The sequence below is a fragment of the Centroberyx affinis genome, unplaced genomic scaffold (genome assembly GCF_046629955.1).
Source record: "Centroberyx affinis isolate AG114_WGS23_722 - 3 ecotype Tasmania unplaced genomic scaffold, CSIRO-AGI_Caff_v1 ptg006769l_1, whole genome shotgun sequence".
Taxonomy (NCBI): domain Eukaryota; kingdom Metazoa; phylum Chordata; class Actinopteri; order Beryciformes; family Berycidae; genus Centroberyx; species Centroberyx affinis.
Genome location: NW_027283436.1, coordinates 1 through 61,184, shown reverse-complemented (window position 1 = coordinate 61,184; position 61,184 = coordinate 1). Strand labels below are relative to the sequence as shown.

The 61,184-nt window shown below is 41.3% G+C and overlaps 1 protein-coding gene across 21 annotated transcripts; it reads right to left on the bottom strand.

Moving 5' to 3' along the window:
- Positions 1–14,028: 14,028 nt before the first annotated feature.
- On the bottom strand, positions 14,029–42,660 carry LOC139639040 (sodium/calcium exchanger 1-like). 21 transcript variants are annotated; one of them, XM_071513079.1, is made up of 10 exons: positions 40,856–42,660; positions 27,010–27,116; positions 24,347–24,367; positions 23,973–23,990; positions 23,846–23,860; positions 18,642–18,718; positions 17,172–17,285; positions 16,722–16,821; positions 15,482–15,754; positions 14,029–14,405 (listed from the first exon to the last, which is right to left on the bottom strand). In XM_071513079.1, exons 1-10 carry the CDS (start codon positions 42,658–42,660, stop codon positions 14,029–14,031), a joined length of 2,907 nt encoding a protein of 968 aa, XP_071369180.1. The 21 variants fall into 21 exon arrangements, with proteins under 21 accessions (XP_071369180.1, XP_071369179.1, XP_071369183.1 ...); XM_071513078.1 differs by having other exon boundaries at positions 17,172–17,299; positions 18,650–18,718; XM_071513082.1 differs by having other exon boundaries at positions 17,172–17,282; positions 40,856–42,564.
- Positions 42,661–61,184: the final 18,524 nt, after the last annotated feature.

Genomic DNA, 61,184 nt, shown 5'->3' with positions numbered 1-61,184 from the left:
GATGATGATGATGATAGTAGTGATGATGATGATGATGATGATGATGATGATGATGATGATGATAGTGATGATGATGATTGTAGTGATGATGATGATGGTGATGATGATAGTGATGATGATGATGGTGATAGTGATGATGATGATGGTAGTGATGATGATGATAGTGATGATGATGACGATGATGATAGTGATGACGATGATGATGATGGTAATGATGAAGAAAGTGATGATGGTGATGGTGATGATGATGATGATAGTGGTGATGGTGATGATGATGATGATGATGATGATGACGATGACGATGATGATAGTGATGATGATGATGATAGTGATGATGATGGTGATGATGATGATGGTAATGATGAAGAAAGTGATGATGGTGATGGTGATGGTGATGATGAAGAAAGTGAAGATGGTGATGATGATGATAGTGGTGATGATGACGATGATGATGATGATGACGATGATAGTGATGATGATGACGATGATGATAGTGATGGTGATGATGATGTGATGATAATGATGATGATGATGTGATGATAGTGATGATGATGATGATGATGATGCTGGTGATGATGATGATGATAGTGATGATGATGACGATGATGATGATAGTAATGATGATGATAGTGATGATGATGGTGATGATGATAGTGATGATGATGATGATGATGATGACGATGACGATGACGATGATGATAGTGATGATGATGATGATAGTGATGATGATGGTGATGATGATGATGGTAATGATGAAGAAAGTGATGATGGTGATGGTGATGGTGATGATGAAGAAAGTGAAGATGGTGATGATGATGATAGTGGTGATGATGACGATGATGATGATGATGACGATGATAGTGATGATGATGACGATGATGATAGTGATGATGATGATGATGATGTGATGATGATGATGGTGATGATAGTGATGATGATGATGATGATGATGCTGGTGATGATGATGATGATAGTGATGATGATGACGATGATGATGATAGTAATGATGATGATAGTGATGATGATGGTGATGATGATAGAGATGATGATGATGATGGTGATGATGATAGTGATGATGATGATGATGATAGTGATGATGATGATGATGATGATGATGAAGGTGTCTCTCTGTCAGTCATGTTCCTCAGTAAGAAGCCGAGGGAGAAGGAGGCGGAGTCAAGGAGTCAGCTGATCGAAGGAATTAGCAGGTTGATCTGCACCTCCAAACACCAACACACACTGAGAGGTACACACACACACACACACACACACACACACACACACACACACACAAACACACGCACACACACACACACAAACACACACACACACACACACACACACACACACAGACACACACACACAGACACACACACACACACACACACACTCACACATACAAACACGCACACACGCACACACAGACACACACAGACACACACACACACACACACACACACACACACACACTCACACACACACACAAACACGCACACACACACACACACCAGGAGGGTTCATCATCTGAATGAAAGAGGAAGAAACTGTTCTTTTTAATATTTTCTTTTTATTCTCTCTCTCTCTCTCTCTCTCTCTCTCTCTCTCCCTCCTCTCCTCCCCTCTCTCTCTCTCTTCCTCTCTCTCTCTCTCTCTTTCTCTCTCTCTCCCTCTCTCTCTCTCTCTCTCTCCCACTCTCCCTCCCTCTCTCCCTCCCTCTCTCTCTCTCTCTCTCCTCTCCTCCCCTCTCTCTCCCTCTCTCTCTCTCTCTCTCTCTCTCTCTCTCTCTCCCTCTCTCTCTCTCTCCTCTCCTCCCCTCTCTCTCTTCCTCTCTCTCTCCCTCTCTCTCTCTCTCCTCTCTCTCCCTCTCTCTCTCTCTCCTCTCTCTCCCTCTCTCTCTCTCCCTCCCTCTCTCTCTCTCTCTCTCTCTCTCTCTCTCTCTCAGTCTCTATAGATGGAGTGGAGTGGAATGATGTGAAGTTTTTCCAGCTGGCTGCTCAGTGGCCGACGCACGTCAAACACTTTCCTGTTGGGCTCTTCGGCTACAGCAAACCGTGATCCTCCTCTTCCTCACCTCCTCATCTCCTCCTCCTCATCCCCTTCCTCCTCCTCCTCCTCCTCCTCCCAGTATAAACTGATGTGGTTTTACCAGCAGAAGAGCAGAAACCTTCTTTGCCTTTTCATTCAGATCATATTGGAACATAAATAGTTCCACGCTGTTAGTGACTTTTTAATTATTTCTATGAAATCTGCTGTGAATATTTATTATATACTGTATACTCTAAGGAACCTGAAGGGTGTGTGTGTGTGTGTGTGTGTGTGTGTGTGTGTGTGTGTGTGTGTTTGTTTGTTTGTGTGATTTTTGAAAGAAAAGGGAATTGGAGTGAAATAATAGCTGAAATAATGTCTTGGTTCTACTTTACAGTTTCTGGTTTTTGATAGAAAACCTTTGAACTTGCACACCTCCCTTTGTGTTCTCCAAGCACAAGAACCAATCTAATCTAATCTAATCTAATCTAATCTAATCTGATCATGGAGTCGGTGTGTTTTCTGGTTCCAGCACTGCCAGTCAGAACTCAGTTAATCCACTTTTTGATTTATGAAATAGTCATTATCCAATTTTTCACGATGGCATCAATCTTTGTGACTTGAATTCACAGCATCCATCAGTTGTGTAAGTTATTTGCAAATAAAGTCGTGTAAGGGAAAAGAAAACATAATTTAATGCTTTTCTGAAAATATAATTGATTTATTGTTTATACTGTTGGTTGTTTGTCATTGTTTATCCACATTTTGTTGTGTTATAATTTAATTGGTACACTTTACAAGAGTCACTAAGTTAAGGGTTAGTTAATGCTTAATAAGCATTAACGCCTTAATTAATTCCTTAATTAACAGATAACTAATGTGTCTGGTAATCATTTACTAATGGTGTTCATGTTAACTAAGGTATTAATTTATACATTATTTAATAGTCATCTTTATAAATTATTAAATAATGTATAAATTAATACCTTAGATAACATGAACACCATTAGTAAATTACACATTAGTTAACTGTTAATTGTTAGTGAGCCTTATTGTAAAGTGTTACCATTTAATTTAATTTAATTTTATATTAACCACCACATCACTGGTTGTGAGGTGATCTGTAGAGTCAGTCATGTGACTGACTGACAGCTTTTACATCCAGAACTTATGACAAAAAAAAACAACAACAAAAAAAACTTTTTGCATTAAAAAATGGCTTCTCTCTTCCTTGAAACCTTTAATGTTATTACTTCCTAAACATTCCAGTATGTGACAGGTCTGTTAGTGTGGGGAGAACACGTTCTGTACGTTCTGTATGATCTTTATGTTCTGTAGGTTCTGTATGATCTGTATGATCTGTATGTTCTGTATGTTCTGTATGTTCTGTATGTTCTGTATGATCTGTATGTTCTGTATGTTCTGTATGTTCTGTATGATCTGTATGTTCTGTATGTTCTGTATGTTCTGTATGATCTTTATGTTCTGTATGTTCTGTATGATCTGTATGTTCTGTATGTTCTGTATGTTCTGTATGATCTTTATGTTCTGTATGATCTGTATGTTCTGTATGTTCTGTATGTTCTGTGGAGTTCTAAATCAGCGGTTCTGCAGGTTTTCTTGCAGCTCGTCTCGTCTAACGAGCTTCTCCTCTGTCTGAACAAAGGTTTCAGTTTTCTACTCTGCTGTTTTCTAATTTCTGCTGTCTTCCCCTCTCTCTCTCTGCTGTTTTCTACTCTGCTGTTGTTTTTGTCTCTCTGCTGTTTTCTACTCTGCTGTTGTTTTTGTCTCTCTGCTGTTTTCTACTCTTCTAGATGGAAACTCTCTGGCTGCTGTTTCTGCCCAGAGAAACTGTTTTCAAACTAATTTTTTACTTGGTTTGCTTTTTCACTTTTACCTGCCTGGCCTCGACCTGCTTTCACCTGCCACATTACAGTTCATACAGTCACATTCATCACATTGACAAAGTGTGTGTGTGTGTGTGTGTGTGTGTGTGGATGATTATAGGGTACAATGTAGTCCAGCTCTCTCTTACAGTTTGATTTGACAGGATGTTGACTGTGAGAGCTGGGAACTGCTTCCTGTCTCGACTGTTTTCTGAAAAGTTTTGATCTTGAACCACTAGACCTGGACGGAGAACACATCAACCAGAAAGAAAAAAAATACAAAAAATAAATAAGATGGAATTTATGAAATGTTTCCTAACTCTATAAGCACATCAAACATGTATATCACTGAATCTGCACCCGGGTTAAAATGAGATTTTAATTTTTGTTTTTCTATATTGTCGTCTTCTGTCTGTCCGTCCATCAGCCTGCTGCCGCTCCTCACTCCTCCACTCTGCTGTCAATCAACCCTTTAAAACAACAGTGGGGCTTTTTTGTCAAATATTTGATGAAGTTGTGAAGTGTTCAAAACAGTAAAACAAAACAGCATATTAAAGTGTCTTCTCTTCTATGACTGAACTGGTGTTTGTTCACTGCAGATAACAGAGCCGCAGACAAACCTAATTAATTAATAGTTAATCAATTAATATCTAATGAAGAGGTAAATAATAATTTCATCTGACCTCCTCACCAGCAGATGGCAGCAGCTGGGTGGGTTTTATAGAAAAGTCTTCAGTCTGAAATCCTGTTTTATCTGACTGGACTGGATTTAGGACTTTTGCTATAAAGGTGTTTAGGATTTGGATATTACAGAAAGGTCCTAACTCCCAAACATCCTACCTGCCTTAATGTAAAAACTGTTTCTCCAGAAGTTCAGTTATTCTCCAACCGAAATGGCAATACTTGATTTTTTCACCTTGAAGGTGAAAACTGAAATTTAATGATTGAAAGATTAATGAAACCTGCTGATGACATTATTAATTTGTCTGTTGACTCGCTCATAACAACATCTTCAGTGCTGCTGCACATGATTTTGGAACCTGTTGAGCAACTAAGACCCCAATTTTCCAAATAACACAGCTTCCCTCTCCTCCCCTGAAAGTCAAGTCAAGTTTATTTATAAAGCACATTTCATACGACAGGCGTAGACTCAATGTGCTTCAAAATAAAAAGCAAAACATAGGCAAAGATCATACATGACAAAAACATATAAGATAGGAACATATAAGATAAGAAGGTATTACATAAATAAAATCATATAAAAAAAGATAAAAACATAGAAGGTATTACAATAAAAAGGAATAAGATAAGAAGGTATTATTATTATTATTATTAAAAAGGGAATAATAGTAATAATACTGATTCTAAAATAAAAGTTTTCCTGTTAACCACACACTTTAAAACTAACTAAAAGCTTGTGAAAAGAGATATGTTTTTATTCTGCTTTTAAAAGAAGACACTGTTGTAGCAGAGCTGAGTTCATGTGGTAGAGAATTCCAGAGAGTAGGACCATAATGACTCAAGGCACCATAAGCTGATTTAAAGTTTATTCTAGGTACAGTGAGGAGACTTTTATTTGATGATCTAAGGGATCTGTCCGGTGTGTTTTCAGTGAGCATGTCAACGACGTAGGAAGGAGCTAAGCCATTCACAGATTTAAAAACAAAAGAAGTATTTTAAAATAATTTCTTTGTTTTACTGGGAGCAAGAAAGCCTGAAAGCTCTTTTTTTCTCATTTCTAATATCCATATTGCTTCTCAGTTTTAATGCTAACAGGCTCTTAAACACACCGGCTGTTAACCAGTTAAAAGTTTGACAGTTTGTTGGTTCTGACAGTTCTGTCTCACACACAGTTCCTCTAGTTTCAGACTGTTATAATAATTGTTGATTAAGAGAATTGCAATGATAGAATGTCCTAAATTACAATAAGTTAGGATTTAGTAGATAAGATGACACACATCATTAAACACAGGGCTTGTTTCTGTAATGGCAATTTTAGGAATTGTTCTAAATTACAGTTCAGAGATAAGACAGGACCAGGACCAGGACCAGGACTTTCTTCTGTGAAATGACTCTGAGGTTTAGATTGGATCAAACATCCACAGAGACACACTACTACTGGTAGAACTGGGTAAAAAGCCACTAACAGCTGAACCTGACTGGTATACAGACAGTTTAAAGACGGATCCTCTAGTTGTATATTTTTTTGTGTCGTCTACTCTGACAACAAAAGTACAATTGAAGAATTTGGCTCCAAAATGAGATAAACACCATTTTAAAAACGTGACACCTACTCTTACAAAATGATTGACACCACAACATTAAACCAAATGATGGGACGTCTTAAAGGATAGCAGTCCTTGGTTAACTAAATGAGACACATTTACAGACTGGATCCAACAGATTTTATACTAACAATTAACAGAAGTTACAGATTATTTATTTCCAAAATGGCTATAGATAGTGATTTGAAATAGAATTCTAGTACATAACATATTCTATAGCATAATGTGTGATATAAACCCGGTAAAAACTTAAATGTTTTTGAATATGACACATAGTGACTACAGCAGGACGCCAATCAGCTGAACCAGCCTGTTAGTTTCCACCTAACTGCAATATTCAAAAGACCAAATATCCTTTCTGGAAACATTATTTTGAAAGCTTTATTTTCAGTGACACAACATGAAACATGATCTGATAATCACAGTTTGTGTCTCCTATTTCTGATGTGCACAAAAAAAAAAGAAAATCAATCAAATAAATGAACAACAAATAGCCTAATACACTCAAACCAAACTGACTGTAACAAACAGATCTGAAAATCTTTGATAATGTTGAAGAATCTCGCAGAGGCAAAATGTCCTGCCAAGATACGCTGACACATATAAAAATAAATCCTGCCATCGGTCACATTTCTGAACAGAGACAAGATGAAGATATCAGTAATACTATTATATCTGCCTGTACAGCCTACAGCATCATGTAGAATATAGTGAAGTGTGACATCAACCATGAGATCAAAGCAAAAGTTTGGTGAGCAAAAAAAAAGCAAAAACTTTTTTCTTTATTGTCCTGTTATCACAGTCTGACTTAGTTCATACTGTGCAACACAGCAGGAGAGGAAACACACACTCTGGTTTAAGTCAAAACAGATTCTTAGAGAAGATCTCCACACTCACGAATATTGAATGCACTAAGGTGCCAGAAGACCGAAGAACAGTATTAAGGAAGAAGGTTCTGCACACTTTGATCCATGGAAGGTTATTTAATAAATCAAGTGTCAAGCTTTCAGTCACAAGACCTTCATCAGGGCAAAGCAGCCTTCACAATGAACTCGGTCCATATATGATCATCAACAGAGGTCGGCTGTAACAAAGTAAAAATACTTCACTACTGTACTTAAGTAGGATTTTCAAGTATCTGTACTTTACTCAAGTTTTTCTTTCACTGAAGACCTTTTACTTTTACTCACTACATTTCAAAAGAAAAATATGTACTTTCTACTACATTTTTAAAACAGACTCGTTACTCTCGGGAAATCATCAACTGATGTTCAGCATCAGATGGCTTTCATCCCCAGAAGCAGCTGATCAAGAGCCAGATGTGATCGGCCGCTTGTTCGGCAAAGCGAAACCAAAAATTAGGGAAAGGGAGAGAGAGAAGCAACAGGAAGAAGAGAGAAGCAACGAGAGAGAATTAACGTTAGTGAATTCAGCTGCTAGGGTTCAGGTTCTTGATCTTAGCTGCAGACTCTTTCTCATCTGGGATTCAGAGGAACGCTCAACAGAAAACCAGTTTAGAACATTAGAAATGACTTTTTTAGAGAACGACTTTTACTTTTATACTTTAAGTAAATTTAAGTCCACGTACTTTTATACTTTGACTTGAGTAAAGGATTTGAAACGGTACTTCAACTTCTACCAGAGTATATTTTTAAATGAGTATTTGCACTTTTACTCGGGTAAGGAATTTGTGTACTTCTACCACCTCTGATCATCAATGCAATCAGCTGTATAGATAACACCTGTGCTGGTTTGCTCTTGCTCAGACGGGAAGTGTAGTTCAGCCTCTAGATGCACACAAGAAAATACATACATTAACTAGATGGAACACAAGAGGATGTATAATCCGCATCACAAGTGTGAACACTCAACAAGCACAGTGTGCAAAAAAAAAAGACAAACAACCAGAAAATAGAAAGGAAAAAATACCTAACATATATTTAAGGGGTAAAGGAACTGCACAGACATCAGGAAGGCCGTCATAAAGTTCAGTTCCTAAAGCACTAGGATACAGCACAGGTGTTCTCTATACAGCTGATTGCATTGATGATCATATATGGACCGAGTTCATTGTGAAGGCTGCTTTGCCCTGATGAAGGTCTTGTGACCGCAAGCTTGGCACTTGATTTATTAAATAAACTTGCTTGGATCTAAGTGTGCAGAACCTTCTTCCTTCAAACAGAAGTGATAGAAGACCTCAACAAAGACTAAGAGAAACATCAGCTTCCATGAACAGAAAGAGAGATGAGAACGAGTTGAAAGTCTGATGAAACGAGTGTTGAGCTCTGAAGGCAGACACACTTATCATTCAACTATATGGCCTACTGGCTGTCCCAAGAGTTAGAACAAAACACGGTGAAGCAGCGTTTTGTTATCATGCAACACAGACCTGGAATAACCTCCCAGATGATATTAGACAAGCCCTGACTCTTATTTTACACTGCCTACTCTACCCTGTAATGGCTAAAAACTTATCTTTTCAGCTTAGCTTTTAAATAGCCTTAATTTTTACTGTTTCTGTTCAGGATCCCAACAGAGCTGACACGGGCAAGTACGTATTTTCATTCATCTTGTCCAGGTAATGCTTACTTGCGCATGAGTGAACACTATATGTGGGGGGGACAGAGCTTTACCCTGTATGATTCTCATCCATCTCTGGATGGTGAGGTTTTTGACCAATAGGAGAATCTGTGATTCTCGTCTGAGGCAGTGAGATCTGACGTAAATATCAGATCAAGAGTAGAATCAGGAAGGACAGGGGAAAAGAAAATTACAGAAAACCATATGGGTTCACTCACAATGTGCATCTAAAAGTGGGAGTATTTGTTGTGTTCTTTCATCTTTCGATTTCATTTGATTTGAACTGCACTAGTTTACTTTTTAAGTCTTTTATCTTTTGTATCTCGCGTCTGTACTTTTGCACTTTTTAATTGTAAATCTTTTACCTTTACTGTATTTTTATCACTCTGTAAAGCACTTTGAATTGCCCCAGTGTATGAAATGTGCTATACAAATAAAGCGAGATACAGAGATCCACCTGGTGAAACTGCCACTTCTGTTTCTAACCCACTTTAACTTTTAACAGATAAATCCTGCAGAACCATGTCAAGACCTCAGGATGTTTTCAGCACTTCCCCAAACACACTGCTTTTCATTTTATTGTACATATGTATGATTAAAAGAAAAATATCACCTCAAATAGAAAACAGAATTTATTTATCAAAAGTGGTATTTATTTGGCAACAAACTAAAATGACACAAAATTAAAACTGTTGGTGTATATTTTTTTTATTTTGGGTGCAAAGTCAAAGTCTCGCTCTAGACCCTCAAATCCCACAATTCATTTGGGCTCACTACAATGACACTAGAGACAATGCATCATGGGAACTGTAGGCAGGCTCAAAGTGCAAAGACACTTATGTCTTTTCAAGTTCAAGTGTTTTTCGCTCTAAAAACTGTGGAATTAACTACATTGCATTTCCGCATTTCTACACTCCAGATACTTTGAAAAAAAAAAAACAAAAAAAAACAAACCCTAAATGATCAGGAATACAACTCTTACACTGAGTTTGGGTTGATTTTTCCTTTAAAAAAATAGTTCACTCAAAAATGAACATTTTGTCAGTTGAAACTGTTTGTTAGTTTGCTAGCTATGTGTACCAGCCTTCTCCAAAACAACTGGAGTGAATGGAGACCGTTTCTTTAGAGTTCCAAAAAGGGCAAAAAATGACCACAAAATGACTCCAAACAGCATAATCCAAGTGTCCTGAAGCCAAATGATCGCACAGTGGGTCTAAAGGTCCAAGTCATTTTATGGTCATTTTCTGCCCTTTTTAGAACTCTAAAGAAACGGTCTCCATTCAGTCCAGTGGCTGCAGCAAAACGGTGCAAGCTAGCAAACTCAGTGTTTCAACTGACGTGAGGGTGAGTAGATAATGACAATAACTACTCCTAATAACTATTCCTTTAATAATACTGTGACTGAATCAGTCTGTCGGATCATGTTATGTTCAGGAGTTTCCCTGTGGAATTCTGGGATGTTAAAATCAAACCTGCTGCTTTTAGATCTGAATACAACATTATTCGTTAAGGAAGAGGATTAGTGCCACGTGAAAAATTTGAGACTTTTTTCTCAGAATTCTGACTTTTATCTCAGAATTCTGACTTTTTCCTAAAAATTCTGACTTTAATCTCAGAATTAGACTTTTTTTCTCAGAATTCTGATTTTAATCTCACAATTTTGACATTAATCTCAGAATTAGACTTTTTTCTCAGGATTCTGACTTTTATCTCAGAAGTAGACTTTTTTTCTCAGGATTCTGACTTTAATCTCACAATTTTGACTTTTTTCTCAAAATTCTGACTTTAATCTCAGAATTCTGACTTTTTTCTCAGGATTCTGACTTTTATCTCAAAATTCTGACTTTAATCTCAGAATTAGACTTTTTTTCTCAGAATTCTGACTTTAATCTCACAATTTTGACTTTTTTCTCAAAATTCTGACTTTAATCTCAGAACTCAAATTTTTCACGTGGCCCTAATCCTCTCCCTTAATTCTTCACCCCTCTGGTCCAAGTTGACCTCAGTATTCCCCGGGTCGCTCCCTGCTGTTCTCCTCTCAGCTCTTCAGACGCTTTAAAGCTGCGGTGGCGTTTATGTCTGTACAGATCACTGTTGTAAAGCAGCTTAGCATTCACAATTATGTTCACAGCCAGGTACAGAGTTATATAACATTTTACAGGCAGCACAATCCACCAATGGAAAAGCATATAGGCTGAGGACTGTTGCTTTGAATAAGAGCATCAGCTAAATGCCTCAAGTGTGAATGTAGGAATAGACAACACTTAAAACACAGAGTGGCACACAGCGGAGATGTTGACATTTTTGAAAATCGGCTTTTTTAAAACTAATCTCTGGCAAGTTTTGCACAGTGGCATGTACATATCCTTTCCAGCACTCATTCAATATTAATATTTATGGATGGTGTTATACAAAATTGCTTACACTGGTATTCAGTGATTGACTGTTCTGACAATAGGAGTCAATGCTCAGCTGTTTTTGGGGTCTGCAGCCCTGAAGAATCCCAGGTGAAACTGTGTTAGGCTGCTGAAAGTGAAGAACACATTTTTAGAATCACTCGATGAATAGTTTGGTATGATGTTTAAAAAAAAAAAAAGTCTGATATTCAGACCAAAAGCAGTCATACAATTGACAGTTAAAATTAGACGAGTGAAATAGATGCAGGCCGAGGTGTAAAATAGTGTTTCCGGGCACTAACAGTTGCTTCTCGACAATTTGGTGTCACAAGGTTGGCGGTTTCTTTCAACCGAAGGAGCTACAGACGTTTCTTCTGCACAGATTGGATGAGAGAAGGAAGCGGGTGTGTTTATGTGATATTTTACGGAGAGGATGAAAACATTCAGGTGGCCTTAAATGCTCACTGCTGACTCATGTTAGCTCTTGAAGAGAGGTAAGGCATGTGTTCCTGTCTCTGCCAACATTACTTCACACACACATTCCCCAAAGTGCAAATGAGTTTGCTGTGCTGCTCCTTTTCAGCACAGACAGTACTGGCTATTATCCTGCAAAGTTACAGCTAGTGCTCAATACATGCAATCTAATAATCATATCACATATACAGTATTTAGTGTAGATTGCGATGCTTTGACTGGGCACTATTGATATTAATATAGTATCATGACATATGTTTTAATAGGTTTTATTGGTGTGGTTGGTGAGGAGGACCTTGCTGCAGGGTTGCCAGGTTTGAACAGCCTGCATGTATTAGAATATATGGTATGAATGCTCTTCAGACGCCCCTTATGGCTTATCGCTCCTCAGGTGATCAGTGCTAGCAATGTCCCTCCATCTTTTCCCCCACACACACACACACACACACACACACAAACATGCCATCCTCCCTCCCAAATTACCTACCATCCTTTAGTAGTACTCACACTGAACTGAAAAGTGACTTTTTCGCTGTTTTAGCTCATTCTGACTATCACACCATACATCTATTTGACAATGTATGCCAAAAAAGATGACAAAAAAATATTTTGTTGTATTTTTATATCAAAATCTCATTACTTTTACTTCCTGGAAAGCAGAAAATCTTTAGTGGTAACATGTATCAGGAGGTGTAAATAGAAATTCCAGCCAATAAAACCAACACCGATTTTTGAACAGTCCCGCCCCTCTGTCCCTCCCATCAAATGAAATTGCCTTTCTCTCCTAACTGATATCCCATTGGTTTACACTGATCCTGTTTCAACCGAAACACATCAAATTAAGGAAGCAGCTCTCAAAAAGCCATTTCATTGTAACTTTAAAAAATACCACAATTAGTTTTCCATTTTTACTGAAAATGTTACATTTTTCAAATGGAGGAGATTTCATTTTGGAACCAAACTTCTCATATATTTCCATCACTATATCGGTGAAATCAACTAGCACAGTGTTATGGAAGGTATGGTAAACAGAGAATGCAGAAATACATTACATCAGATAAACTGCAGCTGTGGACTCTATAGGACTTCACACAATATTTACAAAAGTAATATTTAACATAATATCTGTGAGCTAGGCCTTTTTCTCAGTGGACCAATCAGAGAAAGAGAAAGTTTTGTAAAGTTTCAAGAGGAAAGACAACACTTACTGTACTTGAATATTAGGAGGGAAAACACTGCATTCTGTAGTCAGAAAATAAGCAACAGCTTTTGTGTTTACATCATCCACTAAGAATTAATCTTGTAGATGTCGGCTATTTTCAAACAACCACTCATCAGTTTCTTGTGTTAGCAGAATATTATGACAGACGTCTCTGTGTTTCATTGTCCACCATTAGAATAATGGACACCAGCCAGAAGCTGTTCATCCAGCTTTGAAGTTACGTGTGCGCATGCACACACACACACACACACACACACACACACACACACACACACACAAACACACACACACACACACACGCACACACAAGTACATTTTCTCAAACAAAATAACATTTTGAATCCATTGCCATGGTAGTCTGGGCCCATCGTAACTAAACATAGAGCTTCTGTTTCAAAAAGAAACGTTAGTAGTCTTAGTAGAGCAGAGGCCCTGGAGTAGATGGCTTCAGCACCAAACTGAAGATTCTTTTAAGCTTCTGTGCTTAATTTATTTTTCAAAACATTTTACTCAGTGCAGATATTCATTTAGGTTCAACACTACTGTAGCAGTTGCCTTTGATGTCAAAAGTCCTGTAGGTCTGGAGTGTGTTTTCAGGAGGTGAAAGTCCACAGCTTCAGCTGCTTCTTTCATCACCAGTGTTCATGGTCACTATTATGGTTGTAGTTCAAAGTCCATGCACATAATAAGTAAAAGATTTATGGCTAAGGTAAAAGTAAAGGGTTTATGACCAAGGTTAAAGTCCTGGAGGTGATGAAGGGACTTGAGTCTTGGAGGTCGCCAGCATTCAGCAGCCAGAGAGATTCAACCGTGAATCTGGACATTGGACATTGTCTACCAGAACCTTTAGAAATACATCAGAACTGTCAGGAACCTGTAAGACCCTTTAGAAACCTTTCAGAGTCCATCAGAACTTCTAGAAATCCATCAGAACTGTCAGGAATTTGTCAAGACTTTCAGGAACCTGTCAGAACCTTTAGGAACCTGCCAGTGGAGTCCATCAGAACCTTTAGAAATCCATCAGAACTGTCAGGAATTTGTCAAACCTTTCAGGAACCTATCAGAGCCTTTAGGAGTCTGTCAGAACCTTTAGAAATCCATTGGAACTGTCAGGAACCCATCAGAACTGTTAGCAAACCGTCAGAAGCAGTGTTGAAGTATTAGAAGCCCTCGATGTGGCAGTAGGCCTCCAGCGAGGAGAAGACGATGTACATGAGCCACAGGGTGAAGAACAGGCTGCTGGTGAGGATCTTGGGGATTCTGGGTCCGCCGAGTTCCCCGCCGATCTCGGGCCGGCGCCGGTACATGAGGACGGCCACGCAGATGAAGGCGAAGATGGTGAAGAGGGTGACGGAGAAGGCCAGGGTGCCCGGGTCGACCCGGAACTTCTCGCCTTTGGACTGGTGGTAGATGGCGGCGATGGACCAGGCCACTCCGATACCCAGGAAGACGTTCACGGCGTTACTTCCCGTCACGTTGCCGATGGAGGCGTCGGCGTACTGGTCCTGAATGGCTGACACCTTACTGGCGAAGGTGTCTGAAGGAGAGAGGAAAGAGAGGGGAGAGGCAGCAAGAGGACGGTGAGAGGCATTTAGCTGATGCTTGTATCCAGAGCGACTTATGGTAGGTTTTCACAGGGCATCATTTCACGTGAGGGATCGCACTGCTTCCCAGTATTGGACGCTTGATAGGCGAGCTTCCATATCGGTTCCTTGCTGCACCTGATTGGACGAACGCTGTCACTCGCTGGGCCGTCAGCCCCCGGATTTCAAACTGGAAAAACACGGCGGCTCGTTTGCAAACTTTCTCTTATATTATGAAAATAGTTCACTGAAATGTGTTTCTGAAAACATGAGAGGTGAGAAATAAGCCGTGCAGCTGCTGAATCTGTCTTCATTTTAGATGGACAGCAGTCAGTTTAAAAGTTTGTACGCGAGTTTCAGGAGTTTCCAGAGGCGGCGAGACGCGCTGAACGCCCCTGATTTGCATAAAGTAGCCTAGACGGATCCTGTGGAAACGAACCATCACAGTGAGTGAGCAGGCAGCGTCTTGCTCAAGGACACTTCAACAGGACACATGGCTGTTACTGGGATCGAACCTGTGACCTTTAATGGTCTGTAAGCCACCCTTCCATAACCCTCCACTGTCCACTGTCCTATATAACAAGCAGTGTTGTGACAGTAATGTGATTACTTTTTTCCAATAACAGTAGTGTAAGGGATTACAATGTCAAATTCAGTAATGGCATTACCGTTACTAATCCCAGTAACGCTCCGTTACTGCGTTACTTAAACCTGAACCTCCTTCAACCTTTTCTTGTCTCTCCTTTTTTTTTTTTTTTTTAAATCCCTGTTTGGTGTTTTCGTCATAGGTATCAAGGACCTGTGCAGGAAGGTTTACATCGGCTATTAGCTAAAAAAAGTAAACAAAACGGAAAGTAATGTAAAGAGTAATGTCAAAAAATTACTGCTCCCGTTGAGTAATTAGTAAAGTCATGTGATCACTTTATAAATGCGTTATGAGTAAAGAGTAATTGATTACAACCATCATCTGATACAAGCCTACAGAAGGCGCCAACCTCCAATACCAGATGATTTAATTTAGTAAACTGACCTGGTACAGATGTCCCCAGTGCTACGAACACCACGGCGGTGACGGCGTCTTTGAGGCCGACGGTGCAGCCAAAATGTGACGCCAGGTCGCCGATCAGCGCCGTCAGGAGGCCGATGACTGAGATGGAGACGACGAAGCAGGCCCAGCCGTTCCAGTAGTCGGTCGGGGGAACGAACGCAAACAGAAGCTTCCAGAAGACGGTGAGGAAGTGCATGACGTAGTCAAAACAGGAGGGCAGCTTCTCCTCACCGCACTCTTCGTCATCATCATCACCTGGGGAGGAGAGAGAGGTGAGAACTCAGACTAGTCTCGCATAGCCAGGAGAAAGGTCTGGCTGAACCCATTATCATTCTGGTATAGGGGGAAAAAAAACGCTCTGTCTTGTTTGCATTTCTTTAAACCAATCACAATCGTCTTGGGCGGCGCTAAGCCCAGGATGCAGCGACGGTGCCCTTGCAAAATAGTGTCGGGGGGGAACTTGTTTTGGTGGAACATTTGCACGTGGGAAGGCGAGCCCTGGCATTAAAATGGCTAAATCCCCGCAAAAGAAAACGCCACATAAAACAGCAAAAGACGTATGTCGACTATGTGATACGACTTTTACTGATAAAAAAGACAAACATAACTTGATCATCGGTGCCCTAGAGGTGAAGCCTGCCTATACTTTAGCTCTGGAGGAGCTCACTGGACTCGTTAAAACCACAGACGATTTAATAGCTGTATGTGGCTCTTGCAGAACGTTATTAAACCGATATCACAGAAGCTCGTGTGAAGTGGAACGGATCGGTACAGTGGTCAAGTCAATGTCAGTGGCGCATGCTGCTGCCGCTAGCGACGGAAACTTTGAAAACGTAACACGCAGATAGCGGAAGCGGAAGGGGAGGAGAATTGCTGGCCAATGGCAGGCTTATACCCACAGCCTATTTCCATTCAGTCAGACTAAACTCAGACTAATGTCATGTCTGATTTCTAACAGTCAGGTTCATCAGCAAGCTTTACTTTTTAACTTTGAGCTGAACCAAAAAACTTCTACAAACAATCCAGACCAGCAGGTTCTAGTCTGAACTCTGTGAGTGTGTACATTTTCTTTTTTAACAGCATTAAAAAATTACATTAGCTGAAATACTCTGATAAAATACATATTCAAGTTCTTGAGGATGGCATTAGTGTTCAGACTGGGTTTTTACTAGAGCTGACTGGGATTCACACCAGCAACCCCGTGGTCAGGCTGTGTTCTTACCAGAACTGACTGTGATGGCTTCAACGAACTGCTCTCTCCAGCTGTTTGTTCCGATCAGCAGAGCCAGGTTGGTTTTCTTAATGAGCTTATCCACTGTGCTCTGAAGGACAGCAGGTCAAAGTAAATAACACGGTAAATCACCATACACAAGTAAATCACATGGGAACTGTACTCCAACACACTAGGACAAATAAGAAACGAGAAATAAAATGTATTCTGTGCGCACAAATGTCAAACCGAGTGCTCGCATTAACCAAACTGAGGGAATGAAATGTATCTCATGCGCACGAATAGAACACAAGGGTTCGAACTGCATATTGTGCGCACATTATCGTAAATCGTGGCCTCAGTATAACCTTTTTTCTCTCCCCGTGGCCTCTCCTGGGCTCTGTACTCCTGTTAAGAGTCAGTTAAACAACTAGAATCGTGTAAATGTCATTGTAATCTCACTTTAAACTCGTACGACTCCTCTATGATGACCTCCAGTTTGACGTGCTCGCCCAGCATCGGTCTCCCCATCTCTGCGATCCTCCTCTCCTCCTCCTCCTTCTTGGTCAGGACCTCCTCACCCCCCTCCTCTGACGGGGGAGAGAGAGAGAGAGAGAGGATGTGACTGTTTAGAGTAAATTATACTTCTGTGTAAAAGCTATGCTGTAGGTCTTTGCGGCCCAACCCTCATGGGTTTACAAGACACTAAAGTTACAGTTGCAGTAGTCACACATTTCATTACATTTCATTTCATTACAAAATTACAGATTATTATACAGCTCGGTCTTACACAAAATATTCTGCCTTCTCTCCCAAGCTTGGCAAATAAAATCTGCCACAAAAAAGATTCCCTTCTTGAAGCACAACTCAAGTTTTTCATAATCATCCAGCCCAAAGAAATCAACATAAATAGAGGACATTTTACTAAAAAGTACATCCCTATGTATGTGCACTTTTCCAAAAATGTAACTCTGCTGAGGGCGACAAGACCGCAAGAACTAGGCCAGAGTTCCCTCAATATGATCTATTTCTACAGCCGTCCAAAGTTCCCTCTATAGGATCTATTTCTACAGCTGTCCAGAGTTCGCACTGTAGAATCTATTTCTATGGCCAGAATTTGCACTACAGAATCTACAGTCGACTGGAGCTCACACTATAAGCTCTATTTCTACAGCTATCCAGTGTTCACTCTAAAAGCTCCATTTCTACATCCGTCCAGTGTTTGCTCTACGTTATCTAATTCTACAGCCATCCAGAATTTGTGGTATAGGATCGGTTTCAACATCCGTCCAGAGTTTGCTCTACATTATCTAATTCTACAGCCATCCAGAATTCGTGGTATAGGATCAGTTTCTACAGCCGTTCAGAGTTTGCTCTGTATGATCTATTTCTACAGCTGTCCAGAGTTCACTCTACAGGATCTGTTTCTATGGTCAGTCAGAGTTCACTCTACAGGTTCTGTTTCTAGGGTCAGTCAGAGTTCACTCTACAGGTTCTGTTTCTACGGTCAGTTAGAGTTCACTCTACAGGTTCTGTTTCTAGGGTCCTAACAGAGCTGCAGGCATCCGCTGCGGTCAGGAGACGGTGGCTGGAAATGATTTCTGTAGCCTGGAGAGGAAGTGACACATGATGACACATCGGTGCTGAGCAGACTCAGGTTGAACCGAGGGCAGCCGAGGAGGAACACAAAGTGACTGGAATAATAATCAGATTTAATGAGGAGGGGATGGGAGGCTGAAGAGGAGATTAGAGGGAGGAAGCAGAAGAGGGACGAAAGATGGCAAGATGGATGGATGGATGGATGGATGAATGGATGGATGGATGTGAGAGTGAGGGGTGGATGGAGGAAGATGGATGATAGAAAAGAGGAAAAGATGAGAAGAGGAAGGGAAGGCAGGACGGATGGATGGATGAATGGACGGATGGATGGACGGACGTACCTGTGATGTTGACTACGGAGGCGGGGGTGGGGAGATCGCGACCCTGGACCTTCCTGTAGACGTCCATACCTGGGAACAGGTGGGAAGCAGTTGAATGGAAACCGGTTCCACTACTGAACCAAACCCCAGACTCCATGTATTCCTGATGGCCAAAAACAGCATCTCAACCAGCTTCAGCCCACTTGAACAGGGCGGCAGGTAACAGAGAGATAACAGAGACCGTCCTGCAGCCGAAAGGCCGCAGGCTTGATCCCCACAACAGCTGTGTGCCCACCTGCTCACTTGTGGTAAGTTGCTTTGGATAAAAGCTAAATGCCTGAAATGTTAACATGTAAATGAATATGATGTCACCACAGAACTTGAACGGTCATTCCTAAATGTTCCAGGATGGTTGGAGTGGCGGCCATTTTTATGTGAACCATTGGGCTAGCTTCCCTATAAACTGACTTATGGCAAGTTGCTGAGGCAGAGGTTTTGCAGCAAGAACCAAAGCAGCTTCTCTCTCTCCTTGCTGCCAGGATTGCTAACATGCCAATCTCTGAACCCATCGTCTATCGGTCTGATGACGATTGGACTCTAGGGGTGACGGCCAACTGGTTTCCGGTGTAGCCAGCGGACATCCGGGCCAAGACTTCCTCTTCCATGCGCCGGTCATTGTTTACAGTCCGATTAGCAACTTGAGACGTGAGAATGGAGTTGGAGTTGAGAGACGACGTCTCATATGCAGATATCTGTTTATAGAGATTAGCCGAAATGTCCTCTGGCCCTAAAACACCTACAAAAAGTATCAATGTTTGTGTATTGTGTGGAGAAACGTTTTGATTCATGTAATAAAAGAAACGAGTCAAGTTGCTAATTGGACTGTAAACAATGACTGGTGCAGGGAAGAGGAAGTCTTGGCCCGGATGTCCGCTGGCTACACCGGAAACCCCGAAATATTGGCCCTCGCCCCGAGTCTAATCGTCGTCAGACCGATAGACGATGGGTTCCGAGATTGCTAACATGCTAATGTCAACTAGAAGAGCTAGAGAGAGAAGTGCAGTCTTTGATAAAGCTACATTAGCCTCGTCGCTAACATTAGCTTTCAGCTGAGTTTTGACAGTTTGTTAAAAGACTAATCTGGTCAGTTCTCAAGCAGTGTGACAAATTTACAGCCTTAATGCCCAGACTTGTGTTGTCACCATAGAAATTAACCCTTAAAATCCCATAATTGGCATTTTATGCTGTATTGTAACAGTGGAAGGATCGTTCTATCCAAGTTCTGTGGATGACACATTTGTCCGCCACTGTATATGAATACAGACATAGTGGAATATCTGTTTAATAATATCTGTTTTTGACTTGATGGAGGAACACCAGTGTCTGTGTTGGACAGAATAGGTAAGTATTAACTTAGTTTCATCAGAAGGCTTGTTTTAATCAGGGTCAGCCAGTGTCTGTAAGCCATGTGGTGGTGAGATAGCGGCAAACTCATTCCTTAAAAAGTACCATAATTTGGTTTAATGTTGTGGTGTCAATCATTGTGTAAGAATGGTGTGATGGTGCAAAAACTACTTTGCCATATTATTCCATTATATCAATTAATTAATTATTAAACTGGAAGAGACAGCATTATGACCAGGTTCAGGTAAAGTGTTAAAACTCCATTTGATGTCACACTGAACACAGAAATGCACATACCAGATCAGTTTCCTGTGATGTCATTAAGGGAAAATGAAGCTGGATTTACCTTAGAGACTATACTATTAATGTTGTCAGGTAAAAGCCACATGGGTATTTCCTGGGTATTTCACTCGGTCTTAAGGGGAGAAATTGACAGATCAACTTTTCAGCAGATCATATCAGAACCATCACTCGAGTTATCAGAGTAATGGAACAGCAGTTAATAGCAGCGGGGATTTGCCCGAGGTGAAGTGCCTAGGGGAAGTCAACAAGGCAGGTTGAAATAACTAATGGAACGAGGCCCGTGTTCCCTGCAGCTCTGAAGCCCCGCCCCCCCGTGGTGTCAAACAACCTGGAGGTTAAAGAACACAGTGCATGCTCAGTGAGAGCAGTGAATGTATATGGCCCCGCAGCGGATTTCCCATCAGCCTCGGCGGGTGAGGAGGGCAGAGGTCAAGTCAGTCAGTGGAGCCAAGAGCATGCCCAGCGTCACGTGCTGACCCCCCCACACACACACACACACACGCACACACACACACACACACTGCAAGGTCAGGTAAGTCACTTATTCCCAGTGTTTATGCATGCAGTCATTCATTGGCAGGATGGTGGATGTTGATGGTGGATGTTGAATGACTGTTTCCCCATTCAACATCTACATCAACTCATTTCACACAGCAAAGCCTCTGAAACAAGACTTGAATTCACCCCACACACACAAAAAAAAAAAAAAAAAGGGCTTCCAGGAACCTTTACAAGTTCTTCAGATTGCAACCATGGGGGAAACACAGAGGAACCCTTGAGGAACCCCTTCATAAAGGGTTCATGAACCCAAATGGTTCTCCATGACTTTCTAATATATGAAGGTTCTTCAAGGAACTGTTTAGGGATAATTCTCCTAGGGAGGAACCTGAAGGTTCTTAGAAGAACCCTGATAAACTCCTGGGTTTCAAAGTGTTCAGATCTATTGAACTTTGTCCAGTATTTTCTGGATGTCCTCATGTGAGTCAGTTGATATCTGTATTATGTCTCGGTTTGGACATAATATTATAAACATGGGCTCTCATTTATCAGGCCAATGCATAAGAACTTTTAAACAATAAACATATACCATTTTAACACCAAAGATTTACATTTTATATTTAATTATATTCATCACACAAATAGGCTATAGATTTCTATTAAATAATGAGATTCATCATTCCACAAGTCAGCAATGCAGTACTCCACATCTGGCAGGACCGGATCTGATGTTTGGTTGTTATTGGGTTCAGTGATTTGACTACAGGCCAGGGGTCAGGGTTAGGTTTAGATTAGGGTTAGGATTGTCTAAAGCTATCCCATGGCTCTCCCTGCATCGTCCAATGCCTGTCAAGCAGCACCTTCGTTCTGGGGCTACTAGTCTATTGCTGGGATGAAACTCTTCCCAGTGTGTCTGTGTGGATTCATTTTAGTCATCCAGGTAGTAAGATGTCCAAAGAAAAAAAAATGAGAAACAAAATCCACTGGACCTAAAATGAAGAGTTTCACCACTCATCCAAGAGATTTAGGGTTAGGTTTAGGGTTAGGGCTTGGGTCTTCTTTCTCTTTTTCCTCATTCTGTTCTTTTCCTTCTATCTTTTTCTCAACTTTCCCTCTTCAAGGCGCAATTTACTCTTACTTGGGTCCCTCCTCTTCAAAATGGTCAAATTAGGGCTAGTGGAAAATAATTAAAACCCTGTTTATGGTCCACCCTTTCCCTGCCTGTCTGGTCAGTGTTTGGATTGGGTTTTCTGGGATGCTTAAATTTTAGAAGGAATGAAGCTTGGGCAGTATGGGGTGTTTCTTGGAGGTCCTAGATGAAAGTCTTCTTTGTGTGTCTTGGGAAGATACAGGAGATGGGAGATATATCATTGAGGTTGTCAAGTGGGCACTTTCCATCTCTGTTTTGTTGAGTTAGGCCCACAACACTTCCAAAAGGCTTCACTGTGAATTCTGGCGTCCCAGAAGCTCCTGTCTCCATACCTGGTCTACCTCTTACTCCCTTGACCCTGTCCCTTCCTGGTTCTGAGTGAGGGCTTGTGTTTTTTAGGGGGGTCTGGGTGTGATCCCAAGGGGTGGGATGAAGACTTGATATTCCCTCAATCCTGGTCCTTGATATTCCCTCTTGCATGTAGTTCAGCTGATGGATTGGTGTATGGGTGGTGCTAGGCACCAAGTAGAAATCTGAGCCCCTGGAGGGCCAGGCATTTACTGATAGCCCAAACTAGTCTTTGTTGCCACTTTGTTGCCTCTTTGTTCATGATTGTGTCTTGTCTTAGGCATGTTACCTTTGGGTTTCCATCTTCTTCATCATGAGATTTCAATGTGGTCCCATATTAAAAAGTGTCAATCCCTCACTAGTGGTTCCTCCTGTTGATCTCTCAGTGCTTTCTCTGGTTAGGGTTTCTGGATCGAGTACAACATGTGGGTCTTTGTATTGTTGTTCCAGTTGGGTTTCTAGCTTACACTGGAGCCATCTTCCACTTTTTACAATGCTTGATTGAAATCTCCCATATAGAATATGCATCTTCTGGATCAGTGGTTCTCAATCCTGGTCCTTGGGCACCACAGCCCTGCTGGCTTTCTATTTTACCTGGTAGTTAATTATATTTGCCTGGTGGAATCAAGGGCTGAGTGAGACCTGGGACAACAGTTGAATGTAATCAATTGGTGACTGTAATCAACTACCAGGCAAGATAGAAAACCAGTAGGGATGTGGTGCTGGAAGACCAGGATTGAGAACCACTGTTCTGGATGAAAGTCCCATGGTGGGTTAGGGTTAGCTTTAGGCACTGTGGATTTCATTGTAGGACTCAGGATGTTCAGATATGTGCTCTGTAAGGATGCATGTTCCTGAACATGTCTGTAACATGCGTACTGTACTACAACTGTGGTCTTGATCTGGTCTTTACCCTGGGCTCCACTCTGTTAGCAGGGGGGATTTTATTTCTGACAAAAACTGCATCCTCTTTGATTCCACTTTTCAGACAGCTCCCTCTTCACTGAAGTGCATTGTACACTGTTGCATCTTTCATGATCAATCTGCTCCAAATTCCTCAGCAAGTTTCAAGAATCTGAGTCAGTGTTTGTCTCAGTTCTTTCACACTGATAATTTAGCAAATTGTTTCAACAATAGTTGTTGTTATTCCTTTTGTTTTGTGAAGGACTTTGTAACCCCACTTTTGAAAGGAGCTATATGAATAAAGATTTACTTACTATGTTAGTCTGTTAGAGGTCTGTTGTTCTGTCCCATGTGTGTTAGTATGTACTGTACTACTATGTTAGTTGGCTTTATGTCCATTTATTGGTGATTCAACAGATTCTGGTTATGCTTGACGCAAGAAGTTTCTTCTGATGTCGTCAGCGCTCTGATTGGACAGCGTGATAAATGAGAGCCAATGGTTGGAGAGGTTTACTGTGTCATTAGTGCTGCATCGCTGTTATTTTACAGGTATTTGCTTTAAATGTCAACCACTTCAAAGCAAATGTTTACAACACTCAGTGGTGTCTTACCATACAGACGTTTGTCTGTTAAGAAGTAATAAAAAATGATTAATTAATTGGAATCCACCAGGAATTAATAGCACATTATTTTTTATAAAGAAAGCATTGTTTGCAATAAAGTTGTTAAGCTTCATACCTGTTTTGACGAATCCACCTAAAATGTTAGAAAATATGAAAAAATAAATCAATATTTGCCCTTGGTTGTGTGGTGATTCTTCTGTTTCATAAATATTATCATTTATAGGATGATTTGTTTTTTTCTGTTGAATAAATCAAACTAAAACTATGTTGTTGGCTCCTCTGGTCCATAAAAGCTCTGTTATGATCTCCAGGCTATCTTACATGGTGTAAACTAAGTGTCAAAATCCAAGCCTTCTGTCCAGAGGCAACATGAAGCTAACTGAGTTTCTATTCATCTGCAGTGGAAAGGACAGAGACCGACACTGGAGGAACTGAATGAGTAAGACAGAATGAAAACAGTCAGCAGGGCAGAAAAATAAGGCAGCTTACCGGCTTCCTGAAGCAACACAGCTGATGGGAGAAAACAGATGAGAAAGATGAGAAAAACGATGGAGAAAAATGACAGGAAAGGAAGCAAGCAACAAGAAGAGGAAGATGATGATGAGGAGTCGAGCTGAGGAAGAAGCCATGTTGGATCCCCTATAATGGACAATTTGCATTTCTCTGGATAATTGCCACATTTCAAATTGTACATATTAATTTCCCCTACATGCCACATTTGAATAAGTCTTTCATAACTGTTAATGTTAAGTATGTATTTAAAGCTCTGAATACATGATAATGTTCAGTATGCAGTATTTAATTTTGTTTCTATTCAAAGCTCTGGATAGTGGATAATGGTTAGTATAAAGAGTATTAAAAGTTCTGACTACTTGCTAATGTTAAGTATGTAGTATTTAGTTTGGTGTGCATTCAAACCAACACTGTGTGGTAAAGTCAGGAAGCAGGGAGGTTGGAAACAACAGGGATAAACAGTCAGGTGCTACATGTTACCTTAATACACTATATCACACAGTACAGTACATCTACTGTATTTAGTCCTCTATATCACTTTTGTATTTTTAACCTTTCCAGTCCACGCTCTCAAAGCCAAACTGATGTAATCGAAGCCTGGCAATCATTGAGTGGTTACCAACGGTTACAAGGGACATGCCGCCATGTTGTCTCTCTAAAAAAGCTCTTAGAGAACTGCAGCTCATCCAGAATGCTGCTGCCAGGGTTCAGACCAGGACTAAGAACATGGACCACATCAGTCCAGTGCTGAGATCACTGCACTGGCTTACTGTGTGCCAAAGAATTGAGTTTAAAATTCTGTTGCATGTTTATAAAGCAGTAAATGGTTTAGGACCAAAATACATTTCTGATCTCCTTCAATGTTATGAACCCACCAGAACCTCAGGTCTTCAGGTGCTGGTCTGCTTACTGTTCCAGGGTCAGAACAAAGCATGGAGAAGCAGCTTTTAGTTTTTATGCTCAGATGCTTCCAGAACTGATCTGAGGTCTGCCTCCACTTTACAATCTTTTAAATCAGCTTAAAACGTTTCTGTTCGCCAGGGCTTCTTAAGAAATCTAGGGCAACACACATCTGCACTGTAATATTTATTTCTTTATATCTTTTTTATTTTCTTTTAAATGTGATTTAAATGCACTTTTCACTTTTCTAATCCTCTTGCACTGTCTTTTTTTTTTAAGTCTTTTATCTTGTGGATCTCTTGTCTGTACTTTTGCACTTTTTAAATGTAATTTTTTTTACCTTTACTGTATTTTTTATTAGTCTGTAAAGCACTTTGAATTGCCTCAGTGTATGAAATGTGCTATACAAATAAAGCTGCCTTGCCTTGTTGGAACAGACAACAAAATCAAAGATTGTAATGTTACCGCCTCCTCGAAACAAAGACATTTATAATTTCTGTTTTGTTTTGTTTTCCCCCGCAACCATCGATAACCACACTCCAAAACTGCTTACACGAGCCTCAACCGGTAAACCGGTCCTAACCTGTCCTACCCATACGAAAAGTCACCAACTTTCACTAACCAGTCAAAACCTGCTCTAACTAGATCTAAGCAGTCCTAGCACCCCTGCCCCCCCCCACACACACACCAAACCCCCCCCCCTCCAAAAACAGCTCCGACCGACAGGAGGGTCGACCGACGGCGTGGCGAAGGAGGAGGCAGCCTGGCGAGAGACAGCAGAGACAGGAAGTAAAACAAAGGAAGCCAGAGAGGGCCATGAGGTCAGAGGCGACAGAGAGGTGAAAGGTCATCAGAGAGGCAGAGGCCCACGCCCCCCCACACCTGTCCATCTCTTCCTGTTCCAATACGGCTCCTGCAGCTCTATGTAGAAGCTGGCCTGCTTATCGTACTCCTCGTGGTCAAGTATTCTAACAGCTACGGTCTTCCTGTGGACACAAGACAGAGTACAGACAACAATAATGGGAGGGGAGGGTGGGGGGGGGGGGTTGGGGGGGTCAGGGGTCATGCAAGTTCACCCACACACATTCAAGCTCTGAGAGGGCCGACGGATGGAGTCTGACAGGACTCCATCGTCATGGCGTCTGAGTCACCGTGGCAACGCCGTTGACCTCAGCTCATCCGGCCGGCAGGGAGGAGGGCAGCTCTAACTCCTTATACACTTTATTATCTCATATTTTGTTTTATTTTATTTATCTTATTCTTTATTTCTTATGTGATGTCTTACATACCGTGTGTGAAGCACTTTGAATTGCCTTTGTGTACGAAATGTGCTTTATAAATAAACTTGCCTCTTCGAAAGGGAAAAGGCTGGATAAGTTTTGGTTTCTGGATCAATAGTATCAGCAAATGGTCTCTCCGATCAATAATCCTGAATAGAACTGATGTACTAAAATCTCCTGGGGAGTCTGGCGGTTACAAGAGCTGAGTGTATTTATATAATATATAAATAGTACAACAATGGAATTTCAAATGTCACTTCTGAATCTAAGCCAAATTTACATCTGAATATCAAGTATCAAGTTGAGCCTCTTGGTGAATTAAAGAGCTGAAATGACTGCTGAGGTGTTTTTCCCTGTGGGGACTTGAGGTGGGTTTTGATGAACAGAGGTCAGAAGGTCATTAGTGTTGGGGGCGGGGTTAAGGGGGCGGGGCCACAGCACGGGAAGACGGCGCCCCACCTTTCCTCTCACTCATCTCCAGCAGCCGCGGCTCTCCGATCTCTAGGAAGAAGTTCTTGTTTTTCTCATATTCTTCATCATCGATTACATTGATCTGAATAGTTTTGCTGAAACAGAGAGAGAGAGAGAGAGAGACAGAGAGGTTGCAGAGAGAGAAGCGTGTGGGAGCTGCAGGCGTGATGAAGCCAGGAAATCGAGCTGAACAAAACATAGAAAATGTCAGAGAAAGAACAAGAGGCGGTAGAGCCAAACAACTGCAAAACAGTCAGAACCAGGCCAGGGAAACACTTTACAGGACAACACACTGAATCAAGAATGATGCTCTTGTTGTTAAACTGCACTGCCATTCTAAAGCCATTCTGATCTAAAGGCTTCTGCTTAAATGCTTGTAATGAGTTTCTTAGTCAAATATAAATCGTGAAGTTGATCCTATGTATGAATTTCTTTCCAAAGCCTTTTGCCTTTCCATCAAGGCAAAGGGCGGCTGCTTTAAAGAATCTAAAATATAAGAGAGTTTTGATGTCTTTAGTGTTATTCTAAAATGTGGAAAATGGTAAAAATAGAAAAATGCATGTGTCCAAACTTTTGACTGGTAGTGTATGCTTGTCTGAAAAAGCAGGTTTCCTGTAGCGTCATGTTGCATGAACCCAGTTTGGGTTTAACAATAAAAATATGAGAGCGGATCAGGAGGCTTCAGGTTAAATCAGCAATGTGTTTTCAGTTCAAATAAGTTAAATTTGTAGCTCAAAGCTTAGTTAAGTAACTAATTTATTTATTTATTTATTTATTCATAACTCAAAAATGTAACATGGCAGCAATAACACACTTCAGAAACCTTGATGACACAATTACACAAGTTTTGTTGCACTGGTTGGTTCTATTGCCTTGAAGTGACGGAGGCTACAGGCCAGCTCTGTGTGTGTGTGTGTGTGTGTGTGTGTGTGTGTGTGTGTGTGTGTGTGTGTGAGAGAGAGAGTGTCACTGCCAGCAGCATGGAAACAGGACACACAGATCTTTGGAAGCTGACATCCATGGAATATTGCCTTCATCCATTTCTATGTTTTTTTAATATTGGCAGATTGAGTGTTTTGGGGGCGGCGGTCTGATGCCAGACTCGGCTATTTTCTCTCTGCAACATTTTTCTCAAAAAATCATTTTAGAGAACTTTAGCAGAATGTTTGTGCCCGAGGCTCGTTATAGATCATCTTATACATCGCCCTCCTGCTCCCCGAACATAAATATAGTCCAAACTCGACACTAAACACAGCGCAGTCTGCTTATTATCTCTGCTGTTTCCTGCGGTTTACAGCAGCCTCGGGTTACTCTGCTGCTCTGGATGGAAAACACAAGCTTGGCAGACAGAGTGCGAACAGCAGAATATAAAGGAGTGTCAACAGGTTGAATATGTGGCGGGCGGCCAGCGACCTCCCCAGTGGCGGAGGACAGAGGAACAGGCTGCAGTCCATCTATCTGCTTTATAGGCTTAGCCTGTGACTCTGCAGCCTGCTGACAGTGAGCAGGATCCTCGCTGCAGAAAGGCTTCCCTAATAAGGAGAGCGGGAGAGCGTCCGGGGCGAGGAGGAACATCTACTGCTGCGTGATGTTTATCAACTAACCCGGTGGAGGGGAGAAGGGGGGGGGGGGGAGGGGGGGTTTGGACTAACACCGCGACAAAGCCGTCTGAAACACCAGACTGTAAATCCACTGAGACACGGGAGGCTTCGGCTTGTCAGCGGTTTGGAAAAAGGTGGAATGGAGACTGAAAATGGTGATCTGGTGGAGACAGAAGACAGAAATACAGTCTGAGCTGAACGCACCGCTGCCATGTTGTTAGCATTAGCGCTAACCTCTGCAAACACACGCTGTCAAACATCTGACTGGCTGGTCAACAGTTTCAACCTTTAAAGGCTCTAAAACAATGAGAAGACCAGCACTAATCTGTGAATGGATTAGTGTTTTTATTTGAAGGTGGAACATAATATTTAATTGAAACAATGTCTTTACAATGATAAATTACAATGAGAAAGGCAGTAATGTTTGAACTGTCAATTGTACTTTAAATAATCTTACATCAGCCAAATTTCCATTAAAAGTCCTGTTTTGGAAGTTCAGAAAAAGTCAATATTGTGGCTTCTACGCTAGATGGGAACATGTTTAGCCACCCACAGACGCCATGACATCATCAACGCGCCGTATTCTGTTAGTTAATTACTCACAGTTTGATGATCCACGATGGTTCAGGTGGTCCAGCGGTTTGAATGGGTACTGAGAATTGTTGGGTTAGGCTATAAACTGCTTCGGCTGACTGTCGAAAACGAAACCAAAACCCCAAACAAACATTCCCCAAAATAAACAGGCTTTTTTTTTTAAATAAATCAAAACCAGTGGGGAATAAACAAATTCACCAAACAAAACTAACATTAAACCAAACAAAATAACCAAAAACACGCGGCGGTTGAAGACTGGATCTCCGTGGCGTCTTCCACAGTCCACCAAGGGTTAGTTAAGGGGCTCCTGAGCTGTGAGGTCAGGTGATGCCGTACGCTTGGTTCAGCACCAAAAACTACCGCTAGGTGCTGCCAAACTATTTACATTGAAATAATTGAAAACAATAGGAAATTATAAGAGCTTTCTAGAAATGGCTCTAACAGTCAAGTCGAAAAAATGCTGGAATTTAAGATTCAAGATTCAAGATTAAATAATGTATTACCATTTCAATGAAACACCGATTGGAATTTGTCTTGGTGTGTGCTCGAGGTAGACGACAACAATAAATGCACCAGGGTTCGACTCAACCGGTCCAAACATGCTTGGTGTGAACGCACCCTAAGTGATCTGAATGAGAGCGTCAGCTAAACCGGTGGCTTTGAGTCCCGATCCTCGATCAGGACCCAGATTGCTGCTGGTCTTCTGTCCTACCAGGTCCTTATTTGCATCTAATTGCATTCGCAGTGCAATTAACTTGCAGTCCCTGACTAGAGCTGCGTTTCATTAGTCATTTATCCAGCCCTCCTTCACTTCCCCTCGGCACTTGGTAATACGTAGTGCCATACGTAACGCAAGTGGCGACTTGCAGAGCAGGGGGGCGGGGTCAGAGCAGGGGGGGGCGGGGTCAGAGCAGGGGGGCGGGGTCAGAGCAGGGGGGCGGGGTCAGAGGGGGAGCAGAATATTTGAAACGGAACGCGCTTGCCCTTAAGCAGGCCTAATAATTAATAATAAGAATAAATAATAAAAATTACACAGAACAATGAGTAATTAAATATTGCAGATGAGTTAATTTCATAAATATGTCTAAATCCTCTAAATATTGTTTGTTTACTTGCATTTATACTTTATCACCTGATCGTGCACCGGAATTGACGGACGATCACAATGCATCCTGGGAAATATGCGCTTGTGAAGTCTACATTGTTGTTGACTCGCTCCCTCAGCCCTCGAAGAGTCCAGCTCAGGAATTTCACTTCAGTTATAAGAGTAACGGAACGACACTTAAGATGGCGATGGGGATTCCCCCGAGGGGAAGTCAGCGAGGGCCGGGTGAGACGACTGATGAAAAGCACCGCAAATCTCTGACAGAGTGAAAACCAGCTGGCTCTGGGTCCTGTGAGCTAAACCACGTCAAGGTGCATGTAAAGACACAAAGCAGCATCTACTGAGAAAAGAAGCAAATAGAAATCTGAAGCTAGTTCTGCTTGCCAGTAAACCAGAGAGCTTCCCCAGTCACCGTGGATTTAAGAGGATCACTGTGCATTTGACTGAGATTAACATGAATTATTGATTCATCTATAGTGCAGCTGCCACAGAAAGAAACTCTCTCAATTTAAATACCCAGAATCCTGCTGTGGATTCAGCTAACAGACCAAACAACTGAAATGACTCAATTTACCCATTAAGCTCACGACAGACTGACATGCTGTGCACTCTGATGTGCTTTAAATTACACTTTGATAAAAGCTTTTACATAAATATTCTGTTTACTGTTCAAAAACAAAGACTTCAACTGGCAACTAAAACCACACTGACACACCCTCTACTGGTTTCTATGGAGGTAATTAGAAACACCTGGACCAATTAACTAATGACCAATCAGAAGAGCCCGACACTTAACCGCCTGAGGTTTCAGGAAAACTAATTAGAGCTGAAATCTGATAACATTAGAACACACAAACAGAGTTAATGCGCCTCAAAGGAGCTTAGTCTCAATCTGACACACAGCAGCTTCACTGTAACTTGGTAATGTCAAAATATTGAGTTTATTGTGTATTGTGTATATGGATCTCATTGCTTATACTTCTCATGCTCTCAATGCTCTACTAGCTGTGGGACTATTCAGTATTACCACTTAGATTAGCAGAGGCGCCTCTAAATAGTTTAGCACTTGCCGTCCTGTTCTTAAGATCCAGGACATTAAGACGGTTTTACTGGCCTGATGTTCCAGTCATGTTATGTTCAAGTGGTGCAGATCATACTTTACAGGATATTGATATAATAGTGTAATTTATTGTCCAGTTAATATTGTTGGATTTGCTGGGTAACTTTTTGTGTGCTGTTTTTTTTGTCATTTATATCTTGTGTGCGCCATCTTTGCACTGTTTGGGATTTTTTACATGTATTTCACTTTATGTCTCTATTTACCTATAGTAGCCTATCAGGTGACCTGTCAGGTGACTTTGTCTAATAGGTGTTTGTAAGGTGTTTCTCTGTTCATTCATGTCTGAAGAAGAGCACATGCTCCAAACATCACATGGTGGTAATGGGAGCCATTTCTAGTGTGCGGACTCTATCTCTACCTTCGCCAAGGAGGTTATGTTTTCGGTGCCGTTTGTTTGTTTGTTTGTTTGTCTGTCTGTCTGTTTGTCTGTTAGCAGGATTACGGAAAAACTACTGGCCCGATTTTCATGAAACTTGGTGGAAGGGTGTAGCATGGGCCAAGGAAGAACCCATTAAATTTTGGAGCGGATCCGGATCTGACTCACTAACAAGCAATAATAGCACAAACCTTGGTGGAGGTCTGTGCTCTCCGAGTGCCCTTCTTAGTTTAATATTAAAATACTCCCTTCCAAATAAACAGTAGTTGTGTGAAACATGAATACAGGGAAGCTGTGTAAAGTCGACCTGTTACAGACAGCAAAGGTGCTAAGCTAAACATAAGGAGACTGTCATAAATTATCCTCTTCCACCCTGCTGGTCCTTACGGAAGCCGAGAACGGCCGTGCTTGCAATTATTTGTTTTAATGCTGTTATCTCAAGATCACGAGTTAATTATGTTGTTGTTGTTGTGAGTTGTTTCCTCTTATTACTTATAATGTTTATCAGAGATCAGGAGCCATGCCAGCATGCAGAGATGGTGTCTTGACAACTGTAGCAACTGATTTAAGCTGAAAATCGTAACTGCAGCAAACAAAACTACACATTTATGCCTTGACTTCCTGTTCAGTTCTGAATCCTCCTGACAGTCATGACAGTGATCTTGAAGGCTGAAATCAGGTGTGATCAAATGAACCAGACACTCATTTTTGAGTTCTCCATAATTATCCTGTGATCTCGGGGAAAAAACAAAAGTCGTTTTCTCGTGATAAATTATCTCGTTATCTCGAGAAATCTGCCTTTTGTTTTCTCGAGATAACGAGATAAATTAACCCGTTATCTCGAGAAAACGAGCTTTGTTATCTTGAGATGACGAAACAATTAACTTGTGATCTCGAGATAACGGCATTAAAAAAATAATTGCAAGCACGGCCGTTCTTGGCTTCCGTAGGTCCTGCCGGTGCGATCAACATTACAAACTCATTTATCTTAGCCGAGCTTTATCCAAAGAAGCAGAACTTTATTTTAAATTCTAATCCAGATCCCAAGGTTTTTTCATTTCACTCAGTATCAGCAGCTGTAGCTTCAGTGAAGCGTTGGAACGAGCAGATACAGAATATGGATGAGACATTAGTCAGACAGTATGGAGAAGATGTTTTTTTTTGGAGGGGAAATCCGGGTGCGCGGGGATAAATGTATATGAAAGGGAGACGAGTTGATGTTGACTGAGAATAGAGAGGCTGCAGAGATGAAGCACCGACAGAACAGACTGTCCTGCTCACCTTTTATTCCCTATCATCATCATCACAGTCAGACATCACACACACACGCACACACACACAAACACACATTCCTACTCTGTCACACTCACGTTCCCTTGTATCTCTAACGGCATCAGGTCTATTTCAGTTGCTTTATTTCTCCTGCTTGTTCTGTTGTTGTTTTTGTTCCTTCCTCCTCATTGAGTTCTGATGTGATTTGTCTCTCTGTCATCCTCATTTTTGTTCTTTTTGTTGTTTTTTTCTAAAAAAAAATCCCCTGGGTTTCTATGTCCTACCTGAACATTTATATTTTTATTTTTCCACTGGTTTTAGTGCTTTTATTATTTGTTCAAACCTAAATGCTGCTTAAACCTAAATGTGATCTGAACAACAAAGATGTTCAAACCCACAGAACTTTACTTTAATTTCTAGTCAGGATCCCAAGGGTCCAAAGATAACAAATATACCATGCTAAATTGCAGGAGAACATAAAATGAAGCACAAACATCTAGATTTTTCTCCATTTGATGTCATGGAGCAGCGTCTTGGGTTTGAATAATTCACTCAGTATAAGCGTGATATAGCTGCAATGAAGTGCTGGAATGAGCAGATACAGAATGTGTATGTGACATTGTTGTACAGTGTGTATTTTGTATTTTTTTTTTTTTACTTTGAAGCTACTTAAGGGGCAATTTAAGGGGAAATCAGGGTGTGAGGGGTTAATCTACAGTACCTTCTGGAGTGGATCAGATATCTATTAAATTAAACCACTGGTAACACTTTACAATAAGGGTACATTAATTAAGGGTTATTTAATGCTTAATAAGCATTAACTAACCCTTAATTAACAGTTAACTAATGTGTCTAGTAATCATTTACTAATGCTGTTCATGTTAATTTATACATTATTTAATAGTCATCTTTATAAACTATTAATGTATAAATTAATACCTTAGTTAACATGAACACCATTACTAAATTCGAACCCAGACACATTAGTTAACTGTTAATTTAGGGTTAGTTAATACTTATTAAGCATTAACTAACACTTAATTAATGTACCCTTATTGTAAAGTGTTACTAAACCACTTTATTTTGGCACAGTGATGATACTCTCTCATATCTTGCACCTTTTATGCAACCTCTACCTGGTTTCATACGTAAGCAAGAAACCCTGTTAATCGCCCTACCTGTTCCACACAAAAGGGGGGGGGGGGGGGGGATGGCAAAGGAAACGGATGACCAATCAGAATTGAGCAAAGAAGCTTTTTTCCGTGGCCTGTTAGCAACATGCTAACACATCTAACTGCTGTAAACAGCTTCTGTAAAGGCTTCACCTCTGTAATGGGATGTTAGCACAAACTGGAGGCAGGACAGAGTCTGAAACTGACAAACTCAGGAAGTTCAATACGCCGTCTCTCTGTGAGTCGCTGATTGACATTCTGTGTAGCCAATGAAAATACGAGCAGGAGCTTCGCGGTCAACCAGGAAGCACTGACTGACAGAAAAAGGGGGACGGTATCTCCCAGACCCAAAGCAAGATTTGGGTAAAATGTCTGATTTAGGTCTGGCCTGGCAAGATTACCTTATATGTTATCAGGGAACATCAGGTATCTGTCGGCTGCCACTTCATTGTGTTCATTGTTACACTTTGATTTCTGTTTAGTTTTTGTCATGTTACTGTGGTTGGCAGTCTTGGATTTTTTGTGTCTGATGGCCTTTGGCCCGTTGTGTTTGGCTTCATGGCGGTCTCTCTGTGTGTTGGCGGGATCCGGCAGGAGGAGGCGGAGCAGCAGATGGTGTCGCTCCGCAGCACGCCTCCCGGCCTCATCCTGCTCTCTCCAGAGGGTTTAGACTAACTGAGACTTATTCTGTAGGTCTGTCAACATGAATCGTCAACCCCGACCCCCGACCTGAGTCACTCTGGGTAAAGTGTACAATGGGAGGAGGAATCAGAAAGGAAGCGTTTCATCATCATCATTTATATGGCCCATGTATATATGTGTATGTGTGTATATGTATATGTATGTATGTGTATATGTATGTATAAATATATATACATTTACTCAGTTTTGTATATGCATAGTTGTCTACATACTGCAGATTGCACAGGCACTTTCTTTCTTTCTTCCTCAGTCTCTGCCAGGACTGGTTTTTATCTCTGTTTACTCCTATTTGTTTTAGTCTCTTACCATGTTTTTTAAGAATTTTTTATTGTAACTTCCTATCTTGTAATGTACACGTTGGAAGCTACTGTACACCAGAATTTCCTTCGGGATCAATAAAGTAGCTATCTATCTATCTATCTATCTATCTATCTATCTATCTATCACTGTTCCTTGTCTTTGGTGTTTGTATCTTTCACTTTCACTTGACGGAGCCTGTAGGGCTGAAACCAAGCGGCCAAACCACAGGTGAATTTTGAAGCCAATCCTGAAGTGAGGGCAGCAGCAGTTCCTCTAATGTCCACTAGAGTCCGGCTCCAAAAAGACTTCAAACCTCCCAACTCCATGAAGTCAATGGGACCACGACCCAACTTCTGCTAAAAATATAAAGTCGATACATTTTTTCCACAAGAGGTTTTGTACGGTGGCCCAGACGTGTCGAATGAACCGCATATCCAAAACGCTTTGCAAATTTGAAAAACACAAGCACATTAATGGAAAACACAAATGCAAAAGCCACAACATAACAACGGAAGTGAGCAACAACAGATGTTGACAATGAAACGGGCCGACTATTATTGCCTGCAACAACATTGTTTTCCGTGTTTTCCGTTAATGCGCTTGTGTTTTTCGAATTTGCAAAGCGTTTTGGATATGCAGTTCATTCGGCGCGTCTCAACCTCAGTAACTAATTTCACTTCTTCTAATGTGTGTCCTTATGGTGATTTTCAAAATAACTGTGCCATTAACAGGATAAAAATAAAGCATATAAAGCACAGAGATGTCAGATTAGGACCAATGATGATGTGCAAATGCTCCTCAAGAAATATTTACCCAATCCGCCTGATGGGGGTGCTACCATTAATTAGGAGTGACAGTGAAAGGAAGAACAGCAGTCTGTAGGTTGGGGAGGAAGAGGAGGGAGGAGTTCTGCTGGAAGCCCGGAGGAGACGGGCCACCGAGCTGAAACACTCGAGGAACGCTGGGTGCCGACTGATGAGATCGACTCCTGGTAACAGTCATCATCAAAAGATGACTGCAGGTGAGGCGTCACAAGACGTCCCATGAAAAGGTTAGCTTAACTTTGGCGAGTAAAACAATTTAAGATTAGGTCAATTCTTGAATGAATTGGGAATTGAACCGTTGCAGTTGAAGATAAATGTATCCGCCCATCCTCCCACCCAATGACCTCCTTTCCTCTCCTCTCCTCTCCTCTCCTCCTTTCCTTGCCTTTCCTTTCCTTTCCTTTCCTTTCCTTTCCTCTCCTCTCCTCCTATCCTTTCCTTTCCTCTCCTCTCCTCTCCTCTCTTCCTTTCCTTTCCTTTCCTTTCCTTTCCTTTCCTCTCCTCTCCTCTCCTCTCCTCTCCTCTCCTCTCATTTCCTTTCCTTTCCTCTCCTCTCTATTATGCTGGAGATGACTGAGTTATTTCCAGTCATTAAAGCATAATTAATGACCAGTAATGTAAAGGGTTACCAAATTCTCTTGTATTTCAGTTCCACTGTGGATGCCAGCAGGTGATTTATTTCTATAATAAGGTGTTCAGTGTGTTTCGGAGGCCTGGACACTGAGGAGCTGCTGGCCTGCTGTAGTTGTTGGTGATGATGTCGACCAGCTGGTCCCCTGCGCTCTCATCAGAGTTATTCAGTGTTTATTCTGACATCTGCAGCCCAGACTGACTAAAGGTGACGGAGCTGCCTGAGGACCTCGGACTGCAGAGTCACCATCATCTTTTAAATCACTTGTTTAAACTTGTTTTTACAGGCTTGCTTTGTTGTGATGTTGTCTTTTATCCTGACATTTTTACTTACATTGTTTTATTTGTACTTGGTGTTTGATTGCTGTCTCTCCGTTTTGTGTTTGACGAGCCTGACACAAGCCAAAGAAAAAATTCCATGTTGCTTGTAATAACGGACAGTAAAGTTGTCTTGAATCTTGAATCTATCATTTTCAGCCTCTGTACTTTACCTTTCATCTTGCACTACCTTTTTGCTTCTTTTAATTTATTTTATACATATTAGATTGCGGTTGTGCTGGTCAGCTCCCAGTGTCCACCGGTAGAAGAGTGTGTTTGTACTGGAAATCGAGCAAATCTTCCCTTCAAAGGGGAAAAAAAAAGTTTCTTCCTTTCTTTTCTAAGTTTGATGTTTTTTATTTGATTATCAAACCACTTCAAACTTTTAAGAACGTTCTATGCAAGTAAGGTTACTGTTACCTACTATTATTAGTCTACCTTACAAATCAACACACTCACTTCTTATGAATGCATTCTTCTGTAAAAGTCTGTAGGTGTGAGAAAAGAAACAGATTCCAGAGGTTTGCTTGGCCTTGTGTGTTTCCAGCCTGTGGCATACTAACATATAGCAGCCAGACGAAAACTTCACTGTGGCGGCTGGCACTCTGGCTATATAAGGCTCTCCTTCTCCATGCCAAAGCCACTGAGCGACATCTACATCATACACTTCAAAGCCGTCCATTCGCTCCTTTGTAAATGTACGGCGGTCTCATCATTAATAAGCTTAAACCAAGAATGAGCGTGCCACCTTTTCCATTTCAAGATGCTGCTTCTGTCTGCGTACTGACTGGCCGTGTTTATCCTCTGGGAATAAATGTATTGTCATTACATTCCTGCCACCCATAGCCATGGAAAAGTCTGCTGCCAGCCGCTATGTGAAGCATGTAAATCCAAAGGTACCAGTCAGATGAAGGAGCTCCAGTCTGAAGGTGGACGGTGTTACTGGCAGGACTGGGGACCAGGAATATAGGGACAGTTCACTTTAATTCACCCAATCCAATATGGAAATTGAAACTACAACTCACGTAATATCCTAAAGTTTTCAATTAGTTATTTATAATTAAGAATATGATAACTTTGTGTGGCAAAAGATTTCATGTTTTTAAATCTTGAAATCCCTTTCCTGAATTCAATTTACACTGAAATTAAATGATTGACATGTTGAGGATGAGAATTTGGTCCTTTTAAGAACTTCATCTCATTTCAACACATTTCTCTCTAACAGATCGGTCAGTATGTGTCAGTCTGTTAGAGCTCTGCCTCCTGTTTCTGAACAGGTAAACAAATGTCTCTAATCCTGTTCTCTACGTGGATTATAATCTGCTTCAACATGTAAATGCATTGTTGGATTAGCATCATAATGATCATTTGTTGCTGTGTTTGTTTTTTCTGCCTCGGCAAACAGCCAATCATCAAAACCCCGTCATCTGGTCGACACAACAGAGAGGAATCGTCCAATCAGACTCTCTCAACTGTACAGACCACTCTAACACACATGCACTGTCAATCAAAGAAGATCTAACTGTGTGTGTGTGTGTGTGTGTGTGTGTGTGTGTCCATATGTATGAAAAAGGTCCTGCCTGTATAAAACTCAGAAGAGCCAAGCAGAGCAGTGATTGACAGCTCAGCAGCAACAGTATAGGCGATGAGGCAGACAGACGGAGAGACAGACAGAGATAGAGAGAGACAGATAGAGAGAGAGACAGATGGAGAGAAAGAGGGACAGACGGAGAGGTCTAACCTGAGAGAATGGATTTAAATTTCACAGGGATGGACAACAGCACATTGGGTGAATATAACAACTGGCTAAAGGAATGAGAGGAAATTCAGATGGACATTTGGCTTAATTGTCAAAATGATAAGAAATGTTATTTTCATTAAGGGATTGGATCATTTAAACCCAAAACTGGGAAGAGATAATCTGTAGAATCCTCCAATCTGCTGTTACCTGCTCTTGTTGACAGGTCACCATGACAGAAAACAGATTTTTAAAGATATACTGAAACAGGAAACGGCTTTGGAAGTGTCTACCTGACCATAATAATGACACAACCAAAATGGTTCATGGGAAAATTGTTGGTATATGATTTCCCACTGGGCCCCATTGGAGTAGAAATGTTCTGGATCTCCACAACACCTCCAGCTGATTAGACCACAGCGTCTGTATTCAGTCCAATAACTCAGGTACAGATTAGTAACTTTTTTTCTAGTTGGGCACATAGATAGTCCTGGTGACTCATAAGGCCGCGGCCACACTGATCCATTGTGTCTGTCCATCTCCGTTCATTTCAATTCATTTTCAATGAGAGCTGTCCGTTGTCCGGGCAGCGCTGATGACACGTCTGTTTCCGTCAGATTTCCATCCGTTTTGACGGACAGAAAGTTCAACCCAGTTGAACTTTTTCTGGACAAACAGATTTGTCACTGCAAATCAGAGGCGTTCCTACTTTTTAAAAAAAAAGATAGCGGCGAACACGTTGACGTTCCAAAACAGCCCAACGGACAGAAATCTATCCGTTAGTAATTCTGTCCATTTTCTGATGGATCAGTGTGGCCGCGGCCTAACATGAACACAAAGAATAGTACTGATTGGCCCATAGGGGGTGCTATAACAAGCCCTCAAATGCTAAGGCTCAGTCGAAGAGATATGAAACTTGGTACAGATATGTATCTGGACATGCTGAACATTTTTGTTTCAAGGACCGATAATGTCTGCTATAAATTTTGGCCTCCATTTTGGTCTTTTTGAAAACTTTAAAAAAAATCTTGTTCTCATGCAACACAGCTCATAATGACACGAAATTTAGCGAGTACATTAATTGGTTGTGTCTTTACTTAGTCTGTGAAACGCTAAGGTCCAAAAATGGCCACGTTATTAAAGGATAAGGCTGGTGTTTTTTAATGCATTTCTTACCGTCAAGAAATCCTATGAAAATAACAAAATCAGCAATGAATTTGTTTTGCTAACAAGTCTCGTCCATGTAGCCGATGTCCAATAAAGCCATGTCCCAGCAGCCATAGAACTCCATTGTATTTAAAAAACTATTAAAAAGACGTCACAGAGTCATGCCGTTGCTCAGGCAGCATATTTCATCATCACCATGCACCGGGCCAGCCGACTTTTTCCTCAAACAACTTAATAAGCCGACCGTAAACACGTTTTCCATCTCAGGAAAGTAGTTCCATAGCACCGAAAATAATAATAATAATAATAATCCCCAGCGTAATGAAGAATTTGTTCCCATTTGAATTTGATTTGGTAATAACTTTTCATGGTAACAGTTAGCGATTTTTAAAATTGAAACTATGTCTTTATGAGCTGTATTTAAAGGTTTTTAGCTTATAATTGTAGTCAATGACTTCTGATTTGAAGGCTAAAAAGGGAACGTGGGAAGTCGGAAAGTAATGGGAGTAGAGCAAACGCATTGTTGATTTTGTTGTTTGTTGATTTGTTGACGGTAAGAAATGCAATAAAAAACACCAGCGTTATCCTTTAACCTATCAATATTTTTAAAATTTGAACAAAAAGTTAAACTGACTGTAAAATCATGGTAATCTACAGGTTGGTCAGAAACATAATTTTGAAGATATCCAAGTCACATTATTATGTTGAGAAACAACAGAAACTTCTGTTGTGAAAATAACAAAGACTCTAATACCCACAATGCTGTGTGTGGCAATCAGAGAACTCAGTGCCTTTTTTGTCGCACTGTGGTAACCTGTTCATTGCTGCTAGCAGCTTCATTTATTTTTCTGTTCTAAAATGGGAGTCAAAACTGTGTCAGTATACCTTTAGGTAAGAAGGAAGGTTTGGACTTACAAGATCTCATCGTTCTCAAACTCCAGGATTCCATGTGTGTCCTCGAAGTCCTCTCCACCTCCTTTGGCCGTCCCTTCCTTGGTGTTGTACGGCACCACCACAACTCCGCGAGCTCCAGAGGTCCGGATCACTTTCACCTCCATCACCCCGATGCTCTCGCTCACAGTCAACACCGGCTCTTCAAACATAAAGATCCCTGCATGGTCGTCATCGAAGATGGTGACCGTGGCTGTGCACGGCAGACCGAGGCCTGCAACGGCGTCCACATGATTCGCATCACATTGCTGTGAGCCAGCACCCTCAGATATGACCTTCACGTTGCTGAGGTGAACCAGGAAATGCTCGTCCTCCTCAAAGATGTCGTCATCAATAATGTCAATCCTGATCTCTTTCTCAGTCTCGCCTGGTTTGAACACAACAGTTCCTTCTGTAAACTGGTAGTCTGAGCCAGCATTTGCAGTGCCGTCTTCTGTCCGGTAATCCACTGAAACGATGCTTGTTAAGTCTCCACCACGACGCACCACATTCAACGCTACACTACCGCAGTTCTCCAGACACTGGTAGGTACCAGGATCAAAGAAAATCTTGGAGTTAAAGTCATTCTCTGAAACCTCAGAGCAGATATCATGCTGAACGGCTCTCTTGGCTTGGTCAGCGGCATGCTTCTTTAAGATGTTTCCTGCTCCTGTCATGATCCTAGTTGCCTGACAACGGTAGAAGGCGCGACTCTTCTGTTGCTGGGTTAAAACTTGGTAATTGGCCATTTCTATCAACTGTTCCATCTCCTTCTCTGGATGTTTTTGCTTCAGCTCCTTCAGGATCCTGGCCATGTCTCTCCTTGCCTCCTCCTCATCCAGCTCCTTCTTATCGAAACTCATCGCTCCAACTATGAACTCCTCTCTGTGGGAGTTCAGCATTTTGCCATCCATTTCAATATCTACCTTGGAGGGAAGCTGTGGCTCTCCCTCAGTTTCAATGATCATTCCTTTCTGCTTCCCTGCTCTGTAGCGTTTGTACATGTACTTGTAGAAAAGAAGTCTTCGGTCGGCGACGTAAGCAAACCCAACACACAGGGGGAAGAAGAAGAGGGTGAGAAGGCCCTCCCATATCTCAACAACCCCTGGAGAAATGACAGCTAAGATTAGGTAAAGCCAGATGTACGCAAAGATACTCCAGGCAGCTGTGACGAAGAACACCCTGAGGTGCTTCACCTTCCTGGTCTCTCCTTCGGGGATGACGGACACACAAAGGCCAATGATGACAAACATGTTGAAGGCGGCGCTTCCTACAATGGTGTTTGGGCCCAGTTGACCAGCGCTGAAATCGTGACCACATACCTCTACAACTGATAGGAGGATTTCTGGGGCAGAGGAACCCAGGGCCATCAGGGTCAGGTTGGATACCGTCTCGTTCCAGATGCGTACCGTCGTGGTGATCTTCTCACCGTTTGGCTTCTTGATGGTGATCTGTTTCTCCTGTGAGGTGATGACCTCGATGGAAGCCATGAAGCGGTCAGCAATGATGGAGACGCCCAGGAACATGTAGGCCAACGCCACAAAGTAAATGGTGGCTCTGGCTATCCGGTCAGTGAAGGCTGGGTTCACTGGCTTCCATACTGGCAGGATAACGCCCTCTATGCAACGAACGCTTCCACCACATTTAGTGTGGTTGCTGAGTGTGTTATTGGATTCAAGGGTCAGGGTAGAACCTCCTGCCACTGAATATGGGATTTCGGATGAGATGATCGTCAACATGAATACCAGCTGATAGGTGCAGAACAGCGATGAGGTCCCAGCCTGGCCCATGGTCACACTTCAGCTCCCTTAACCCTGCAACACATGGAGAGGAGTCTTTAGTGCATTGGTTTCTATCTGACCTGTGGAAATTGGCTTTTCTTTTTGCCATCCACTCTCTGCCGATGCAGTTTGTCTGTGTTTGACATGATGTCATAATTTTCTGACAGTTCCCCTAGCCACTTTAAATACAGTTTTTGTGACTTACTATGCACTATGCACTATGGCAAGTTGTCTCCTCTGGTTTATGTTACTTGGAAAACTTGCATATAAAAGTGGTGATTGTCAGAGCTCTTTTAAAACTGGCACATACTGATAATTAACATTCAACTTAATATGACCTATGAGCTGGCCTATGTAGCTGCCTTTGGAATTGAGATTTAGTAACTTCAAAGTTAAAGTCCTTTTTTGATGTATACATACAGTATGTGTGTGTATATAGTCCACATTTTTTGCATGATGTGTTTGCTAATTATGTTTCCACATTAAAAAAAAAATTAAATCTGAATAGTTCACTAAGTAATGTTCACATAGAGTTGTGGCATGGCTAATAATAATAATAATAATAATAATAATAATAATACACTTGATACAGCACTTTTTTCCACAGTTTGCTCAAATAAAATAAAACAAGTTAAAGCAAGGCACCAGAAGATATAAGGTAAGAGCACAGAATGAGAAGATATGAGAGTAAAAATAATAAGACAAAGGCATCACATCAAAGTCTATAAAAATAGGTTTTCAGAAGTGATTTAATGCAGATTCTGCTAGCCTAAACTCATCAGGCAGGTCATTCAAAATCCTATAGGAGTCCTGATATGCCAGAAGAGTTAAGAAGAATTACCATAGTCTAAACGTGAAGAAATAAAAGCATGAATTAATTTCTCCAGATTACTAAATGATAAAGGTATCTTAATTTTAGAAATGGTTCTCAGCTGAAGGATGTAGGACTTCACCACTCTCTTTACCTGTTAATCAAAACTTAAATCAGCATCAAAATGAATTAATCTGGTTAAAGATATCTGGGGGGACAAATAAAACTATTTCTGATTTATTTTCATTTAGCTGCAAAATAATTTGTGGCATTCAGCACTTTATGTCATCAAGACATTAAATGAGAGTGGTGAGGCTGTAAGTCACGGAGACTCAGGGGTATATCGGTGTGTCATCTGCATAGCAGTGGAAGGAGAAATTGTGATTACAGATGATATGGCCAACAGGGTGCATATAAATTGAAAACAGGATGAGACCTAAGATTGAGCCTTGAGGAACTCCACAGGTAGTCTAATGTGTGCTGACAAAGAAGAGGAGGATTTGAGGCGATCAAGTGAAATTTAATGGTCAACAGTGTTGATGGTCAAGGCTGCACTAAGATCTACAAGGATTAAAATCGAACAGACAGCCAATTCTGCTGCTAAAAGGAAGTCAGTGGTTCCATTCTGTTCCGTTCCATTCCATAGCTTTACGTTGCGTTGCCAGTCAAACATATTGTTTGACTTCAGTTGAGACAATATTTCCTAAAATCTTAAACAAGTGCGTAATTCATAAACTGCAGGTTGCCTTATTGGGGCCATTCTGACAAATGGTACCTTAATGTAGACTTATACTTGTTTAGATTATACAGTAACTAATAAGGATGTTCATGACAAGGCCTTATCAATCATCTATTATTTAGGCCTTTCTTGACAGTGTGCAACATCAATCAATATTATCAAACTAAAAAATTAATATTGGTGTGGGGCGGAACTTTTTCTTTGAATCATGGTGGAAAAATGCTACAAGAGCCTAATGTAAATGCTTAACCCTTCTGTGCTCACTGGGTTCAGGAGTCAAACTCTGTATGGATCAGTTGCCAACCTCAGAACTTGAACCCAGGACCCTGCATCACAGCCTGCTGCCCTACCAAGTCAGCTAAAGCACCAGTGTGGCTGCCTACAGACCCAACTGACACTATAGACCGAGCAACATAGTGACTTATACTAACTGCTGATCGCTGCTAATAAAAATGGAAGGTTGGAGATACTTGGAGAATCTTAAAAAAGGTTTAAACCTTTGGTCATGAAGGAGAGATGGAGATGGAGAGGGGAAGGGAGGAGCTGTAAAGAGAAGGTTTATACTGTATCATATAAATCACTATCCATACAATACTATACTACTACACTATTATAACACTATACCATAGCATACAATATTATACAACTATACTTTATTCTATACTACTTAATTTATTCTATCCTACTATACCATATACTTTATGCTATACTATTATACTGTATACTATCCTACTATACCATATACTTTATGCTATACTATTATACTGTATACTATCCTACTATACCATATACTTTGCGCTATAATATATAATATCCTGTACTACTATACCATATCTATTATATAACCTCAGTACGATTCCAGACTGGTAAATTAAACTATATATCTGCAGGCGTCAGTAGAAGAATAGAAACCTACCGTCAGTCAAACAGTTTCAGTATGTGACAGGATAATCATTGAAGCTCCAAGTTCTCAGGACTTTTTCAGAATATCCATTTTTCTAAAACAACAACAACAATACTAATCCGGTCAGATAATCTGGAGGTGGAAACAAGAAACACTGACAATACACCAGTCTGCCTCTGTCTGCTCAGCAGCTCCGACTGTGATGCTTTCAGCGCTGTTTCTTCATCTCTCTCTCTCTCTCTCTCTCTCTCTCTCTCTGTCCCCCCTCTCTCTCGCTCTCTCCCCCCCCCCCCCCCCTCTCTCTCTCTCTCTCTCTCAAACAGTAAGCGAAGACTTTCATTCTACCATCTGAATCAACTGCTGATGTCTCCTTCTGATAAAACACCAGAAACATCACTAGGTTGTGGGTTCGAGTTCCAGTGTAATCTCAGGTGGTCGGGCAATCTGGTGAATAGAAAGACTGTCCTGTAACTGAAAGACCACTGGTTTGATCCCTGTAAGAGTTGATGTACTTTAGTAAAAAACACTCTGACCTCTTTATTTTCTGTTAAATTAAAGGGACATTAAGTAATCTGTGACTTTTATCCGCATCCATTCGCAACCCGTAGGAATTGCAACAACATCGACAAGTTACGGTGGCCTGTAGTTGACATAAATAATAAGTCACATATAGCACCATGTACAATACTGTAAACATGATACTATATCAAACCCCCAGCATATACAGCATATTAAATTAAATTAAATTAAAATCCTATTTAATGCACCTTTACACTTGCTGAGCGCTCATTTCTGTCCAGCTACTAATATGAGCGGCTTGGATCAGCTTTCAAATTATTTATATTATCTGTGCACACATTTGTGTATAATACAGTATCTCCCTCTGCAGAGATATGTATTACATAACGCAGCAGCGAGAGGTTTTCCTCTCTCTGGGATCTTGAGTCACGGCGGCCATGTGTCGGGTCAAATTACCCATCAGCCATCTCTCTCTGTTAGAGCCAGCCAGCAGCCAATGGACCTCTACCTCAGCTCAGAGCCGACTGGCCCCGCCCACAGCGGTGTCAACATGTCCTGTGCTTGTTAATGTCTGATGACTGATTGATCTGGCTGTAGATGTATTTGAATGGGCTGATCCTGGGTCAGTAGTTCAACACAGTCACAGACACAGTCTGGTAATACAAGTAACACAACAGAAATCCCCTTGGCAGAGAATGAGAAATGTATTTTAATACCCTATTGTCTTGGAATTACATGTGTGAAAGCGCAGGATGGATAAATATATAATTTAAGAAGGTCATTCAGACAAGGATTTACAAGTTTGCTATTATTCTTGAGGAATTGTGATTGATTTATAATTTTTGTGTTTGGCTTGATGTCTGGATGACAATTGGTTATATGTGGTAATATGTGGTTATAGTGTGTATAAGTGTGTATGACTGTGTGTGTGGTGGACCCCATAGCCAATGCTTATGCTGGGGCTAATGGGGATCCTAATAAAGACACAAAAAAGACACAACTGTAATTACTAATTTTAACACAACTTTATAGTTTTTGGTGCATTTTGAGTGGTTTTATCTTGCTCTTTCTTTTATGTGACTGTGACTGTATTCTGACTTTATACTTTGCTGTATGTTGCTTGTCAGGATGCAGACCTCACTGAAAGAGAGATTCTTAGTCACAGAGGGACTAACCTGTAACCTTTCTTGTAAAAATTAAAACAGATTAGCCCTTTAATATTAGTCAGCCCTCTGTGGTCTCTGGGTCAGACAGACTGGGCTTCAGTCCTGATGCTCTGAAGACCTTCACATCTTAAGCAGAAAGAAGACACGCTTTACTGACAGTGCAGCTTTACTCCAGATTACAATACTGTAGGTCTACAGACTATAAGGCTGATAGGTGCTTTCATTATAATTGTTGATACAGTTTGGTTTCTGAACTGTTGAGCAGGCTGTTTCAAGTCAGTGTATCAGCCATCCTGTTATCTTATTGTTGTTGAAATCAATAGAAAGCTTAAAACTTACTGAGTAGGCCACTCAGTCCGGGGACCACCAGGGGTCTTTGAGGGAGTTCCAGGGGGTCCCCAGCAAATTGAAAAACTGTAAAACTTCAGAATTATTTCATTTACAAGAAGTTAACACAATTAGAGAATATAGCCTAGAAGAATGACTGTTTTGGTCATAGTTTCTCTGTTATCTCTCTACCTAGAAATACAGACAGTCATGGAGTTCTGGACAAAAGCATATCTAACAATAAAATAAAAAAATATTCTAAGATTTGGGTTTGAGAGACAAAATGTTATCAAATGGGGGTCCGGGGCCCAAATGTGGACTAAATTAGGGGTCCTTGACATGAAAACGGTTGAGAATCACTGGTTTAGGGGGAGGTTTATGACAGCCATCTGTGGGTTAGTGCATCATTCATTTTGACAACTTCTGTATGAATGTTCACCCTGGATTATCCTATGTGTTGGTAAATGCTGTTTCTGTGGCCAGCAGGGTGGAGCAGTGAGGAGGGAGACCCTCAGGTTCAAACCATCCAACCTGCTGAAGTGTCCTTGAGCAAGACACTGAATCCCTAACCTATTGTATAAATTTGTCAGACCATTAAAGAGGTTCCAGCCAGACCTTAGTGTTACTGTAATAGACAGATACATGCAGGGTATTAGACATATACAGGTCAGCTGGGACAACGCTGTCTTCCTGCCAGTCTACATGTTTGCTAAATGAAATATTACTGAACCAGGAGTCAGCTTTGTGAACAGAGTTGGTGAAAATGGAGTTCACTCTGTCCCATGGGAGGTGTTGTTAAACTGATATCAGGGTTGAGTAAAATACTGCATCAATTAAAGTTGCAGCCAATCCTCTTCAAGAGTGCCTCTCCTTTGATATGGAGATTCAAGTACTCCTAAAAATATCGGCTGGAGTAACGACAGTAATGATGGTGGCACTGAGAGGCCATTATCATACTACTGTTGGTCTGTTTACAAGGACATAGAGGACATGTGCTTTGGTCAGTTTCCCTAGACACTTCCAAACAAACCTCAAAGAGTAAAAATAACCAAAAGATCTGTGCTGTGAGAATGAGTTATCAGCAGAAAGAATAATAATTATAATATTATAATAAGAAATATCTACTTTGATCATTTACCGATCCACATTCAATTAAAATGAGCTAAGAATGTCCACAGACAAAAAACAATACATTATGCTCAATTTAGTAATGTTAATTCATGTTGTCATTAGACTTGTTTATTTCCATTGTATATGCCAGGTCAATTCTTCATTCATTCATTCATTCATTCATTCTTTGTAATATGACAGATGATGAACAACTTGAGAGCAGGAGTGTGTTTGGTAATCTGTATTTTAACCATTAAGATGTGATTTCATGACAATCAGTAGAGAAACTGATTTCCGTGCTCAAACCTTTAGTTGGTTATAACAACTAGAGCTTGAGCTCCTGTCACTACAGCATCACTACAGCCTCACTACAATATTTTTACAATATCAATACAACACTACATCACTGCAACATCACTACAATATTATTACATCACTCTAGCATCACTACAACACTACAACATCATTACATCACTGTAACAACAACATTATAACAGCACTACATTACATCACTACAGCATCACAACATTATCAATTATTTTATGTGTTGTCTTTTTATCGTCTTTTTATCGTCTTTCTATTGTCTTTTTTACATCTTTTACCTTAACTCTATCTTAATTTTATCTTACTTTTATTCTATTATTTTACTTATTTTGGTTTTCATCCTACGATTATACCACTATTTACTTGAATGTTTGCTCTTTTCCACCTCTGTCCTCCTATGAATGTAATCCCTGTTTGTTATTGTTTTATTGCCTTTTAAATTTATAATTTGAGTATTCTGCTTTTATTTTCTCTGTCAAAGCACTTTGTAAACTCTGTTTTTGAAGGTGCTATATAAATAAAGTTATTATCATTATTATTATCATTATTATTTCAACATCACTACAGCATTAAAACGTCACTACATCACTACAACATCACCGCATCATTCCAACAACATCACTACATTACATCACTACTGCATCACTAAAACCCAACAACATCACTAGATCACTACATCACTACAACATTAAATCACTACAACATCACTACATCATTACATCACTACATTACAACATCACTACATTACAACATCACTACATTACCACATCACTACAACATCATTATATCACAGACCTAGCGTTACATCTGCAGCTGCCAACACGCCGTCCTCTCTATAAGGAAAGACCTCATCTCTCCTCCGCTCACCCATCTGGATGAAAACCTCTTCTTGGTGAATGAATAAATGTGTTTAAAAATCCTTTTTGGACCAACTCTGGCCCTGTACTCACCTCTGAGGTCCCGGCGGAGCTGCTAGAGAAGAAGAGAGTGTGCTCAGGAGGGAGAGCCGCGTCCGATAACTGCTCTAAATTTAACAGAAACAGACATTGTTCTAAACATGGCTGCATAGCTGGCTGTGCTGCTTATCGTCCTTCTCCCAGCGGGCCATGGCCATACAAGGCTCTGCAGGACCGGCCGTCCAGCGGCTCCTCGCCGCCGCCGACACGTGGGAGATAACGGCAACGGTAACGGCAGCCTGGTGACGGCACGGACCACAGCAGGAATGCTTGGATAAGTGGTCATCACCCCCCCCCCCCCCCCCCCTCCCCCGTCCCCCGTCCCAGCCAGATACCATGACATCTCCACAACCTACACAGCTGTGATTTTCCACTCTCCTCAGCAGTCCTGACAGAGAAGGTCACATCTGGAGACCATGGAGGTCCAGAAGGTCCTGAGCAGAGACGAGATGAAAGAAAGATGAAGATAGAAGAACGATGAAGATAGAAGAAATTTGAAGATAGAAGAAGGGTGAAGACAGAAGAACGATGAAGACAGAAGAAAGATGATGACAGAAGAATGATGAAGATAGAAGAAAGATGAAGATAGAAGAACGATGAAGATAGAAGAAATTTGAAGATAGAAGAAGGGTGAAGACAGAAGAACGATGAAGACAGAAGAAAGATGATGACAGAAGAATGATGAAGACAGAAGAAAGATGATGATAGAAGAATGATGAAGATAGAAGAAAGATGAAGATAGAGAAAGATGAAGACAGAAGAAAGATGAAGATAGAGGAAAGATTAAGATAGAGAAAGATGAAGATAGAAGAAAGATGAAGATAGAGGAAAGATGAAGATAGAGAAAGATGAAGACAGAAGAAAGATGAAGATAGAAGAAAGATGAAGACAGAAGAAAGATGATGATAGAAGAAAGAGGAAGACAGGAAAAGATGAAGATAGAAGAAAGATGAAGACAGAAGAAAGATGAATATAGAAGAATGATGAAGATAGAATAAATTTGAAGATAGAAGACAGGCGAAGACAGAAGAACGATGAAGACAGAAGAAAGATGATGATAGAAGAATGATGAAGATAGAAGAAAGATGAAGATAGAGAAAGATGAAGACAGAAGAAAGATGAAGATAGAGGAAAGATGAAGATAGAGAAAGATGAAGATAGAGGAAAGATGAAGATAGAAGAAAGATGAAGATAGAGAAAGATGAAGATAGAAGAACTATGAAGATAGAAGAAAGATGAAGATAGAGAAAGATGAAGACAGAAGAAAGATGAATATAGAAGAAAGATGAAGATAGAAGAAATTTGAAGATAGAAGAAGGGTGAAGACAGAAGAAATATGAAGACAGAAGAAAGATGATGATAGAAGAAAGATGATGATAGAAGAAAGATGAAGACAGAAGGAAGATGAAGACAGAAGAAAGATGATGATAGAAGAAAGATGAAGATAGAAGAAAGATGAAGACAGAAGGAAGATGAAGACAGAAGAAAGATGATGATAGAAGAAAGATGATGATAGAAGAAAGAGGAAGACAGGAAAGATGAAGATAGAAGAAAGATGAAGACAGAAGAAATGGGAAGATTGAAGAGAGAGGAGAGAGAAGATAGAAAGAGAAGAGAGGACACTGGGATGTTTTCAGAGTGGCCTCCACCTACTCTGGTGAAAGCAGTTTTAAAGATGATAAGTGGATGTGACTTGTTATCTGTACTCTCTGTCCACCTCCCAACACCAGACAGGGGTTTTTTTTCTGTTTGCTGGTCTGAGTTTCTGAGCAGTGGCAGATCTAGGACTTTTTAAATGGGAGGAACAGGGGGGACACCGCTAACTTGGGGGGGTCCAAGGACCATAACCATAAAAATTAGGTTGAGAGGTAAAAATGAACTATAATGCAATATGGTTTGATTATTTTTAAACAATTGTGTGTACTCAAGATCCAGCAAATAAGTTTGAATATGCTCAAACCAAGTTAATACCTGCAGGACAAAGTTTGTATCACAGCAAGGACTCATGTGATTTGTCCAATGATCATTTAGGTGAAAACCCGATTCTGTACCATACACACATATTCTGGGGTTGCCCTGTTCTTAAATCCTTTTGGGATGATGTACACAATACTATCAGGGAAGTCCTATGTTATGATATTGAATTCACTTGTCTATCCTTCTACCTAGGGAGCATGGACTTAGAATTACCTAGAAACGACAGATATCTCTTGAAAGTCTTCATGGTGGCAAGTAAAACGGCCATAACAAGGCGATGGCTCTGTAAGGAACCTCCCACTATTAACCAATGGATAGACATAATTAAAAATATTCAATGTATGGAACGTATGACCTAAGAACTCTTTCCTTTTACCTTTTTCAATATTGTATTTTCTTTTACTTCAGTGCTCTGTGTACTTTGTTTGCATAAAATCTTGAAAAAATAAAGTTAAAAAAAAAAAAAAAAATGATTCTGGACTGGATGGAATATATGGAAAAAAGAAACATAATCGACACTTATCACTCTTCAATACAAAAAGGCGCCTTGGTCACTTAAAACAATGCAATTTTATAATTACAGGCAATTTTAACATGTCAATCGCAGTTAAACAGCCAATGATGTACAAGAAAATTTGTCGTTGTAGTTCCTATGGCAGCTGTTAGATGTTACTACAGAATCCAGATTACTGCTTCTTCCTCTGAGCTCAAACACCGTCTCAGTAAAGACTTTATGGAGTATTCTCTGCAGAATGACGAACATTACACATTACACATTACTCATTACACATTGCTCATTACACATTACACATTGCTCATTATGTACATTAGTCTTACTGTACATTACTTGGCCCCCTACAGCTGTTATTGTTATATAATGTGAACAAAGTGGGTTTCCTGCTCTGCTGTGCTCTCTCATGCCTCCATGTCTTCTGGATAAAGCTTCACAATGTGTTGGACTCAACTGCAGCAACCTCTCTGCAGGGATAAACTCTACTGATAAACTCTACTGATGAACTCTACTGATAAACTCTACTGATAAACTCTACTGATAAACTCTACTGATAAACTCTGCTGATAAACTCTGTTGATAAACTCTATTGATAAACTCTACTGATAAACTCTATTGATAAACTCTACTGATAAACTCTACTGGTAAACTCTACTGATAAACTCTACTGATAAACTCTATTGATAAACTCTACTGATAAACTCTACTGGTAAACTCTACTGATAAACTCTACTGATAAACTCTACTGATAAACTCTATTGATAAACTCTACTGATAAACTCTATTGATAAACTCTACTGATAAACTCTATTGATAAACTCTACTGATAAACTCTACTGATAAACTCTATTGATAAACTCTACTGATAAACTCTACTGGTAAACTCTACTGATAAACTCTACTGATAAACTCTACTGATAAACTCTATTGATAAACTCTACTGATAAAATCTATTGATAAACTCTACTGGTAAACTCTACTGATAAACTCTACTGATAAACTCTACTGATAAACTCTATTGATAAACTCTACTGATAAACTCTATTGATAAACTCTACTGATAAACTCTACTGGTAAACTCTACTGATAAACTCTACTGATAAACTCTACTGATAAACTCTATTGATAAACTCTACTGATAAAATCTATTGATAAACTCTACTGATAAACTCTATTGATAAACTCTACTGATAAACTCTATTGATAAACTCTACTGATAAAATCTATTGATAAACTCTACTGATAAACTCTATTGATAAACTCTACTGATAAAATCTATTGATAAACTCTACTGATAAACTCTATTGATAAACTCTACTGATAAAATCTATTGATAAACTCTACTGATAAACTCTACTGATATACTCTGCTGATAAACTCTATTGATAAACTCTACTGATAAACTCTACTGATATACTCTGCTGATTAACTCTATTGATAAACTCTACTGATAAACTCTACTGATAAACTCTATTGATAAACTCTACTGATAAACTCTACTGATAAACTCTACTGATAAAATCTATTGATAAACTCTACTGATAAACTCTACTGATAAACTCTACTGATAAACTCTACTGATAAACTCTATTGATAAACTCTACTGATAAACTCTATTGATAAACTCTACTGATAAACTCTACTGATAAACTCTACTGATAAACTCTACTGATAAACTCTATTGATAAACTCTACTGATAAACTCTACTGACAGACTCTGCTAAATGTTCATAGTGTTTCAGCCTATAAATCCTCAGTAAGCTGTATATGTAACACATTACTTTCTCCCTTTGTTCAACATGCTGATGATTTATCATCCAGACAGCCTCCTCCTTTTCTTCCTCCTCCTCTTCCTCCTTCTCCGGTCCTTCCTCCTCCTCCTCCTCCTCCTCCTCCTCTCCCTCCCTCTCCTCCCTCTCCTCCCCCTCCTCCTCCTCTTCCTCCTCTTCTTCCTCCTTCTCCTGCTCCTCATCTTCCTCCTCTTCCTCCCTCTCCTTCTTCTCTTCTTCCTCCTTTACCCCTTCTTTCTCTCTCCTCCTTCTCATCTTCATCCTCTTCCACCTCGTCATCTTCTTTATCTTCATCCTCTTCCTCCTCTTCTTCCTCCTTCTCCTGCTCCTCATCTTCCTCCTCTTCCTCCCTCTCCTTCTCTCTTCTTCCTCCTTTACCCTTTCTTTCTCTCTCCTTCTCATCTTCATCCTCTTCCACCTCATCATCTTCTTTATCTTCATCCTCTTCCTCCTTCGCCCCTTCCTCCTCCTCTTCATCCTCTTCCTCCTCTTCTTCCTCCTCTACCCCCTCCTCATCTTCCTCCTTCTCCTCCTTCTTTTCATCCTCTTCCTCCCCCCTCCCCCTCACCTTCCTCCTTCTCTTCCACCTATTCATATTTTTTATCCTCTTCCTTTTCTTCCTCTACCCCCTCCTCCACTTCCTCCTATTCCTCCCTCTCCTCTTCATCCTCTTCCTCCTCCTCCTCTTCCTCCTCTTCTCTTCCTTCTCCTGCTCCTCATCTTCCTACTCTTCCTCCCTCTCCTCCTTCTCATCTCCATCCTCTTCCACCTCGTCATCTTCTTTATCTTCATCCTCTTCCTCCTCTTCTTCCGCCTTCTCCTGCTCCTCTTCTTCCTCCTCTACCCCCTCCTCATCTTCCTCCTTCTCCTCCTTCTTTTCATCCTCTTCCTCCCCCCTCCCCCTCATCTTCCTCCTTCTCTTCCACCTATTCATCTTTTTTATCCTCTTCCTTTTCTTCCTCTACCCCCTCCTCCACTTCCTCCTATTCCTCCCTCTCCTCTTCATCCTCTTCCTCCTCCTCTTCTTCTCCTTCTCCTGCTCCTCATCTTCCTCCTCTTCCTCCCTCTCCTTCTTCTTCCTCCTTTACCCCTTCTTTCTCTCTCCTCCTTCTCATCTTCATCCTCCTCTTCTTCCTCTTCTTCCTCCTCTACCCCCTGCTCATCTTCCTCCTTTAACTCCTTCTTTTCATCCTCTTCCTCCCCCCCTCCTCTTCACCCTGCTCTTCCACCTATTCATATTTTTTATCCTCTTCCTTTTCTTCCTCTTCCTCCTCTTCTTCCTCCTTCTCCTGCTCCTCATCTTCCTACTCTTCCTCCCTCTCCTCCTTCTCATCTCCATCCTCTCCACCTCTCATCTTCTTTATCTTCCTCCTCTACCCCCTCCTCATCTTCCTCCTTCTCCTCCTTCTTTTCATCCTCTTCCTCCCCCTCCCCCTCACCTTCCTTCTTCTCTTCCACCTATTCATCTTTTTTATCCTCTTCCTTTTCTTCTCTACCCCTCCTCCACTTCCTCCTATTCCTCCCTCTCCTCTTCATCCTCTTCCCCCTCCTCCTCCTCTTCTCTCTTCTCCTCCTTCTCCTGCTCCTCTTCTTCCTCCTCTACCCCCTCCTCATCTTCCTCCTTTACCTCCTTCTTTTCATCCTCTTCCTCCCCCCTCCTCTTCCTCCTTCTCTTCCACCTATTCATCTTTTTTATCCTCTTCCTTTTCTTCCTCTACCCCCTCCTCCACTTCCTCTATTCCTCCCTCTCCTCTTCATCCTCTTCCTCCTCCTCCTCCTCTTCCTCCTCTTCTTCCTCCTTCTCCTGCTCCTCATCTTCCTACTCTTCCTCCCTCTCCTCCTTCTCATCTCCATCCTCTTCCACCTCGTCATCTTCTTTATCTTCATCCTCTTCCTCCTCTTCATCCGCCTTCGCCTGCTCCTCTTCTTCCTCCTCTACCCCCTCCTCATCTTCCTCCTTCTCCTCCTTCTTTCATCCTCTTCCACCCCCCACCCCCTCACCTTCCTCCTTCTCTTCCACCTATTCATCTTTTTTATCCTCTTCCTTTTCTTCCTCTACCCCCTCCTCCACTTCCTCCTATTCCTCCCTCTCCTCTTCATCCTCTTCCTCCTCCTCCTCCTCTTCCTCTTCTTCCTCCTTCTCCTGCTCCTCTTCTTCCTCCTCTACCCCCTCCTCATCTTCCTCCTTTACCTCCTTCTTTTCATCCTCTTCCTCCCCCCTCCTCTTCCTCCTTCTCTTCCACCTATTCATCTTTTTTTATCCTCTTCCTTTTCTTCCTCTACCCCCTCCTCCACTTCCTCCTCTTCTTCCTCCTTCTCCTGCTCCTCATCTTCCTACTCTTCCTCCCTCTCCTCCTTCTCATCTCCATCCTCTTCCACCTCGTCATCTTCTTTATCTTCATCCTCTTCCTCCTCTTCTTCCGCCTTCGCCTGCTCCTCTTCTTCCTCCTCTACCCCCTCCTCATCTTCCTCCTTCTCCTCCTTCTTTTCATCCTCTTCCTCCCCCCTCCCCCTCCTCTTCCTCCTTCTCTTCCACCTATTCATATTTTTTATCCTCTTCCTTTTCTTCCTCTACCCCTCCTCCACTTCCTCCTATTCCTCCCTCTCCTCTTCATCCTCCTCTCCTCCTCCTCCTCCTCTTCCTCCTCTTCTTCCTCCTTCTCCTGCTCCTCATCTTCCTACTCTTCCTCCCTCTCCTCCTTCTCATCTCCATCCTCTTCCACCTCGTCATCTTCTTTATCTTCATCCTCTTCCTCCTCTTCTTCCGCCTTCGCCTGCTCCTCTTCTTCCTCCTCTACCCCCTCCTCATCTTCCTCCTTCTCCTCCTTCTTTTCATCCTCTTCCTCCCCCCTCCCCCTCCTCTTCCTCCTTCTCTTCCACCTATTCATATTTTTTATCCTCTTCCTTTCTTCCTCTACCCCCTCCTCCACTTCCTCCTATTCCTCCCTCTCTTCTTCATCCTCTTCCTCCTCCTCCTCCTCTTCTTCCTCCTTCTCCTGCTCCTCTTCTTCCTCCTCTACCCCCTCCTCATCTTCCTCCTTCTCCTCCTTCTTTTCATCCTCTTCCTCCCCCCTCCCCCTCATCTTCCTCCTTCTCTTCCACCTATTCATCTTTTTTATCCTCTTCCTTTTCTTCCTCTACCCCCTCCTCCACTTCCTTCTATTCCTCCCTCTCTTCTTCATCCTCTTCCTCCTCCTCCTCCTCTTCTTCCTCCTTCTCCTGCTCCTCTTCTTCCTCCTCTACCCCCTCCTCATCTTCCTCCTTCTCCTCCTTCTTTTCATCCTCTTCCTCCCCCCTCCCCCTCACCTTCCTCCTTCTCTTCCACCGATTCATCTTTTTTATCCTCTTCCTTTTCTTCCTCTACCCCCTCCTCCACTTCCTCCTATTCCTCCCTCTCCTCCTCCTCCTCTTCCTCCTCTTCTTCCTCCTTCTCCTGCTCCTCTTCTTCCTCCTCTACCCCCTCCTCACCTTCCTCCTTCTCCTCCTTCTTTTCATCCTCTTCCTCCCCCCTCCCCCCTCACCTTCCTCCTTCTCTTCCACCGATTCATCTTTTGTATCCTCTTCCTTTTCTTCCTCTACCCCCTCCTCCACTTCCTCCTATTCCTCCCTCTCCTCTTCATCCTCTTCCTCTTCCTCCTCCTCCTCCAGTGAAACTCATCCTGTAGTAAACATCCTCTCAGTGTCTCTCTGCTCTCTGCTCAGCCTCAGGCGTCGGACTGCTCTATTTACTGAACTGTATGAAACTATCTGTCACGTTAGCGTGTTAGCCTAGCGCCGGGTCACACTGTCAAATGTTCCTCACTCCGACATGAGAGCGGCCTGCAGGGTGCAGCTTCTCTGCTCACAAAACAAAAGGTCGACCAACCAATTTTATCCCTGTCCTTAATTTCTCCATTATATAAACATTAATTATCCATTTAAAAATAATATAGCTTTAAAAAAAAAAAAGTGACCCTTACGACAGTGTCACAGGTGAAAACCCACAAGTGTTTTCTGGACACATGGTGGTTTTCACATTTTTCACAATTTTTCTCACGTTACAGTTTTTACTTCCGATACTTCCGGAAAAAAAAAATTGACTTCTACTTTTTTTTCCACATGTGAACTTTCTTTTTTTTACATTTTCACCTGCCATTAGAGCAGAAAACTTCATTTCAAATACAGTTCGCAGGTGAAAATGTCAATGGGAAATGTCACATGTTCACATAGGAAAACCAACATGTGTCCAAAAAGCACATGTGCTCTGAATTCACATGTGGTTTTTCACATGTGACTTTTTTGTAAGGGAAAGTATCACGAGTGTTTAAGAGATCTATTATGGGTTGATTCATGGAGATGTTAGTGATCAAGGGGTTTTTTTATGCCTTGTTGTGCATTGTTATTTGTCATTATATTAGATAGTAAGCAGTCAAAAATAAGGGTGTGTTTAAGAGGGTTAGGATGGGGTCTCCTCCATTAATAACTCCCTTAAAGGAATAATTCACCCAAAAATGAAAATCCTGTCATCATCTCCTCCCCCTCATGACAGTTGAAACTCAGGTGAAGTTTGTCCATATAACACACAGGGAGGCTGCAGCACAACTCCATAGCAGCCTTCTCCAAAACAACTGAAGTCAGTGGGACCAGTTCTTCAGAGTTCCAGAAAGACCTACAGTATATTTACACCATCATTTAGTGCAAATCTGAACTACAGCTGATTGATTTGCAACAAATAATGGTGTCTAGGTCTTTCTATTCACAGTGTGACTGTTTGGATGTTTTTGTTTTGGAGCTCTAAAGAACAGGTCCCCATTGACTTCAGTTGTTTTGGAGAAGGCTGCTACCAAGTTGTGCTGCAGCCTCCCTGTGTGTTATATGGACTAACACATTTCACCTGAGTTTCATTTCGCATGAGGGGGAGGAGATGATGACAGGATTTTCATTTTTGGGTGAACTATTCCTTTAACTCATTTTAATGGGATTTTGCATGAATTAAGCGGTGAATTAATGTAAATTCATATAAATGTAAGGTTATTTTAAGGGATTAGTGTGTAGGTTCAATTGAGCGAGACACTGAGCCTCCACATGCAGAATGCAGATGCAAATATAAGACACCAATGAAGGCTTTCGTTCCAAAAAATTATGTATGGAATTGTTTGTGTTTTTAATGTAATTTCATGTGAGTCTTTCATGTTTTTATGTTGTTTGTGAGCTCCTAACCTAAGACAATTTTCTCTCATTATGTGATAGACAATAAAGTTTTTTGAATCTTGAATCTTGAAAACGAAAAAAATCAAGGCCTTATTTTGATTCTTATTCATTTAATTCATGCTGAAACATCATCCTGGGTGGTAAGTGGGTTTCCTGAACTCAGGAAAATGGCTCCACTAACTTGGAAGAACCTTCAGTTCAAGTAAAAACATGTAAGTCTCCCACACTGATATCAGGAGTTTTTTTTTTGTTTTTTACTTTAAGAACAGCAGTGAGATCTTTGCTGTGAAATGGATCCAACATGTCGGCCCACGTGGATTTCCTGTCGCCGAAACCCTCTGACAGGAAAATCATCTAGAAACACAAACCGTTCCTATTGTGGCGTCTGAAATCTCCGACCCAACTCCAGATTCCTCGGTGTGACTGAAGGGATTTGCCGCGGCTGCTGGATGAGACTCTTACATAAACCCCCCCCCCACCCCACCCCCTCACCCCCCCCCAAGTTCCTACAGCTCCTAAAACAAAGCATCCGTCAGGCGGCAGGACGCAGTGAGAAAAACCCTCCAGAGGAACCTGCGATAACACGCCAGAACGCTTCAAACTGTAAAATAGGACAGTGCTGTAACAGTTTCATGGCTTTCATCACGGCGGCGTTGTTTCAGACGCTAAACCGGAGCGAAGACGTCTGCTGATCCCGCTGACGGGACGAACATAAACAGTGAGTCACCGTTAAACACATGGCGTTAAACACGTTCCCATCATATACAGAATCACTGGGGATTTAGGGTTTTTACATAAGCACGGTTATTTGACGAGAGCTGCGGTTAAACTATTAAATCAGTTTTTACAGCCGATCTACAGCCGCTATTTATAATTTCACAGTGTTCTCAAGGTCCTCTCCAGCACACACACACACACACACACACACACACACACACACACACACACACACACACACACGCACACACACACACACACACACACACACACACACAAAAGTACAATCAGTCTTGCAGGCAGCGGCCAGGCCATATCTGTCCAGGAGAAGCGTCTCTGTGGGTCTGAGTCTCGTCTAAAAGCACAAAGTGGTTCATGACAAATATTTTGAAAACACCCCCCCATCCCCCCCCCCTTATTACTAATTGTTTCAGAGTCTTCCCATGATCCTTCTCCTGCCTTAACCGTCCAAATGAAACTCCTCTTCCTCCTTCTCCGGTCCTACCTCCTCCTCCTCCTCTCCCTCCCTCTCCCCCCCGTCCTCCTCCTCTTCCTCCTTTTCTTCCTCCTCCTCTTCCTCCTTCTCCTGTCCTACCTCCTCCTCCTCTCCCTCCCTCTCCTCCCCGTCCTCCTCCTCTTCCTCCTTTTTCTTCCTCCTCCACTTCCTCCTTCTCCTGTCCTACCTCCTCCTCCTCTCCCTCCCTCTCCTCCCCCTCCTCCTCCTCTTCCTCCTTTTCTTCCTCCTCCTCCTGCTCCTGTTCTACCTCCTCTACCCCCTCGTCCTCCTCTCCCTCCCTCTCCTCCCCCTCCTCCTCCTCCTCTTCCTCCTCTTCTTCCTCCTTCTCCTGCTCCTCATCTTCCTCCTCTTCCTCCCTCTCCTTCTTCTTTTCTTCCTCCTTTACCCTTCAGCATTATTTCATTTACAAGAAATTAACACAATTTGATAATTTAGAAGAATGACTGTTTAGATCATAGTTTCTCTGTTATCTCTCTACCTACAATACAGATAGTCATGGAATTCTGGACAAAATCAAATCTGACAATACAAATATTTTCAGGTTTGGGTCCAAGAGACAAAACCTCATCAAATGGGGGTCCGTGGCCCTAATGTGGACTAAATTAGGGGTCCTTGATATGAAAAAGGTTGAGAATCGCTGGTTTAAACCCCAAAAATAACAAGTGGATCCAGAATCCAGTCAGATCTGCGGTCTGAAGGCAGATTTGTTTTTCCTGACACAACTGCTACAAGGTCACAGCCAGTGGTGTGGCAGTAAATAAAAAGGACGGTGAACTATGACCTCCAGTCAGGGATCATCAGGATCACTGAGTGCTGTTTTTTTTTTTTTTTTACACTGTGTGAATGTATATATGTATACACAGTGATGTGTATTTGAACACTGTGCTGTTTTCCTATGTTTAAGTTTTGCTTTTATGTGAAGCATGTTGATTCTCCCAGAAATGTGCGAGTATATAAATAAACATTTTCGGTAAC

Coding starts and splice junctions, on each gene's coding strand:
- LOC139639040 (XM_071513078.1), bottom strand. CDS start 42,660: ATGGGCCAGGCTGGGACCTCATCGCTGTTCTGCACCTATCAGCTGGTA. Junction 27,117..40,855: donor TTTGAGAACGATGAGATCTT/GTAAGTCCAAAC, acceptor TCTCTGTTTCAG/CAAAACTATTCAGATCAATG. Junction 17,300..18,649: donor CTCCGTAGTCAACATCACAG/GTACGTCCGTCC, acceptor CTCCCCCGTCAG/AGGAGGGGGGTGAGGAGGTC.